The sequence below is a fragment of the Caretta caretta genome, chromosome 3, assembly GCF_965140235.1.
Source record: "Caretta caretta isolate rCarCar2 chromosome 3, rCarCar1.hap1, whole genome shotgun sequence".
Lineage (NCBI taxonomy): Eukaryota > Metazoa > Chordata > Testudines > Cheloniidae > Caretta > Caretta caretta.
Window position 1 is genome coordinate 193,874,083 of NC_134208.1, and position 72,089 is coordinate 193,946,171.

The 72,089-nt window shown below is 41.1% G+C and overlaps 1 protein-coding gene across 2 annotated transcripts; it reads right to left on the minus strand.

The window, feature by feature from the left end:
* Window positions 1-42,943: 42,943 nt before the first annotated feature.
* Window positions 42,944-56,657, minus strand: ETAA1 (ETAA1 activator of ATR kinase). Of its 2 annotated transcripts, XM_048842721.2 has the most exons (6): window positions 56,279-56,657; window positions 53,697-53,834; window positions 53,301-53,377; window positions 49,815-49,933; window positions 47,258-49,464; window positions 42,944-44,567 (listed from the first exon to the last, which is right to left on the minus strand). In XM_048842721.2, exons 1-6 carry the CDS (start codon window positions 56,460-56,462, stop codon window positions 44,452-44,454), a joined length of 2,841 nt encoding a protein of 946 aa, XP_048698678.2. In that variant the 5' UTR covers window positions 56,463-56,657; the 3' UTR covers window positions 42,944-44,451. The 2 variants fall into 2 exon arrangements, with proteins under 2 accessions (XP_048698678.2, XP_048698679.2); XM_048842722.2 differs by lacking the exons at window positions 53,301-53,377; window positions 56,279-56,657 and having other exon boundaries at window positions 53,697-53,822.
* Window positions 56,658-72,089: the final 15,432 nt, after the last annotated feature.

Consider the following 72,089-nt stretch of genomic DNA (forward strand, 5'->3'; position numbering starts at 1 on the left):
GGACCCAGTTTGGTGCGACACCAGCAATTCAGCCATACAAGTGGGAGCCAGCCTAACATGCAAACTCTAGAGTCTCAACATGTTCAATAACAATCTCTTTCCTACAGCTCTGCCTGCCTGCTGCATAATTTTTTTTGCTAATGAAACTCTGATGTCTCAGCTGCATTGCACTTGCTACTGCAAAAACAGTTTGCACTGCTTGTATAATGGTTATGGATGGGTTATAAATTAACCCCCTAAAATACAAATATGTGGTTTATGTAGCTATGAAACTGAGATGCCTTTTGTTTTCTGTGTCAGTATGAATTGTGCCTTTGGATTTCTAGGAACTCTGTGTGGTGGGAGTTCTGCAGTCATTTGTTCTGAGATGCTGCAGCCCCTAATGAGAGGAAATTCATTTTCTTGAGCTCTATAATGGGGACTTAGCTTCTTTTCTTTCTCGTTGTTATTACTCAAACCAAACAAATTCTTCCTCTTCGGTTAACAGCGGGTGTATAGACATGTAGAGCCCAATTCTACTACAATTGAAATCCAGATAATGTTGTCAATGACATCACTGAGAGCGGACTCATAGTCAATTTTTTAAAATAAATATCATTTAGCTATGAATGTTGTCTTTCATAAACCATTGGCCCTCCTCCTAGGATTCTGCTGACTTCAGTGCAATCATATGAGCGTGGATTTTGGCCCACTGAAGCTGGAGCTATAGATTTTAGGGCTCACATTATGCTGTGCACGTGCGCTACGTACATACATAAAAAATCCATGTCCTGTTCAGTAGCCACTTTTCAAATTGAAATATCTCAGCCATTTTAAATGGCGTTTTTATTTTTTGCAAAAGACACTCAAAAGCAATTAGAGGGCCATATCGCCTGATCCCTTGCCAAATTTCAGTGTTCAGATCAAAGCTGGGTTTGAGTTACTGTACCAAAGTGCAAAAGTATCCCAAACTAGTTTACATACATTAAAAACAAAGAAAACCCTAGCTTTTAAAAAGAAAAGAAAAGGCCACTTAGAAATGCATGCTCCCAATCTGAAACCATGTGTCAGCCTAGAGCAACTTGTTAAAGTTGAGTTATGAACCCCTGGAAAAATAATTGTTTCTAATGGCAATGCTGTGAAACCCTTAACTAAAGCAGAAGCACTGTGGGTGCAGCGTTCCTGCTGTAGCTATGACTAATAAAGGCTTTCTCAATACCTCGCTTTGGAGAGGTGATCAAAATATATTTTATGTTTATTCTGTGGTCATTAAAATCATTAGTCCAGCCCCCCGCCTAATTAAAAATAATCAAACTATTTTGCTTGCAACCAATTACAAATTATTAGAATGAACTGTCGGTTGATGTTTAAACTCTGGTAAACAAGCAATTCCAAAGCTCACAGGCTATCTGCAATTCACTTGGTAGGCTCGTACTTCACTATGAGCATGAATGCACTCATTAGAGTCATGCTAAAGAGCTTTAAAAAGTCATGAATTGTGCCTCCAAGTCAGTGGTAATTTCAAACTTTTCCAAGCGTGGGAACCAATGGAGCTGCTGAAACACAAGATTTGTTCACATGCAGATCTCATTTTGAGTGCACTTTGACTTTCAGTGTTTGTACAGTGAGTCGCTGTCTGGATTGGTGGTCTACACAATGTGGAACTGATATAAAACCACAAAAAGCACCGTGATAGGAAGTGGGAGCTAGTGGGGCCTGATTCTCCATGGCCTTGCCCATTGTACAATCAATGTAAAGCGTGTGTAAAATGCTACTACTAGTGTAAGAAGAATTCTAAGTTGGTAGCACTTTGTACCCCTTTTGTACAGGTATAAGTGACTACACACTGAGCAAAGCAATGGAAATCCGGCACAAGAAAGCCTACAAACTTGGGGCCAGATCCTCAGCTAGTGTAAGTCAGTGTAGCCTCATTAAAATCAATGGAGCTATCTAAGGCAATTTACACCAATTGCATGGTGCTGTGTTCTTTCCCATAGCTGCTGCTAATTTGCTATTTGGCCTTGAGTAAGTCACTTATATTCTCTGCCTCAGGGCTTAATTCTCATTTACACTAAAACCACTTTACACCATTCTGACAATGAAAAGGGAACTTAAAGTGGGCATCAACTATATTCACACCCATTTCAAGGCCTCTTTTACATGCTAGAGTGGGTGTAAAGTGGCCTCTGTATAAATAGGTTTTCAGTTCCCCCATCTATAGAATGCTACAGTAGTACTTACCTCTCTGCCTCAGAGGGGTTTGTGAGGAATGATTAGTTAATGTTTTTATGGTGTTTTGAAAATAAAGGCCATGTAAAATTACACATCACAGAGGACAATGGAGAAAAATAATTTCTTTATCCTTCCTCAAAAATATAAGAGGACTGAGGGAGAAGCTCTATGTTCATGGAGTCCCAAAACAACATGTCCAGTACCCACGGTTACACCAGAGAGGATAATGGTTTGTTTGTTTGTTTGTTTGGTTGGTTGGTTTGTTTTGTTTTAAGATGCAGTATAAACTCTCATGCTATCGGACATAAACCAAACACTAAATGACAGGGGTTAAGAAGAAATTAACCTCTCAGCAGGATATTCCAACATTTTCCACAGTGGAATTTTTTTCCAATTCCTCTGAAGTACTGGCCACCATCAGACACAAGGTACGATCTGGGGTCTATAGCACTTCTTGTGTTCCCTGAAAATGGGGAAAAATTTACAAAAAAAATTTTTTTCTATAAGCGGGGAATATGAGCATTTAATGGAAATCAAATAACAGGTTTTTCAATAGCTCATCTGAGGCAGATCTGGGAAAGATCCAAATGGAGCTTTTAAGTTTCTCGTGTCTTTTCAAAAAGTGTCTATCTAGTTCTTTGTTCTTAGAGATGCACTTTGTTACTCTGATGTTTACCTTCAGTGAGGAAGAACAGAAGACTTTATCTGCCTACAATAAATGATATGACTAATAATAGCATTTGTACCAGAGTTATCCAAGCAAGAATAGGTTTAATCAAATCGCATGATTCAGAGTCTCAACTGATCAACTGCAGGAGTCAGGAAGAAATTCCTCCCCACCCCCACACCTCACTGCAACTCCCCATTGTACTATATTGCACAACTGGCTAAATCAGAGGCTTTCAAACTTTTTCATTGTGTAGACCACAATTTAATAGAGGGGTCCACAATTAATGGACATCTTCTCTTTTGTTCACAATTACACAGATCACTTCACTCCCATTTGGGGGCTGTGACAACTACAGCAATTATCTGGAAAAGTAACATAAGGAAAGTGTTGATGTGTTTTTAGCTGTCTGTTGTGTAGTTTAGGAGATGATCACAAAGCCAGTCCTATGTGACCAGCTGCTATCTCCAGACCACCAGTAATTGCTCTGTGGTACACAGATGAGATATTAAGAACCATTGGTTTAGATAGATTAGCATTATAAGGTTCTTTCAAATACCTATGAAAAGTATCACAATATTTAGTTCTCAAAAAGAAAAGGAGGACTTGTGGCACCTTAGAGACTAACCAATTTATTTGAGCATAAGCTTTAGTGAGCTACAGCTCACTTCATCGGATGCATCAATATTTAGTTCTATGGACCAGTGGACTTATCCAGTGTGTTAAACTCTATGGGCTCAGTCCTGATCTCAGTAATGTGAATGCAACCCCCAGTGAAGAAAGTGTTCCCTGAATAACTGATGGTAGAACATTTCTAGAAAAGTGCTGAAATATCCTTGCTATCTTCTGATGTCTAAGAAAAGAACATGGTGTTTCTTCCCTCATTTCCAAATCACAATTCGATACCAAGCAAACTACAATGGAGAGAAGAGTGTTAACCATTATGAGAATTCAGCCATACTGACAAGAGAAAAGGAAAGGAGATTATTCTGGTAGAGTGGCACAAGGAGAGTGATTATAAGGCTACAAGGAGAGTGATTATAAGCCATCGTTCATGGGAACATAATCTTTATCAATTATAAGTAAAGATCTGCTAAGTGCCCAACTGAGTACACTTACTCTTCTGTGCACGTCTGTCCAAGTGCAATAAATACAGATCAAATGTTACTATCCATATAATAACCAGGATCAGATCCAGCACATTTTTTTGTCTGAGGATTTACCTGGGATTACATTGTGTTTTATGTTATATTTTTGATGCATCATTTTAAAAAAAAACACAGGTTTCAGAGTAACAGCCGTGTTAGTCTGTATTCACAAAAAGAAAAGGAGTACTTGTGGCACCTTAGAGACGAACCAATTTATTTGAGAATGAGCTTTCGTGAGCTACAGCTCACTTCATCGGATGTATATTGTGGAAAGTGTAGAAGATCTTTTTATACACACAAAGCATGAAAAAATACCTCCCCCTGCTCCACTCTCCTGCTGGTAATAGCTTATCTAAAGTGATCACTCTCCTTACAATGTGTATGATCACTTTAGATAAGCTATTACCAGCAGGAGAGTGGGGCGGGGGGGGGGGCTATTTTTTCACGCTTTGTGTGTGTATAAAAAGATCTTCTACACTTTCCACAGTATGCATCCGATGAAGTGAGCTGTAGTTCACGAAAGCTTATGCTCAAATAAATTGGTTAGTCTCTAAGGTGCCACAAGTCCTCCTTTAAAAAAAAAAAACACAGTAATTAAAAACAAATGTAATTGCCAGTTGGACCCAACATCAACTCTGGGTGCAAAAGGAGGCACTATATCCCAGATGACAATGCTATTCTTATCTGTCTGCAATGATTTACTCTGCCATTTATTTTACGTACATTTGATGCTGTTTTCAGTCAGAGTTGATAAATGTCTGAAACAATTAAAATGAAAACATGAAGAACGAACTATTGGCTGGAATTTCAAAGGTGCTGAGCATCTAAAGCTCCCAATGATTTCAGTGGAAACTGTGCATGCTCTTCTCTGAAAATAAAGTATTTATATTCTGTTATGTAATGGTAAAATGCATTGTGTAAAATACATGGCAATCCCCCCACCATGTGAAAAGAATATTCAGGTTACAAAATGAAGCACACAAAATACATCAAAGTTAAGGTTGTCTATATAATCTTAACACTGCCCCCTTGCATGTATGTCTTACAATGCAGTCTTTTATTATGTGATCACATACTTTTTTTTTTTTACACAGAGCCCCTGCCTAGTGGGGATGGACTTAAACACTTAATCACATGCTTACGCATCTGTTGAATTAGATCCTTGGCACATTTAGTGGAATGAATGCATCAGATAGAAGGTGCTCAGTGAACAAAGCAGCTAGTTCAACATTCTCTTCATGCTTTTCATCCAGTGTGTGGCCTTATGCCTTATTTATTGCCCATCATCCAAACCTGTAGTAAATAAGGAATTCATTCTTTCTTTATAGACTTTTCCATGGTGCTCATCAATGTAGTATCGCCGTACTCAACAAACATTAATGCATTTATCCTTCCTTGGGAAGAATTATTGGCCCAATTTCACAGATGTGAAACTGAGGCACCAAGGGCCAGATTTTCAAAAGCTTCTAAATGACTTACGCACCTAAGTCCCATTGAGTGGTAGGATGCCTGGACATCAGTCCCAGTGCCTCAACAATAAGATCATTCTTTTTCTTCTTCCTCCAGCGCCCGCTTCCATCACTCCATCCCATTGAACACCATCCTCATTCTGACGCACGCTATAACAACTGCTGTAAATGTGCAGAAATGTGTTCAACCCTAGTCACTACACAGCCAGGTTTTCTTCTCTGGTTTTCTTCTCCAGCCTGCAAAAGTGAATGAGCCAGGGTCATGCAGAAAAAAGGTCATATAATATACTCACAAGAGGCACAGTTAAAGTTGTCCAAACAGCCTTTACTTTGTCATTTCCAGAATGTGGAAGTGCAACCTAAATTTTTTTTAGGCCCTGATTCAACAAAGCGCTTGAGTATGTGCTAAGTTTAAAACACATGCTTAAGTATTTGGCTGAATTGAGATGGACTTAAACACATGCTTAAATACAGCAGAGCTAAAACAGAACTTTATGTTCTCCCAAGCCCTCTGGTTCAATCTTACATTTCTCACTGTCTGATATATCATCTTGAATATAGCCTGCTGTCATCTCAAATGCAATGCTTAACATTAATCATGTGCTTCGTCGTATTACAGCCTGAAAATTATAAGCTGAAAATGTTTCTGTGGAATGCAAACAAACTATTCTATGATCCACCTTAAATCAGTTTTTTTTTCCTTAACAAAACAGAGACCCACTGGATTCTTACAATGAAAATCTCATGGGATATTGAACAGATATGGAAAGTTATATGTAGTGGGTTAAATGCATTAAGTCCGTTGGAGTACACAAGTGATGAATTTGGCCCAGAGTGTTTGAGTTAGGACAGAGCTGTTTTTGCAACACTTATGAGTGTCTGTTTGGAAATCAGTTATCTCCTGCACCTGCTAAGGAACTGCACCAATGCCAATTTCCACTACATGTACCTGTCTTTTGACAAGAGAGAATGTGCAGAATACAGTTTATGCAGACTTTAAAAATACAAAAACAAAATAAAAATAGGCCAGATACTCAGTTGCTAATGTAAATTGGCATAAGTATATTGACTTCAAGGAAGCTAAGCTAAATGACTTTATTCAATCTGGCCCTATATCTGTTCACAGAATGGTGAATTCTTATGGCAGAATACAAAATGGCACAGTCCAGGCACTGCCAGATCAGATCAAACTTATGCCAGCTACCCCGAGATTAACTGTCTCTCTTCTTCCACACGTGTAAAACTTTGCTCCAACATCTGTCCAAAAGCAGGCCATTCAGAGAGCGTAATAAAGTATCACAGTCTGAACGTGAAAAACAGAAGCAGGTGTTTATTGAGAAATCTTTTAGCACTAAAAAAAATAGGAGAACCTGCTGCACTGCTAGTTTTCAGATGAGCTCTTGTGTAGAGTAGTCAAGAAAAATGCCCTGAATCACTTTAGTGGAGAGTCTTGCTCATTTATTACTTTGCTACATTGTTTCTATCTTCCTTTAGGGCCAGATGCAGGTACCTTATTCATATTGAATAGTATCTTACTTCACAAGCAGCCCTACTGATTTCATTCCGACTTCTCAATGAAGTAAGTACCACTCATGTAAGTGTATCAGAATCTGGCCGTAAGAAGCAGACTTTGCTGCTCCAATGCTGAAGTCCATATGCACAGAAAAATGGTGCCCAAGCCTTAATCCCAGATCTGAACATTGTGATTCAGGATACCACTGAATCTTGTCTTAATATTTTATGGACATAAGGGTTTTATAAATACACATCACAAATCGCATTGTAAATGCTACTGTAAAATTAATATCTAGTTTCAGAATGTACAGATATATTTGCTGCAGGTACTGGTGAATGCCTTTAATAAGTTGAACTGACACAATGTTTTCGTTCCCAGTCAAAGGAAAATAATGTATATGTTAAAAGGTGCTGGATTTTTATTATTTTTATTTTCCGTAGGGGGTGGATAAAGCAAAGATCTATTTTAGGCTGTGATGGGCCCCAAATTGAGCTGTAAAAGTAACCTGATGTAAACAAAGAGGGTCTCTAAAATGTACCATATGAGACAGATTGTGCCACATAGTAATCTATTTTCCATACTTAACATACACTCAGCATCACCTGAACTCAGTTACTGAGTTGCCATCCATATCAGTCTTGTTCCTAGATGTCATGCCCCTGTTAATGAAATCTGAAAGTGAGATTGTCAGTGGACTCAGTGAATGGTAGATGTCAGCCATTGCGTGATGGGCAATCATCAATCATCCATTGTCAGTTATTTCTGTCTCAGTGAGTAAGCCTTTATTTAAAGCATAAAGTAAGAATGTTGCCAGACCACAGAAACAAGCCCTGAGCTGTTTGCAGGTGCTGCTATTCACAGCTGCCAATTAAACCCCTGACATTTCCATAATGGCCAAGAGGCAAAGCACATGCACTTGATATAAACATTTTTTTGTAAAAATTAATCTCATCTTATCAATACTTCACTCTTTTTCCCAGAGTACATTCCATGTCCTACTTAGCCTATTGTTTGTTAGCTGCAGAAAGAGAAATATGAGGTGGAAAGAAGCCAGTGCATTAATTTCCCCAGGACATTCAGTAGATACCAGTGGCACATTTCAGCTCCAAATTGAGGAGGGAAGGCATCTTAGTAAGAAATCCCATCTTCAGAAAAAAACTGTGTACCCTCTACCCCCAGCCATGCACACACTCATCACCACTGATTAAAACTAGAAGTTGGCCTAAAACCAAAATCCTGGATACCCCAGGTGCCCGCTCAGAGCCCCTCTGGAGTTACCCAAATAGCGCCATTTGCAAGATTTAGCCCAGAACCACCCTGCTAAACTTTGGAAATGTGTGGATCCAGATACCAGCTTTGAGGATGGGGCCCATCACGGCCTAAAATAGATCTTTGCTTTATCCACCCCCTACGGAAAATAAAAATAATAAAAATCTAGCACCTTTTAACATATACATTATTTTCCTTTGACTGGGAACGAAAACATTGTGTCAGTTCAACTTATTAAAGGCATTCACCAGTACCTGCAGCAAATATATCTGATAAATGTAATTTTTATATGTACTGCATAAAAATTGCTGGTAACCAGTGAACTTTTTTTTTTCAGAAAAATATTTTATGGGAAAAAATTATATGTTTCTACAGAGAAAATAAACTGTCTCCTATTGCTATCTGACATTTACAGGTTGGAGGACATAAAATTTTTCTGAGGTTCCTTTATTTTTTACTCCCAGCTGTTTATAGTTATTCAGGGGTGTGTTGATCTATAAGTAAATATAGAAAAAGAAAGAGCTGCTTTCACATTTCCAAGGAGATTTCATCACTTGCTGATTCCTTTGCTCCATTTTGCTGCAAAGTCTAAGTGAGGCAAAAACAAAATCAGAAACTGGACAGACTCAGACATTTTAATACTGTCCTCTCTGCTCCTCATGGTACTGTGGAAGGCAGTTTCATTCAAACTTTGTGACTTTTGGTTTATTTTTACATGCACTTCCAACTTGTAATTAAACCAGTTTAAAGCATTTCATGCAATATTGGATGACATTACTTTCTGATGCCAGCATACTTCTGTTATTGTCACTTATTTTGACCTGTTACTAAGGCCTATGCTGGTTAAGTCTGTGATTTTTCGCCAACAGTTTTATGCCAGTAAAGCCCTAATGTAGGTTCACTTCACTGAAGCAGAGTAACCTATACTGGCATAAACACTTTTACCAGTATAATTGGGTCTAGATGAGGGGGGCTTTGCCATTTTAACTGTGCCAGCATAATTAAAGAGGCAAAAAAATTAAGGGAGGACAAAGCCGCAGACTCCATTGCTAAATTTCCCTTTTCTTTGTGCTCATAGCTTCTGTTATGATATCCTTTGAACCCCCCTATTCTTACAGATTTCAGGGACATCTGTTTGAGAGGGAACCCGGGAGTTCCTACTGAACTCAGATGATGACTACAGCAGGTGATTCTGTTTCTTCATGGCAATAATTTTCTTTTTTTGTTCAGTCCCTAAAGGAAAAAAAGGCAGTATGCTTGAGATCCAAAAAGTCAAACATCAAAAAAGATAATTTCAATCCAGATGATAACTCTCCAGATTCAGTCTGTTGGAGTATGAAGTGTCAAACTACCATGATGTAAATTCTTACTTTGTAACCTGCCTCTTTGTTCTTTTTTAATTTTAAGTATTGTAAAAGATTGGATTAATAAAATAAAGTAAAAGAAAAAAAAATAAAAGAAAGAAAGAAATCTTGGCAGCCATATTCTTCTCTCTGTGTAAACATGGACTTATTCCATTGAAGGCAAGATGGTTATTATAATGATCCCACAGTGATGAAAGCAGGAGTAACTCCACTGAAGTCAGTGGATCTATTGACCCTTTTATAAAACTAGGGTCAGTGACATCAGAATTAGACCCGCTGTATTTGATTAAAAGGCAGTGGTAAAATGTAACTTACACACATTTCTTTGTTCCTCTAGATGCAATAATAAAATAATAATAATAATACTCAGTCATGGAGGCAAGTATGTAACTGTGGTAAGTAAAAGCTATGGTGGCTTGGATTTACAGTGCAATGGGCTCTGGGTGCCTAACTCCCATCAACTTCTTTGAAAAATCCCAGCTGGAATATCCATCTTTACAGGACAGCGTGGTTCTAAATGTGAAGACAATTGACCAAATTTTGCTTTACGGGTCTAAAATCCTAATTATGGCCTTGATCAAGCAAAGCGCTTAAGTTTGTGCTTAGTTTTAAGATCATGAGTAGTTCCACTGAAATCAATGGGATTACTCGTATGCTTAAAATTAAGTATGTACTGAAGAGCTTTGCTGGATCATGACCTCACAATCTCCTGGGGACAGGGATTGTCTTTTTGTTCTGTGCGTGTACAATATCAGACATAATGGGGTCCTGGTCCATGACTTAGGCTCCTAGGCATTATGGGGAATACTAAATAAATAAATAAATAATATTAATGTTCCACATTTACATTTGTGCAACGGAGAGTAGAATTGGGCAAGGAATGCGGCAGTCAAGGAGCAAAGTGTTTATCAAAAAGCCACAAGCAACTAGTGTTGCTTCCACCAATACTGTCGGATTTGGTGAGTTCCACTGTTCTCTCCTGCTTCCCAACTTCTTGGAATGCCCAGTTATGATATAGTGTGTTGGCACTAAAAGAAAAGTAACGACTTTCACACTGCCGAGTCTCATCAGCAACTTCATGTCTCTTGTGGTTGTCTTCATCCAGGGCTAACTTGTGTTATTACTGGCACTCTTAAAATTGGGATGGTATGTTTCAAATGTTTTTTTTAAAACTGAAACACACAAGCTCTTTTATTTCACTTCTGCCCAGTAAGATTATTTCTGCTCCACACATGCAAAGCCTCATAGTATGTAAGAAATTAATCATATCAGCGTAAAGTAGCTACTGAAAAATTGCCAAACACCATAAACATTGGTCAAAATGCAGGCCAACCATTTGCATGCAGAGTAATCAAAGCTATGGATTCGTTGGAGCACCATGCACCTTTTCAGGATGAATTATAAAGCTTTTCCAACATAAAATCATATCTGAGAGGAATGCATTACCTAAAAGGTTTCGATAAGCATAGAAAAAAATGTTAAAATATGCAGGAGGGATTAATCATGCTCTCTGGTTACTTATACCATGTGGTGTCACACATATTCCCTGATGAATGTCTCTCAACCTCTGCCCAGTCCCATTATTTCCCTCCACACCATAATACGAAGGGCCAGATCCTTGGCTAGTGCAAATCAGCATAGCTCCAGTGAAGTCAACTGATCTTCACTGGTTTACAATGGCTGAAGATCTGACCAAAGAAATGACAAAAATGTAATGTTATATCTTGTAATGTTATATCTTATTTATGGATCTGAAACAATAATCCTAGTGGGAGCAGATGTTCCATGACAACGTAGGAGGCTTATGAAATGCAGTTCTGGACACAAAATCTACTCACTGTGGTCAAGGAAGGCATGAAGCCTGCTGTACATGATGAACTTTCGCTGAAATCTTCCTTTTTCATTCATTTCCTTCATTTGGGAGCCAACTGGAATTGCTAAAACTACTTTCCAGCTGTCATATAACTTAAAAAAAGAATAAACTGACATCTTGGACACCTGGAGGATGAAGACAGCCTTCTCTTGGCCTCCCAATACCTGCCAAAATGGTTATTCACGTTAGTGGTCACTTCATTAAAGAATTTTTCATCTGTAACACATAGAGCTGTGCAGAGAAAGGCAATTCTTTTTTTAAGGAAGATTTTGCTACTCAGGTTTGGAACAAAAACCAAAAATTTCAAAATTTTCAGTTAAAGTCAATGAAGCCTTCTCTCCGGGGCAGTTAACCTGGCAGGGTACCCCAGACCTGTGGACCCTGGGAGCCCTGGGGTCTATGACTTGGATACAATCCATGTGGTGTACCATCTCGGAGCCACATGTTCTGGAGGCCCTGCGGTCTCCATGCTCGGAGCAATCTGCCTGGCAGGCCACCTTGGAGCAGTGGGCTGCCAGGAAGTCAGACGGGTGAGCTGGCAGGAAACCAGCAAGAGCCCTGCCTAGTTTCTGGAGAAACTTCACTGAATCTATACCATCTCCGCAAAACATTTTGCTTCTGACAAATTGGCAAATTTTGACCAAAAAAAAAGTTGAATAAAGTTTAATTGGAATTTTCCTGACTAGCTCTAGTTACATATCTATCTTGCTAGCTCGGTATTGCACTTCACACTGTGGAATCTGAGGGCTTCATAGACATAAGCGGCTAGATCCTACCCATGCAGCCAATGGAGCTATACCGATTTACACCAGCTGGACATCTGGCCAAGAAAGGCAAAGGGCCAAATTCTTCTCTTTGCCCCCAATCCCTGAGCCAAGCCCACGTAGTCAAGCTTGGAACACAGAGGGCGGGGGATTAGGCTGAGCCTTTCAGAGGCTACTATTGCAATCTCAAGGCTTCTGCCATGTTGAGCTCCTGCTGCTTCTGTTCCCCTACTCTGCATGGGGCAATGGCCAGTGGCTATGTATAGTGGTGGCTACACTGGCACTGCCCTGATCCTGCTTTACCTCACCCATGACCCATCTTCAATCCCTGTCATGCATGGATATGGGGAAACCCTGCAGAAGTAGACTGTGCAGCATGCCAGGATACTGACCCCCTGCAAAGCTATCAGCAATCCTGCCCCCCACCTGAGAGGGAGGTGGAGGAGTCTTCTGCAGCTGCAGAGAAAGGAGGAAGAATTTTCCCTAACGAAGCAGTAAGTCAGTAAAGGGCTATCACCACTGCCCATAATGGGTAGGAGAATGGAATAGGAACTGAGGGAGAATGGCTGTATGTCATCAACTGTTCTATCCCTGGAATGGCAGTCTAACAGCAGTTGTAATGCAGCATACTTCTCTAAGCATAATTTGCAGGAGTAAAAAAACGGAGTTGACAAATTGGAGGGAATTCACAGAAGAGCAACAAAATGCTCAAGGGACTGAAAGGTTTTAGTTAAGAGTAAATATGAATGTACTAAATGTCTACAATTGGGTCATAAACAAAGTATGGGAGAATATGTTAGCTACCTAATATCACCTGAAGGAGTAAACCACACCCAGTGGTGAGTAATAGTTTAGGGTGTTCCAAGGAAACAGAGCTAAAAGTGTGGTGGTGAAATGAAAGAAAAATGTAGGCTGAATATCAGGGGGAAAGAATATCTTATCATGAGATCTGTTTAGTCTGGGGAATAGTTCCCAAGAGAAATAGCTAGCCTCATTATTTGCGTTATGTAATACCAGAGCTTGAAAATACACAGTAGGGGAAAAAAAATTTCCTTGGCAGGGGATGGGAGAATAGGGACTATCCATCTGATCCAGCTCCCATTGATCACAATGGGAGTATTTCCACGGACTTTAATAGGAGTTGGATTAGGCCACATATGACCGAACAGGTCTTTTCTACCTTTAATGTCAGTGATTGTCTGAAAAGACACCATCTACCAGACATTAACTGTGTTTCTTTTTGGCTGGTATCATGAAAAACAAATGTGTGCTATCAAAATGAGCGTGTCAATACTGACATGAAAAAGAAGTATAGCTGACTATGCAACCTGATCTTGCTCTATTGATGTAATGGGAGCTTCCGTGGACTGAGGATGAAGCCCCCCAAAATACACTTCAAATTGTTTTTAATCTTTCATATTGTTAAATCCCTTACAACTGCAAGGAAATGCTACTCAAATTGCAGTTGTATCTATAGTATCACAGCTAGGTAAACTTTTGCTGTTGTAATGGCAGGGGGATGGGTTCTGTGCATCCAATTTGTTTTGCTTATATAACTAGCACTGGAGAGTCCTTTGGGTTGTGGCTAATAACAAAGCAGCTAAATTTTGTATCTGAATTTTTAAAAAAAAGAATAATAAAAGTGAGGTAACATTTTTGCACATGCCTGGGTGATTTTCTTTGCATGTTTGCAACCTACCTAACGGCAAACTTCACTTCATTCTACACTGGTCTAATTAATCTGACAGGACTGGAAACTTGCTCTTCCTGTTCACACTTATTATTCATCTCTTCAGAATGCCCTGTAGGGAGTCTGAAGCACAATAAAGCGGTATTTACCAAATCCCTGAATGCTAAATACACCTTTTAGGCTGACTCTGCACAATGCCAGCAGTGAGGAGATCTGACAAAAGGGCAGCCAGAGAAAAGCAACGTTTGCCAGAGCATTGTCTATTTAAGCAAGTCTTGAGCAAGGAAACTGTCTTTCCCCGCACCCCGCCCCTCTTCAAATTCTACAGTGGACTCTGGGGATTCCAATTTATTCCTACTGTATCTGAAAACTTTGCTGTAGCCAAAGCAAATGACAGAGTGATCATACTCAATACGATATTCTGTTAGCTCACAAAAGCCACTGGGGTAATTTCATACTGGCATATCTTTTAACCTTTCATCACCTGAATTAGAAACATCATAACACAACATAAAACACATCTGAGAAATCCATTGGAGACAGGAACTCAGAAACATGCATGGTAGAAATAAGAGTGTTGAGAGTTAGAAAATGTTTTGAGAAAATATTGAAATTGAATGTTAAGTTTCCTTTTTAAAGAAAATTCCCATTACAGAAAAGGACTTCTTACAAATGCATGAGGTGATGGCAGAATTTTTTTTAAAAAGGCTTCTTTGTACAGTTTAGTGAAGTGTCTTAATCATTTCATATTTTAAAATATAAGGAATTATGCGGGGCATTATATATAAGAAATATAAAGAATTATATATATATATATATACGGAATATAAGGAATTATAAGGCATTATTAGCGTTAGGTGCCCTACTTTCATTGCCAATGCCCACTCCCCATTTCTGTCTCAGAAAATCATCCCCTCGGTGAAAAATTAAGGGTAAAATTTTCAGAAGTACCTGAGTGATTCAGGAGCTATTTTCAAAAGGAATGTAGACAGGGGCGTAGCGACGGGTGGGCATGGGTGGGCTGCGGCCCACCCACTTAGCATTCAGGTCCACCCAAATCTGAGCAGGGATGTAACACTGCCACAGCAGCCCGGAGAGTCGTTCGGGCACCTGAAATCCAGGATGGGGCTATGCATCCACTCTTCAGAAAGCTCAGCTCCAGCAGCTCCACCTTGCCATTTTCTGAGCCGCTCCAGTGCCCAGCTCAGCAGGTGAAGTCCTGTGTGTGGGGGCACCAGAGGAGGAAGGGGGCGTGGCGTTGGGGGAGAAGCTGAGCTAGCACAGTCTGTCATTGCCCCTCTGCCCAACAGTCGGGGCCCACCGGAATTTCCACTCCTCGCTACACCACTGAATGTAGACCACCTAGAAGCCTAAATCTGATTGAAAGTTAATGAGAATAAGACTCCTAGCTGCATGAGTCACTTTGGAAGTTGGGATTTATGGCCAGATTTTCAAAGACATTTAGGTCCAAAAAATACAGATAGGCACCGGAAGGGATTTTTCAAAAGTGCCTCAGCAGGTTAGATGCCTAATTCCCACTGAAATTCCATTGGCTTCTGCAGAGGTACTTGCCATCTACACTGGTGTAAGGCTTTGATCCAAAGCCTGTGGAAGTCAGTGGACAGAATCCCATTGACTCCAGCTGGCCCTCAGCAAGAGAAGACTCAGTCAGGCCTATTGTATTTTAGATGGAGCCACAACCAGATTGCTGTGTTTGCAAAAGTAGTCCCACTGGGCCAATTCTCCTCTGAGTTACCATGGTGTAAATCCTAGAGTAATCCCACTGATTTCAAGAGAATTATTCTGGGATTACATGTGGGGTAATGGAGAGCAAAACTGGGCCCATTGACTTCAACCGGACTAGTATATGAAAAAGGAGAGCAAGGTATGGCCTTTGGTATGTTACATAAGAAAGATAGTTCCTGAAACTAATTAATCCTTGAAAAGATCAGTTGATCTATCTCGTTGTTAGCAATATATTTTTAATTGTTCATTTTAGTCAAGCATCATTTGAACACAAGTCAATTTGCAATTTCATTAGTGTACAGAAAAGGCCTGGGGTATATTCCTGGTAAAAAAGAAAAAAAAAATCTCTGGCAAAATTTCATAAAGGATGTTAATCCTCTAATTAATTTTATGTATCAAGAAAGAATTAATGTGTCCTGCTAGTTAAGCAGAAGTCATTTTGCCAAGAAGTGCATTTTGTCATACCTTTCCCTCCAGGAAAACCTTTTTACAAGCTTTGTGGCAAAATACCCTGGCAACTAATGACTAGCTTTGAAGCAACATTCACAGACCATTTGCTTTGATGACATTTGGAGCTTTTTTCTCTACTCATTCTGAAGTCTGTGGAAGTATAGTACCCTCACTGCCCAGCCTTTGAAAACTAATCAATATAGTAAGATTTGTCAGGTTGCAGCTGAGGACCATCACAGCTTTTAACTCCCTTCTTGGTTGCCCTGTTGTACATGTTTTAAAGTTAAACCTTATGAAGAGATTTGAGTAAATTATACTTACCATATTCATAGGCACGAAAGTGTGACCCAACTTTTCTTCCACGTTTTAACTTCAAAAGCTCATAATCTGTCAGTTAACCTTCCATAAAACTAAAATGATATGGTCATCATACAATAATCTGGTGATTGATTGTATCTGACAAAAAGTCATAAATAGTGAATAGGTTGTCACAGTTACATCTGTGAAAATTAGAACACTGCAGAAGAAAACAAAAAGAACATGTTCAGGCAAACTAGCAGTGAAACAACTGGCCTGATTCTGAGCTCACTCTTACTGTTGTATATCCAGGGTGACTCCACTGACATCAGTCGAACCAATCTAAATTTACAGCAGCATAATGGAGATTAGAATATGGCCCTTGGAGTTTTATTTTTATTGTAACTTTTAACTCTTCTTTAATCAATGCTAAAATCTTTAGGTCTGAGTTCTTATTTCAATGGCTTTGTGTAATGTGTCTCAACTGTGCCTCATCTAATTTAATAAGATGCAAGCTAAGGAAGTACTTAAGTTACTTATCAAGGGTTTCAGATGACACATTATTATTGTACTCAGAAGTCAATATTTGCTAATCATGTTAGTACAGGAACTGTTCCAGGTCTACAATTATTGGATTGCAAAGACCTTTAAGATTACTTGAACCTATCTTCCTCCTCTTCCCCCTTCCTCCCCATCCCCCTGCCTGCCCAGCATTGAACCCCCTCTGTCTGTCTCCTGGAATGGACAAATCAACGCCACGATAAGAAAAACGTGTCTTGTTCACAGATTCATGCTGAAAAGCTATTAACATTCTCAACCCTTGTTTTTAGCCATTGGTCTGGTTGTTTAGAACCTGATCCATTGACTACAGTGGGAGCAGTGTGTGCTCAGCACCTTTCAGGATCATGCCCTCCTGTCTCTCGCATTAGTATGATCTCAGACCAATAAGTCACATCTTTGCACAAAACTCCAGTTGAAATCACATGGAACGACAACAGATTGCGATTGTAGAGGGTTGCGTCCGTCCTTCCCGTCAGACCCGGGGTGGGGGCCACTCACCCTTGCTGTTGCGTCTCTGTAAAGACTGGTGTAAAGGGGAATTAGCATCCTTGGAGGCTCTGACCCTCTAGGCAGGGCCGAACACCAAACAGTCTGGGGGCTCAGAACCCTCAGGTGGGGGAGATCCCATTGAAACACACTGACCAGTATTCTGGCCATACAACTGGACTATTCTGTGGCAGCAGGTAGGAGGCATCTGTCTCCTTCGCTAACTCTGGCCCAAATGAGCTGCAGGGTCCACCTTTTATAGTGCTTTTATAGTCCTGCCCCTCTGTTTCTGGTAGGGTGAATGTGGCAGGCCTGGCTGTGCCCACCCCCGGTGGTTCCTCATTGTCAGGTCTGGAGGGAAGCTATGCCCCCCGCCCTGGCTATACACAGCCCCTCAAGTTCAGCCCCTGACCTTCGGGGATGGCTTGGTCCCCGTCTTCCAACCATGACAAGGAGTCCGCATTTGCATGTTCCTTCCTGGCACAATGCTGCACAATAAATGCAAAAGGTTGGAGGGTAAAGTGCCACCACATCAGCCTTGCATTGGTATCCTTGATGGTTTGGAGCCATTTGCAGGGTGTGTGGTCCATCAGTACGATGAAGGGCCTGTCCAGGAGGTAATAACAGAGGGCTTCTACTGCTCACTTGACTGCTAGGACTTCTTTCTCAATGACCGCATAGTTGCGTTCCTGGGGGAACAGCTTCCAGCTGATGTAGAGGACTGGGTGTTCCTCCCTGTCCATGTTCTGGAAGAGGAAAGCACCGAGTCCTACCGCGGAGGTGTCCATTTGGACAATGAAGCCACGGGTGAAGTCAGGGCTGTACAGGTTCTTGGCATAGGTGGTTCTTCAGTGTCCAAAAAGGCTCTTCGCATTCAGGTGACCAGCGTACCTGATGCAGGCTGCCCTAAGTGAGTAGCTTGGTCAGGGGTGCGGCAATTGTGGCAAAGCCAGGAATGAATCATCAATAATACCCCATTAGTCCCAGGAATTGCCTCAACTGTTTCTCGGTGATCAGGGCTGGATGGTCTTGTATAGCCTGGACCTTCCCAACCAGACGGTGCACTTATCTCGCCCAAGGGTGTAACCCAGGTAGGTGGACTCTTGCCAACTGATACAGCACTTCTTAGGGTTTGCAGACAGTCCTGCCTCCCAGAGGGTCCTCAGGATGGCTGCCACCTGGTTCAGGTGGTCTTCCCAGTGGTGACTGTAGATCACTACATCATCAAAATAGGCCATGGCGTACTCTATGTGGGGCTGCAGCAGACAGTCCATCAGCCTCTGGAAGGTCATGGGGGCTTCATGAAGGCCAAAGGGCTTCTTGGTAAATTGGTAGAACCTGCTGGGTGTAGCAAAGGCTGTCTTTTCCTTCAGCCTGGGTTCCAGCGGGATCTGCCAATCGCCCTTGGTCAAATCCAGGGTGGTGATGTAGTGGGCCTCTCTGAGTCGGTCGAATAGCTCGTCAATCCAGAACATTGGCTATACGTTGAATTTGGAGACGGCGTTCACCGTCCAGAAATTGATGCAGAACCAGAGGGTCTCCTCTGGCTTGGGGACCAGGACTATGGTTGTGCCACTCGCTCTGTGACTTCTCAATGACCTCGCAAACCATTTCCCCAGGGTTGGTCTGAACGGTGTGCTGGACCAGGGTGGTCTGTCCAGGTAAGGCTGTGAAGGTTTTAGAGAAGGCCTATAGCAGCTGCTTGGTCTGCTTCCACTGCTCTTCTGTGAGGGTGTCCCCGAGCAGGGGCTCTTTGGTCTTGGCTGCTGCGGGGACCTGGGGCCCCAGTTCTGGTTCATGGAGGTATAGAGGCGATCAGCAGGCTCTCCCCACACCCATTCCCCGCTCATGCCATGGTTTCAGGAGGTTCACATAATATATTTGGTGAGTTTTTTTCACCATCCGGCCGCCAGAACTCGTAGATAATGGGCACTGTCTGGTGGATCACTTTTTATGGGCCCTGCCACCAAGCTAAGACCTTGGACTCCTTTGAGAGAAGTAGTATGAGGACCCAATCACCTGGTTCAAAGGTCTAAGTCCAAGCTCCCCTGTTGCAAATTTGTGCCTGGGCCCCCTGTGCGGCCTGCAAATTCTCCTTTAAGTCTCCGGCCCGAGCCAGGCACTCTTGCAGCTGCAGTACATACTGTAGGAGTCCATGGGTCCAGGATGGGGTCTGTTACCAGGTGTCCTGCATAAAGTCGAGCAGACCCTGAGGCTGTCAACCTACAGTAGCTCAAGTGATGAGAACTTGGTGGGGGCTTGCACCGCCTTCCTAATGGCAAGCAGTAAGGGAAGAAACTGTTGATCCCAGTGGCACAAGTCCTTAAGTGGGAACTTCCAGAGCATATATTTGAGGGTCTGGTTGAACCACTCAACCAGTCTGTCCATCTGAGGGTGGTAGACTGACATCTGCAGCTTCTTGATCCCTAGGAGGCCGCAGACTTCACGGAGCAGCTGGGAAGTGAAGTTCATCTCCTGGTCCATAAGGGTCTCCTGGGGTAAGCCCACCAAGGCAGAGATCTTCAGGAGTTCTGTTGCGATGGTCCACACAGTGGCGTTCCTTGGGGGTGGGCAGCCTCTGGAAAGCGGGTGGCTTAGTCCATCACTTCTAGAATGTAGTGGAAGCTGGTGATGCTTTTGACGAGGGGCTCCACCAGGTCCATTGTGATCCTCTCAAAAGGCATCCCTACCAGCGGCAAGAGGATCAGCGGAGCTTTCTGTAAACCTAGGGACCCCAACAGTTGGCAGTCTGGACAGGAAGGGCAGTAATCATCGAAATCCTCGTAGGTGCCCAGCCAGAAGAACCAGGCCAAGACCCAGGCCAGGATCTTCTCTTTTCCCGAATGGCCAACCCTGGGGACTTCATGGACTAATCCCATTACTGCCTGATGGTGACACTGTGGCATGACCAGCTGGGAATGGGGCTCACAGGTCCGAGGATTTCAGTTGACCCACTACAGGTGTTCCCCTGTCAACTTGAACCGCGGCCACTGGGCCGCTCACTTCGGGTCCTTCACCACCCCGCCAATATAGGCTATTTTTTCATAGGCCCGGCTGAGGGTGGAGTCCTCTCTTTGACCCCAGATGAAGTTGAGTCCCATGTCCAGGGGGGCTTCCCTGCTGTCTGACCAGGGTGGCTTGTTTCCTTCTGGGGCATCGAGGGTCCCAAGTGGAGTTGGTGGGTCACTTGGATTAGTCTTCTTAGGCCCCTTGGCCTTGCCCTCAAGGGGGTCTCCCTTAAGGGCCATCTGCGCCAGTGGGTCCCAGAGGCTTGCGGTTTGCAGAACCTGAGTGAATTCTGGGCAGTCTTGTCCAAGAATGACAGGTTGGGCAGCTTCGGGGTGACCCCCACTGTCATTACCCGGGTCACTCTGTCCACAGTTAGCGGTACCCAGGCACTTGGATACAACTTCACATTTCCATGGATACAGAAGTGTTGAATCTGGCCCAGTGTGAGGTTGCTTGCTGGGTGAGTCGCTGACACACCAGGGTTTGCCCATAGCCAAAGTTTACCACTTGTTTCATGCCAAGGACCATGGGGACGGTCACCTTAACAGCAGGACGCAAGCGGGTGCAGGCCTTTCCGGTGTAAACCTGGGCAAAGGAGCAGTCCATGGCTGGGCATTGTCGCTGGAGGTGTCCCAATTGACCGCAAGCAAAACGGGGTCCAATCTCAGTGGGGCCAGCCTGGGCCTTGGGGTTCTGTGGGTGATCTGGAGGGCTCTGGTTCAGGGATTTCCCTCCTCCTCTGCGGCCTGCTACTACAGCCTTTGTCATGGCTAAAGTCCGGCCGGGTCATTGTCTTAGGGCTGGAGGGTCTTTCCAAGCTTGGGGCGGGGAAGGGTCCAGGCACTATTGGGGTCTCTGTGGCCAGAAAATTGTCCATTCGGCTGACTACCACCCTGAGGGTGGTGGGTTGGTGTTGGAAGACCCAGGCCCTCCCTAAGGGTGGGAGAATATGAATGAACTGCTCAACAACCGCCTGCTCGGCTACTTCAGTGGCAGAGTTGGAGCCACCACCAGCTGGTGTCCTTGAGCTCCTGTGCCACAACTTGGGGTTGGGCCCCCAGTGGGTAGGTCTTCCCCCAAAACTGGTGCTGAAAGGTTTTGGGGGTGATGTCTAGAGCATCCAGGATGGCCGTCTTTACTGCTCTGTAGTCATGGCCCTTGTCGTCAGGGACTGCCCCCGTTAGGTAGGGGGCAAGAGTGTGGCCCATTGGTTCAGTGGCCATCCGGCTGCTGACGCAACCAGCTATAATGTTATCAGGAAGGCTTCTGGGTCATCTCCAGGCCCCATCTTTGTGATGTGTACTGGCATCACAGGGTTCTCCACCCACTATTTTATAAGCTTATCCAGCTCCATCATAGTCACTCGGGTGCGCAGCGGGCTAGAAGCATGTACATTCCCCTCATCTAAGGGGTTGGGTGTTGCTTGCATTCTCCACCACGTGTAGAGGGTCATGTCCATCCCTCCCTGTCAGACTTGGAGGGAGACCACGCCCCCTTGCTGCTGCATCTTTGTAAAGACCGGCATAAAGGGGAATTAGCAGCCTCAGAGATCCTGACCCTCTAGGCAGGGCTGAACATCAAAAAGTCTAGGGGCTCAGGTTGTCAGGCAGGCCAGAGCACCAAACAGTCTGAGGAGCTCAGGCCCTCAGGAAGGGAAGGGCCATAGGCAGTCTTTCACCCGGCTTCTTGCCTCAGGCAGACATTAGAGAAATGCAGGCCTCTCAACCTATGGTATATAGGTGGCTGCCTTACCCCTGGGCCCACCCTACTCCACTGGGTCCCAACCCAGGGCTCTGAAAGTGGCAGAGGGCTCCACCACTGGGTCAGCGGGGATCCCACCAACGCTGACCAGTATTCTGGCCATACAAATGAACTAGTATCAGGTTTTCCTGGGCTACTTCCTGTGATCCCTTCATTGGGTAGCTTCACTTCGTGGGGGTCCTCCGTCTACCCGGGGTACACAGCTAGTGGCAGATCCAGCAGCTCTTTGGCTGTTCTTGTCAGCTGGCAGATCTGACAGTCCCTTCAGGACCTTGGTGCTGCACAGGGGCCCCTCAAGCGCAAGCCCTAGCAGGGGGTAGGAGGCGTCAGTTTCCTTCACCAGCACAGCCTTTTATACTTCCTGTCCTGCCCCTCTGTTTCCAGCAGGGTGGGGATGGCTTGCCGGGCTCTGCCCACCAGGTGTGGGCAGTGGTTCCTCCCCCTCGATACAGTGACCCTACGCTGTATGCTATGAGACCAGTTTGTTCATGACTACTCACTTCATTTCATTGGGACTACTCATATAAGTAAGTGAACTAGGTCCATATCTGCAACGGTATATAGGCACCTAACTCCCAGGCACTAGGTACCTAAATACCTTTGTGAATCTGGGCCTAAGTCCCTTATAGTGACAGACAAATGCTCATCACTGACAGTCATTTTTAGTTTATTGTACATAATGGAACATTTTTAAAATATGCTACATAGCTTCCTTTCTGTGTTTTAAAGCTGTTGCTGAATATGGTGCTTCTAACATGAAAGATGAGATACAGTTCCTAGAGCCAAGAATAACATGAGCAGGTGATTTGCAAGCTTACCACATGTAGCACGTTCAACACACTTTCATCCTATCTTTGTCACATTTCTGATATCCCAGTCCAGCGCTGCCCCTGAACAGACTGAGCACTGCAAAGTGTGACAGAGTGTGTGGAGATTTTGTGATATATTCATTCAAAACCTGGCTCAGAAGGTCATACACATTTCACTTGTGACCTAAGGTAGGAGTTAACTCAGACGTCTTGGGAGTGGAAATAGTGGGTTACCCACTTCCCAAAGCACATTATTGGAGTTAGGATATAGAGGGAGTTATTATCCCTTCATTATGTCAGTGTTAAACTGGTGTGCTCCATTGGTTTAAACAGTGTTATGCTAACATAAAACTGGTGTAGCAGAGTAGAGAATCAGGCCTATTAAGTGTAGAATAGGCTAGATTCTGATCTTCATTACACTGGTTTAAAAACAGAGTAATGCCATTGTCTTCAATGGAGTTATACCAGTATATGGGAGAGCAGAACTGGAAGCCGTGGGCCTGATTCACCACTGAATTACTTGCAAAACTGGAGTAATGAGGTGGGTGATAAAACTGGAGCAATGCAGAGGTAAATCAGGCCCATTAATATTTGGAGTATGACTTTATACAGATTACTCAACCAGATTGTGAGTGCATTGGTTTTGTTCCAAATGTATAGAACACACCATCAAAATAAAAATTAAAAAAAAAAGTCTGCTATTTTGAGTATTGTGCTATCCTGTGCCTCTTAGATTAACCCAGAGATTTAGGTAAAATACCCTGATGCTTATTTTACAAAACCAAAATGACACATCCTTTTTAATATTCCAGTTACCGTTGAACTGTTCATCTGAATATGTTAGTGGTGACTGTCTCATAAGCCTCGCATCTTAAAGTCTCTAAGCAGTAATTCATTATCCTCGGGTCATATTTTTGTATTCATTCAATTTAAAATATGGGACACTTTTCACTTTAAAGTTTTTTTTTAATCAAACATTATTTTATGCACGGCTTTTAACATACTAATTGATTCATTTAGATCTGCCCTTTACAGAGTGAGTTGCTAATTCCTTTTATTCTTTTTTCTATAGGTCAATGATGCCACTTTTAATACATTGTGGAAACACTTTTAAAATACATTTCCATGTGTGTATTTACTTGCTTCAGTCAGTTTTTAATCCAGAAAATGATGTACTAATTTCTAAACAGCCTGATGACTTCTTAGCAGCCTATACAAAACCAATTTGATAGTCTCAACTCAGCTCCAGGTTTCCACATCACAAGTGTAAACTTTGAAATTAGCACTAATTGACATCCGTATTGGTAGTTTCAATGGAGAAGCCATGCAACAAATGGACATACAAGATTAAAAAACTGCTGTATTAGAGGCAATGGGAGTTTAGTCATAGACTTCAGTGGGGTCAGGATTTCACCCATGGGATGTCTACACTGCAATTAAAAACCCACAGCTGGCCTGTGCCAGCAGACTCGGGCTCACTGGGCAAGGGCTGTTTCATTGCAGTGTAGACTTCAGGGTTTGGGCTGCAGCCTGAGCTCTGGGACCCACCCACCTTGCAGGTTCCTTGAGTCCGAGCTCCAGCCCAAGCCCAGAAGTCTACCCTGGATATCTTAGAAGTGGACTGTCAGTTTTATGAGTCCTCCAGGAAATTTGTCTTCAAAACCAGTATATGTAGCAGTATGTGGCAGTATACATGGCCGTGGCTGTTGACACAGGCTCCTGATTCCATCCAGGTAGCACATTCCCCTATATCTGTAGACCCCTCTCTCCCATTTCCAAGATGAACTCAGAGACCAAATGTGAGACCAGACATGCAAGCTGAGAGGAGGCTGGGTCTTTTCACCTTACTATGAGTTGTGGACTGAGATGTACGTGGCCTTCCTTCTCAAATTAACACATTGCACTTTGGGCAAAAATTTGAAAGGCGTCTTCTTTACGGTGTATACAACTTTTGTGTATGGGCCTACCGGTAAGAACAAAACTCCAGAGCAATACATGCAAAATTGGCAAAACTCTCCGTAACATCTGGCTCAGCAGAGTCCTGGAGCATTCTGTGGGATTATGGAGGAAACTAATCCTCCTCCCTCCCAAGCCACTGAGCAGCAAGGTAATGGTAACCACTCTGCAGTGACTGCTCCAGCCATGGATTAATCTGTGCTAGCCTTGCACCATCCTCATGGACAGGGAAGGACTATAAAAATCGATGTAGTCACAGACCTTCTGACCCATCTCAACCCCTAACTTTAACCTACTACACCCACTCCTTCCTCCCAACTCCACGCCATGTAACGGCATGGAGGAAACAGCCCTCCATCCTTCTGTGGAGCCAGACTCTGTGCTGCACAAGAGGTATGTACCCCTTGTTCTGGTTCTCAACATCCCAACACTATTTGTGCTGTGGAACCACACTCGAAGGAAGCAGGATCGTAGTGCAAAAATTCCTGTTAACACACACAAATGGATGGATGCACAAAGGCTGTGGGGAAAATTCATATGGCACTTTTGACAAACTGATCTCCACATCAGAGTGCTTTCCTGACTTGAGCCAGGGCAATAAATCACAGCAAGCATCAACAAGGAGACTGGACACATGTTTGTGATTCCCATCTATACAAGACTTTTTTTGAGGACACTGACAAATCTGGCTAGATATCACCTTTTGAATCAGAATTGTATAACAGATGCTTGATTAAAGATGGTGGGTATAAGTTCACAAAAGGGATACAAACAATGTCAGCACCTTTCCTACTCTGCCACCTTCCACTGCTAGGATCTAGCCAGTTTTTTTCAATAACAAGACCTCTGGCTTCCTCTCCCATACCTGTTCTTCCTGTTATTCCACCCTCTGTTCCTTCACTCTTATATCTGATTCTAGGGTTTCTTATCTAATATATGTTTCTAGCCCAACCCTTCCACCTGTTCCCTTGAACTTGCCTTCTTGTCTCCTATTATCTCTGGCTCCCTCTCTAATTACTCCCTTATCCTTAACTGCTCTCTCTCCTGCTTCTGGCTCATGTTTCTCTTCCTTCAAACAAATTGTTTCCTCTGTCTTGAAAAAACTTTTCCTCAGTTTACTCTCCCTCTCTATCAATTTATTTCCTCCTCCCCTTTGTCTCCAGATTATTAGAACGTGCTATTTACTCCCATTGCCTTGACTACCACTCCTTTTGCTCTCTCCTTTATCCCTAGCCACTCTCTGCATTCCACAAAAAACATCATCACCAAAATCCTAAATCTAAAGGCCACATCTCTCTCCTTCTCTTTTTTAGAGACTAACAAATTTATTAGAGCATAAGCTTTCGTGAGCTACAGCTCACTTCATCGGATGCATACAGTGGAAAATATAGTGGGGAGATTTTATATACACAGAGAACATGAGACAATGGGTGTTACCATTCAGACTGTAACAAGAGTGATCAGGAAAGGTGAGCTATTACCAGCAGGAGAGCCGGGGGGAGGAACCTTTTGTAGTGATAATCAAGGTGGGCCATTTCCAGCAGTTGACAAGAACAGTAGGGGGGGAAATAAACAAGGGGAAATAGTTTTACTTTGTGTAATGACACATCCACTCCCAGTCTTTATTCAAGCCTAAATTAATTGTATCCAGTTTGCAAATTAATTCCAATTCAGCAGTCTCTCATCAGAGTCTGTTTTTGAAGTTTTTTTGTTGAAGAATTGCCACTTTTAGGTCTGTAATCGAGTGACCAAAGAGATTGAAGTGTTCTCCGACTGGTTTTTGAATGTTATAATTCTTGACGTCTGATTTGTGTCCATTTATTCTTGTTCTAAGTCAGCCATAAAAATATTGGCATACTGTGGGGCCGTGCGGCACTGCTATGGGTACCAGCATGGCCCCACAGTATGCCCGTTGCCAACTGTGTCCACATATCTATTCAGGGGACACCATCATAGGCCCCAGGTTTCAGAGTAACAGCCGTGTTAGTCTGTATTCGCAAAAAGAAAAGGAGTACTTGTGGCACCTTAGAGACTAACCAATTTATTTGAGCATGAGCTTTCGTGAGGCTCGTTCACCCGCGCATCTACCAATGTGATGTATTCCATCATGTGCCAGCAATGCCCCTCTGCCATGTACATTGGCCAAATGAGACAGTCTCTACGTAAAAGAATCAGTACAAAAGGTTCCTCCCCACAGCTCTCCTGCTGGTAATAGCTCACCTTTCCTTATGAAGTGAGCTGTAGCTCACAAAAGCTTATGCTCTAATAAATTTGTTCGTCTCTAAGGTGCCACAAGTACTCCTTTTCTTTTTACAGATACAGACTGACACGGCTGCTACTCTGAAACTTCTCTTTTTTTATCTCTTTGCTGCCTCTCAGACTGAGGTCCACTTTCTTCCCCTCTTGGCGTCTACAATTTTGTGCCTTCCTAGTCCCAGCCCTCACCTTGGTGACTGCTCCCTCACTGTCTCCTTTAATGGCTTCTCCTCTTCTCCTTCTCTACTCATCTTGCCTTTGGACTCTGTTCTCAGACCCTTCATTTTCTCTCTCAACTTTCTCTTCACCTGTATTCCAGTTACGACCTGCTGAAAATTTTCAGATCTACCTCTACTTGGACTGTTCCCTCTTTGTCCAATCTCTCATCTGCAGCTTCCTGTTTTATATCTCCTCCTGGATGTCCAGCTACCATCTCAAATCTGAGTGTCTGCAAACCTCAACTTCTTATCTTATCTCTTCATCCTTTTCTACTTCCCTTTTTTATCTTGATCGTTAACTCTATTATACTTAAAACAATGAGGAGTCTGATGACACCTTAAAGACTAATAGATTTATTTGGGCATAAGCATTCGTGGGTTAAAAACCCACTTCTTCAGATGCATGGAGTGAAAATTACAGATACAAGCATAAATATATATTGGCACATGAAGAGAAGGTAGTTACCTTACAAATGGAGAACCAATGTTGAAGGCCAATTTAGTCTGGGTGGATGTGGCCCACTCCCAATAATTGATGAGGAGGTGTCAGTACTGTGATGTTGCACCCCATAATGCTTGATAGAAATATGCTTATGAGTGTAAATATGACATAACTGGAATATGTTTTATGCTAGATATGCCATGTAACATATCTTTGCAAAGATTATGATCTACTGAATATATTCATATTTGTATGCATGTATCCTTTTTATATCTGAAGTTATGAGCGTTGGCTCTATGCTTGTATTTAAAGTGTTTGCTGTAGGAAGCACATAAGACAGATTTGGTCAACATAGTGTGAAGGGGTTATTCAAGTAATTGGGCATACTTAACTAACAATGGGCTTTGGGAGATGACAATCGACATCTGAGCTTTCCTGGGAATGTTCAAACTAACATGTAAACAATGGCATCGGCCTGCAAAAAGCTGAATCATTCATAGACATGTGACTTGCCCAGCTGACTGCAAAACTCCGTCTTGTTCAGGGGATTTTACATAGAAAAGACTATATAAGGCCCTGGAAACCCCTTCATTTGGTCTTCAGCTGGCTCAGAAGATAGCCTCTCCACCTCAAAGAGATGCCTGAAAGAAACTGGAACAAAAGATAGTAACTATGGGGGTGTGAGTGATTGCTGGATCCAGACTAAGAAGGAGTCTAGTCTGTCAAAGAAGCTTATTGGAACATCTCTGAAGGTGAGATTTACCTCCATTTAGTTTCCTACTGTATTAGGCTTAGACTTGCGTGTTTTTGTTTTATTTTGTTTGGTAATTCACTTTGTTCTGTCTGTTATTACTTGGAAGAACTTAAATGCTACTTTTTATATTTAATAAAATCACTTTTTGCTTATTAATTGACCCAGAGTATGTAATTAATACCTGGGGGAGCAAACAGCGGTGCATATCTCTCTATCAGTGTTATAGAGGTTGAACAATTTATGAGTTTACCCTGTATAAGCTTTATACAGAGTAAAACTGATTTATTTGGGGTTTGGATCCCATTGGGAGCTGGGTATCTGGGTGCTAGAGACAGGAGCACTTTCTAAGTTGTTTTCAGTTAAGTCTGCAGCTTTTGGGGGACATGGTTCAGACCTGGCTCTGTGTTTGTAGCAGGCTAGCATGTCTGGCTCAACAAGACAGGGTACTGAAGTCCCAAGCTGCCAGGGAAAACAGGCTCAGAGATAGCCTCAGCACATCAGGTGGCAATCCCAAGGGGGCTTCTGTGACCCAACCTGTCACAAATACCAAAAGAGGGAAAATTGCTGTTGTAGTTAGCCAGCCACTCCCAGTCCCTATTCAAGCTCAGACTGATGGTGTTAAGTTTGCAAATGAATTGTAGCTCTGCAGTTTCTCTTTGAAGTCTGTTTTTGAAATTTTTTTGTTGAAGTATGGCTACTTTTAAATCTGTTATTGAGTGTCCAGGGAGATTGAAGTGTTCTCCTACTGGCTTTTGTACGTTACCATTCCTGACGTGTCATTTGTGTCCATTTATCCTTTTATGTAGAGACTGTCCGGTTTGGCCAATGTACATGGCAGAGGGGCATTGCTGGCACATGATGGCATATATCACATTAGTAGATGTGCAGGTGAACAAGCCTCTGATGGTGTGGCTGGTGTGGTTGGGTCCTATGATGGTGTCGCTAGAGTAGATATGGGGACAGAGTGGGCAACAGGGGTTGTTACAGGGATTGGTTTCTGGGTTAGTGTTTCCATGGAGTGGTGTTTCCATAGTTGCTAGTGAGTATTTGCTTCAGGTTGGGGGGCTGTCTGTAAGCAAGGATTGGCCTGCCTCCCAAGGCCTGTGAGAGTGGGGGATCATTTTCCAGGATAGGTTGTAGATTGTTGATGATGCACTGGAGAGGTTTTAGCAAGGGGCTGTACGTGACTGCCAGTGGTGTTCTGTTCTTTTCCTTGTTGGGCCTGCTCTGTAGTAGATAACTTTTGGGTACCTGTCTTGCTCTGTCAATCTGTTTCCTCACTTCCTCAGGTGGGTACTGTAGTTTTAAGAATGCTTGATAGAGATCTTGTAGGTGTTTGTCTCTGTCTGAGGGATTGGAGCAAATGCGGTTGTATCTTAGGCCTCGGCTGTAAACCATGGATTGTGTGATATGTTCTGGATGGAAGCTGGAGGCATGTAGGTAAGTATAGTGGTCAGTACGTTTCCGGTTTAGGGTGGTGTTTATGTGGCCATCACTTATTTGCACTGTAGTATCCAGGAAGTGGATCTCTTGTGTGGACTGATCCAGGCTGAGGTAGATGGTGGGGTGGAAAATTGTTGAAATCCAGGTGGAATTCTTCAAGGGCCTCCTTCCCGTGGGTCCACATGATGAAGATGTCATCAATGTAGCATAAGTAGAGGAGGGGCGTTAGGGGACGAGAGCTGAGGAAGCGTTGTTCTAAGTCAGCCATAAAAATGTTGGCATACTGTGGGGCCATGTGGGTACCCATAGCGGTGCCGCTGACTTGAAGGTATAAGTTGTTCCCAAATCTGAAATGGTGGTGGGTGAGGACAAAGTCACAAAGCTCAGCCACCAGGTGTGCCATGGCCTCATCAGGGATACTGTTCCTGACAGCTTGTAGTCCATCCTTATGTGGAATATTGGTGTAAAGAGCGTCTATATCCATGGTGGCCAGGATGGTATTTTCAGGAAGATCACCAATGCATTGTAGTTTCCTCAGGAAGTCAGTGGTGTTTCAAAAATAGCTAGGAGTGCTGGTAGTGTAGGGTCTGAGGAGAGAGTCTAAATAGCCAGATAATCCTGGTGTAAGAGTGCCAATGCCTGAGCTGATGGGACATCCAGGATTTCCAGGTTTATGGATCTTGGGTAGCAGATAGAATACCCCTGGTCGGGGCTCTGGGGGTGTGTCCATGTAGATTTGTTCCCGTGCTGTAGCAGGGAGTTTACTGAGGAGATGGTATAGTTTCTTTTGGTACTTGTCAGTGGGATCGGAGGATAGTGGCCTGTAGAATGTGGTGTTGGATTTTGTCTGGCAACCTCCTGTTCATAATCTGACTTGTTCATGATGACTACAGCACCTCCTTTGTCAGCCCTTTTGATTATAATGTCAGAGTTGTTTCTGAGGCTGTGGATGGCGTTGCGTTATGTACAGCTGAGTTTATGGGGCAAGTGATGCTGTTTGTTCACAATTTCAGCCTGTGCACTTCTGCATAAGCACTCTATGTAGAAATCCAGTCTGTCATTTTGACCGTCAGGAGGAGTTCACGCAGAATTCTTCTTCTTGTAGCGTTTGTAGGAAGTTTCCTGTGAGTCAGTGCTCTGTTCAGTGGTGTGTAGAAAATATTCCTTGAGTCAGAGACGACGAAAGTAGGCTTCCAGATCATCACAGAACTGTATCATGTGCATGGGGGTGGAGGGTATAAAGAGAGGACAGACTCTTCTGCTGGGCTAAGTGTCTGCTTGGATAGATTAACAATATTGTTGGGTGAGTTAAGGGTACCACTGTTGTAGCCCCCTGTGGCGTGTAGGAGTTTAGATAGTTTACTGTCCTTTTTCCTCTGTAGAGAAGTAAAGTGTGCATTCTAAATGGCTTGTCTTGTTTTTGTAAAGTCCAACCATGTGGAAGTTTGTGTGGAAGGATGGTTTTGTATGAGAGTCTCCATCTTTGAGAGCTCATTCTTGACCTTTTCCTGTTTGCTGTACAGGATGCTGATCAGGTAGTTCGCTATACCTACCAACATGCCTCCAGCTTCCATCCAGGACACATCACACAATCCATTATCATCTGCAAACTATTGGCAATAGCGCCCCAATCTGCATATACTTACTACCAAATGTAGTAATAATATCTAGTTCTTATATCGTGCTTCATCTATAGATCTCAAAGCACTTTAGAAAGGAGGTAAATATCTCTATTTCACAGATGGGGAAACTGAGGAACATAAATGTGAAATGCCCAATGGCCTGTGATGGGATGTTAGATGGGGTGGGATCTGAGTTACTACAGAGAATTCTTTTCTGGGTATCTGGCTGGTGAGTCTTGCCCACATGCTCAGGGTTTAGCTGATCGCCATATTTGGGGTTGGGAAGGAATTTTCCCTGAGGGCAGATTGGCAGAGGCCCTGGGGGTTTTTCACCTTCCGCTGCAGCATGGGGCATGGGTCACTTGCTGGAGGATTCTCTGCACCTTGAAGTCTTTAAAGCACAATTTGAGGACTTCAGTAGCTCAGACCTAAGTTAGGGGTTTGTTACAGGAGTTGGTGGGTGAGATTCCATGGCCTGTGTTGTGCAGGGGGTCAGACTAGGTGATCATAATGGTCCCTTCTGACCTTAAAGTCTATGATTCTATGATCCTATGAAATGACTTGCCAAACATCACCCTGCAGGCTACTGGGAGAATAAGGCCTGGAAACCAGGTCTCCTGAATCCTAATCTAGTGCCATACCCCCTGGACCACAGTAGAGCTATCAAAGTCAACGCCAATGCTTAGAAGTAATTGCAGGACTAGGCCATAAGGTTTTAAGGAGTCAGATTTATTTATTTTATTTTATTTTATTTTTGTAAATTAAAGGAAAAAAGTAGGATCCAGGAAAAAAATATTACCCTGCAATTTTTAGCTTTTTGTTTACAATGAATTACAGAACAGCTTCCCACAAGTATTCTTGCAGGTCATTTACACGAATACACATAAAACTACAGCAAGCCTACATTAGCACTGTAGCTACATTTGTAGTCAATTTTGAAGAATGTGCTCCATCCATGGACATATGACCAAATTAGATGATGAATCACGTGCCACCTGAGGCACGTTGCGCATATGCTGAGAAGAAGAGGACATTTTAAGTTCAAATGAAGGAGCAAGCTAAAAGTTATATTCTAAATTACACTTTAAAATAAGTCCCATAGTGCATCCATACAATATATATGATATCCTGACAGTCTGTAATTAAGTTCTTGTCGAAAGCTGTCATTAAATTGCACTAAATATTGAAGCTGGAATTATTTTTAAGTTAGATTTATATTTGATTTTGACAGTTAAAAATCCTTCTGGTGTATTTTTTTAAATTAATTTCTAACATTGGGTGTGTGAAGGAGATTTCAGTGCTCATGAACAACCAGACTGATAGCCCTAAAGATTAGATGTTTGGACCCAGATCCACAAAAGTATTTTGGCTCCTAATTTCCATTGATTTCAACTGAAGTTAAGCACCTAAATACCTTTGTAGATCTGGGCTTTGCCCACTAAGAATTTGACCTGAGACCATCCCCTAATATCACACACCCCAATGATTAGCCATTAGATAGTAATTATTTTCAAGTCACTATTATAGCTGGGTGAATACTGCAAAAAAAAATCACTAATGTTCATTTAATTTTTTTAAACAAGTACTTTGGCTTCATTTGCACCCTTTCTGTGTTCATTTCTCACAAATACTCATGAAATTCAGTTTTAGCACCACCAATGGTGACAGAAAGCAAGTTTTAAGCTGACACAGGTGAATACTTGAGGGGAAAAAAGACTTTTAAGTATGCCTTCTTTGAGTATTCATGCTAGAAACATCTGCAGAAACAATATTCCTATTCAACACCAAGCAGCATAGGTCTTATTTTGAATGGCAAAACAAATAGTAAATGAAATTAATAGGAAATGTTGATAATTTCAGGAGAGAAAAAAGAGAGGGGGGCAATCTGTTCATGGCCAGTCTCTGAAGAGAAAAGAAGAGGTGAAAGCCATCAACTAAATTATTGATAGACTGAGTTTTTCCTACTATCAACCTAAGAGAGGATTTTCAAATATAGGAAGCCAAAGTTAGTCTCTTAAATCCATGTTTAGGCACCTGCCTGATTTTCAAAAATGCTGAACATCCACCAAGATTTCAGTTTTTGAAAATCCTAGCTCAAGGATAGAATGGAACTAGTAAGCTCGAAGTAAAATGATTCCTATCCCATTGCCAATACCTAATCCATCCAAACACACATTGTGCATACTGAAGAATCACAGCAAACCTGCTTGGATTTCCTTAAAGAGCTGTCAGGTGTGAGGAGAAAGGTTCAACTGAGGGATAGTGCTGATCTTCTCATTAATATAAAGTAACTTGTGCAGTAAAGGATTGATGTCACGAGATGCTGAGCACTGTGGTGCCAAGCCAGAAGAGTAAGTTAAGCATGCACTTAAGAGTTTTACTAGATCGGGGCTTAAATTTGAGAAGACAAAGGACAGTTCCCTTTATTGAATATTTGAAGAGGGAAGAAAGAAGACCAAGAGGTCTTTAAATAAATCAGCAGCACATTCTAAAATGCAGTATAGGGAGGAGCATGACGAACTGCAGTTGTTTCCTACTACCTTCCTACCACTACAGCCTTATAAACAAACACTCTGTTGATTTTTCAAATGGCAAAGAACATGATGCAATAGTGGAGCCAACACAGTTCCTACTGGGAAGGTGGTGAACAAGGTACGTGTTTAAGTTAAAGCATGTATTTAGGTGAGACTAACACACATGTGGTGTGACATAGTCATTAGGTCATCTCAATGCATAGAGCCCAGCGTTTCTCAATCATTTTGAGAGCTCCTCTTATTTTACATGTTATCTTTTCTCAGGTCAATGAGGGTTCAAGGAGTCCATTTGCTAAGGGTGGGCTGTGTCTTTTTGCTCCAATGGTGCATAAGACAGTTTCTGGTTATGGAGAATGTGGCACCCATGAATCTTGTTTTGCATTTGTCTGGAGCAAGTGTAGACAAATTGCTAAGATAACAAATTTATGGTTGTAAAACATCTGATCATCCAACAAAACTCCCTCCTTGGCAGTTTTCAGGGGCTTGGTGCCAAAGTGCACACTCCAAGTGCCTAGTTTTACATTTTGTACATAATATCATAACTGACAAGCATTTTATTAACCTAACTTGTGTCCCAAGCTTTCTCAATAAAATGAAAAAGAATTGGTTTGTATTTGCTGATATTGTTTTAACAGGTTTTCAAACCTCTTTCCATTCATCTTCATAGTTCTGTCTGCAAATTGCCTTCCCACTTTCCTCTATATCTATATGGTTATTCATTAGAAATCTATGTAATTTTAGTAGTCCTTTTTTTAACTGGCTCCCTGGCCAATATTAGATACTTCAGTGAATTAACTCTGGTCCTTAAAGCTTCTGAAGTTAATGACTTAACCAAGTATTCAAGATATATGCAGAAAGGAGTGTCAACTTTAGGAACATGAAAGGTAACTCCAATCCTTTAAAAAAGGAATAAGAGTTTGATTGCCATATAAACCCTAAAAGGGCAGGCTTACTAGCTTGTTTCACTGGTAACAACAGCACACCCAAGGACCTCTTCAGGCTTTGAGAGCTTACAGTTCACAAAGGTGAAACACCCTGAGGAGTTTTGGAAAGTTTAAATGTTATTTGGATTGCAGTATCTTCTATAAAAATTCCATTTCAGCTTTTGTTAGCCTAAAGAAAATTAGTTTATAAAAAAAAAAAAAAAACCCCTCTTTCAGATCACAAGCAATTGAGCGGGGGGGGGGCTGGGGGGTGGGAAGGGGAGGCAGGACAGAGACTTGTGTCTTTTTTTGTTTCCTTATGTTGGTTTTAAAGATGGGTATTTAAAAAAAAATTGGCTGGTCTTTTACATATGAAAGTCAGGTCTTACCTGATCTGGCAGACTGTATGAGGACTGAACTACTAGTGAAATGGTGAAATCACAAAAGTCAAGATAGTGAAAGTTGAGGAATAAAGAGGTAAAAGAATTTTTAGTCAGTTTATAAAACTCGGGGGTACGGGGTTTTTTTTGGTTTTGGTTAATGTTTACTTAACTTCACTGACTATGTAATAGTTTTGGATAAAGATCATCTCTGTGAAATATTCAATGCCCTGATCCTTCTTTATGGCACTTAGTCCCTCTTAGGGCATGACTACACTAGAGCTGGAGGCGTAATTTTCATCTTATTTTCATCTGATCGAGCTAGTGTGCTAAAAATAGAAGTGTAGCCACAGTGGCTACGCCATCCCCAGTATAATCCCATCTGAAACCCTAGGTATGTACTCACGGTAGTTAGCCTGACCTGCGGCTCACATATCATGAAAATTAATATCTTCATAAATGATCTGGAGGATGGTGTGGATTGCACTCTCAGCAAATTTTCAGATGATACTAAACTGGGAGGAGTGGTAGATACGCTGGAGGGCAGGGATAGGATACAGAGGGACCTAGACAAATTGGAGGATTGGGCCAAAAGAAATCTGATGAGGTTCAATAAGGATAAGTGCAGGGTCCTGCACTTAGGACGGAAGAACCCAATGCACAGCTACAGACTAGGGACTGAATGGCTAGGCAGCAGTTCTGTGGAAAAGGACCTAGGGGTGACAGTGCACGAGAAGCTGGATATGAGTCAACAGTGTGCCCTTGTTGCCAAGAAGGCCAATGGCATTTTGGGATGTATAAGTAGGGGCATAGCGAGCAGATCGAGGGACGTGATCGTTCCCCTCTATTCGACATTGGTGAGGCCTCATCTGGAGTACTGTGTCCAGTTTTGGGCCCCACACTACAAGAAGGATGTGGATAAATTGGAGAGAGTCCAGCGAAGGGCAACAAAAATGATTAGGGGTCTGAAACACATGACTTATGAGGAGAGGCTGAGGGAACTGGGATTGTTTAGTCTGCAGAAGAGAAGAATGAGGGGGGATTTGATAGCTGCTTTCAACTACCTGAGAGGTGGTTCCAGAGAGGATGGTTCTAGACTATTCTCAGTGGTAGAAAAGGACAGGACAAGGAGTAATGGTCTCAAGTTGCAGTGGGGGAGGTTTAGGATGGATATTAGGAAAAACTTTTTCACTAGGAGGGTGGTGAAACACTGGAATGCGTTACCTAGGGAGGTGGTAGAATCTCCTTCCTTAGAAGTTTTTAAGGTCAGACTTGACAAAGCCCTGGCTGGAATGATTTAATTGGGGATTGGTCCTGCTTTGAGCAGGGGGTTGGACTAGATGACCTCCTGAGGTCCCTTCCAACCCTGATATTCTATGATTCTATGAAAAGAAAAGGAGTAATAGTGGCACCTTAGAGACTAACCAATTTATTTGAGCATAAGCTTTCATGAGCTACAGCTCACTTCATCGGATGCATTCAGTGGAAAATACAGTGAGGAGATTTATATACACACAGAACATGAAAAAATGGGTGTTATCATACACACTGTAAGGAGAGTGATCACTTAAGATGAGCTATTACCAGCAAGAGAGCGGGGGTGGGGTGGGGAGGGAGAAATAAAACCTTTTGTAGTGATAATCAAGGTGGGCCATTTCCAGCAGTTAACAGGAATGTCTGAGGAACAGTTGGGGGTGGGGGACACCATCACAGGGCCTAATCACATCAGCCACACTATCAGAGGCTTGTTCACCTGCACATCTACCAATGTGATATATGCCATCATGTGCCAGCAATGCCCTTCTGCCATGTACATTGGTCAAACTGGACAGTCTCTACGTAAAAGAATAAATGGACACAAATCAGATGTCAAGAATTATAACATTCATAAACCAGTCAGAGAACACTTCAATCTCTCTGGTCACTCGATTATAGACCTAAAGGTCGCAATTTTACAACAAAAAGACTTCAAAAACAGACTCCAACGAGAGACTGCTGAATTGGAATTAATTTGCAAACTGGATACAATTAACTTAGGCTTGAATAGAGACTGGGAGTGGATGGGTCATTACACAAAGTAAAACTATTTCCCCATGTTTATTCCCTCCCCCCCCCCACTGTTCCTCAGACGTTCTTGTCAACTGCTGGAAATGGCCCACCTTGATTATCACTACAAAAAGCTCCACCTGCCCCCGCTCTCCTGCTGGTAATAGCTCATCTTAAGTGATCACTCTCCTTACAGTGTGTATGGTAACACCCATTTTTTCATGTTCTCTATGTATATAAATCTCCTCACTGTATTTTCCACTGAATGCATCCGATGAAGTGAGCTGCAGCTCATGAAAGCTTATGCTCAAATAAATTGGTTAGTCTCTAAGGTGCCACTAGTACGCCTTTTCTTTCTGTCAATACAGACTAACACGGCTGCTACTCTGAATCCTGTCACATATCATGGTTACACTTTTATTTTTACTGTGATAGCTCTCATTGCCCTACCCAATATGGAAATTACCCCACCAGCTCAGGAGTAGACATACCCTTAGACATTCAAGGAATCCAGCAGCAACACCAAGGAAGACCAATTAAACCAATTAAATAAAACGAACTTTTCTGGACTTTGTTATACTTAAGCACAAGTCCATTAATAGATGAGGCATGAAAACATTGTCAGTCAAACTGTTACTCCAGTCTGTGTGTACATAATTTCTCTCTTGCAGTATGCCTAGTTTTGTTATTAAGGACCAGATTTTTAAAGGTATTTAGGTGTCTAAAGATGCAGAGGAAGATTTTCAAAAGCGCCTAGTTGTCTAACTCACATTGATTTCACAGGGAGTTAGGTGCCTAGGCATCTTTGAAAATCCCACTTGGCATCTTTAGGCACCTAAACACTTTAAAAAAAATCCAGCCCTAAGGCCTTGGTTTAGCAAAGTATTTAAGCACACACTCAGTTTAAACATGGGAGTAATTCCATTTACAAAACATGTGTTTAAGTGCTATGCTGAACTGGAGTCTAAAGTTTCATTTGTATTCATCCACTTTCCATACATCGAGATAACCTAAAACTCCATTTCAGATTGAATATAATCCTAAATGTAATTGTCCAGGTCTTAATGGATCAAAATTTTCCAGAGTTAACATTTGAATCAAGATTTTCCTTTATGGAGGCTAACCTGAAAAGCCCCATGGCAGTACCACCAACAGAAATCAGAGTCAAAGAACAAAACAATTAAAAATAATTAAATTTATGGGCCTGATTCTTCACTCACATGGAGTAAGTAGTCACTCCATTTAAGCCAGTGCTGTAAAGTTGCTGTAAAAGGCCCTTAATGTTTTGCCAGCTACCATACTGAGATTGCATGCAGACAGTAGTCAAAGAAATGTATGTTTAGTTCCACAAAAACAGTACATTAGACATTGCTAAATGTTTTCTGAGGCAGGGTTTCTCTGACTATTCTGGCAAAAATACCAGTATACATAGTAACCAGAGCTTTGAACAAATATTAGTTAAGATGATTTACAGCACAATTGCCAATGCATTCCTAGCTCCATCTTTGATGGACACTTACTCAGGCTGTCATCTGTAGCTGCACAGATTATATCTGCACTGGCCTCTTCCACAAACACTGGAATCATTGGAGTGTGTTACAGACAATTCAGCTCTCAAACAATGAAGCATTTGTGTTCATTTTCTTCCATTTTATCTTTGGAATTTTGCTATTTAGGTCACTATCTGTTGCTCCCAGCTATCCTTTCCAGACAAATCACAGCTCTTTTTAGACTTAAAAGATATAATCAAAGAATTCATCTAACATTATTCCTTGAGTATAAAGCTCAAGTTGTAATAAATAGTACACACGCTATAAGATTACACTGCCATTCCTGTACTGCAGCCTCAAGATTAATTATATGTTACAGGCTAGAGTTGAGAGCTGTGGGGTGGCAAGCACTTTGAAAATCTGCCTCTATCAGTACACTGAAAAACAATATGAGTAAACTACTCAAATGTGTTAAGTTAAACATGATTAAGATACTTCACTAGCAGGAATTAGAACATGGTGTAAAAGAGGTAGAACAGTACCAACCGAATTCCTCAACTGCTCATGGACCTTTTTCTTAACAAGATGAGTTAGGCTATGGAATAAAAAAAATACACTGTATGAGAATGCTATATACATCTATCTGCATATTTACATTAAACTTAAGCTGACTACTCTGTTCATGTCAAAAATTACTATGCTCAGAATGAAATGAAGATGAGGGCTTAAGCAAAGTCATAAATTGATTTATAATGAAACATGACAGTCATAATTTAATTTAGAATGTATTTTAAATTATTGTTACTTTTTGTATAGGTCTTTTTTGCCCTGAGGTAATTGTGGCTGCAGAGTGAAGTATCAGCTATTGAAATACCAAATTTCTGTACATGTGTATTAATTAATTTAAATGATGTAGCTACTTTACTAATCAAGAATTGTCTATTGCAAACATTATTAAATAAAAGCTTGCAGGATAGAAATTGACACATGGAGATTATATCAGAGGTATACAACCAAGAGTTTATCATTGAGTGATGCAGCTCAGAATAGGCTAGATTTAAGACTGCACTGTGGCTTCTAGGAAACACCCCTATCCTATGGCTAGTGGAGGGGATGGAGCTGGGAAAACAAAAGCACAGCCAGGCCTTCCCCTGTGTCCCAACTAATGTGTCAACCCCTGAGGCTTCAGGTAGCTTGAACAGGTTACAGCAATTCTCTGGCTACTCTTTCACTGGGGTCTGGTCTGGTGCACAGTTGCTCTGAGATTGTGCAATGGTAGCTTTACCCTCACCCAATGATACACCCTGTAGCTGAGTTGCCACAGACAACGATCTAGGGCTATATTATAATGCACTGAATGCACTATCCTACAAACGTACTGTCTGAGGCATAGGTAATGATTTCCTGCCTTGACTAAGCAAAATCGTGCATGGACATGTGACTTGCTCATGTGATTCCACCCCCCATCTTTTACCTGTAATTTTCCTCCACACAGCAGAAGCTATAAAAGGCCCTGGAAACACCCCCCCCATTTTGCCTCTTTCCTGCTCAAATCTCTGGACTATGTACTTATACTAATGGGAGCATTCTAACTAAGGGACTGAGGTCCTCCCAATGATTTGGAAGCAACCAGAGACTTTTCAAGCCAGCAGTTTATTCCATCACTGTTACAAGCCTGAACCAAGAACTTTGCATTTATTGGATTTGATTCCTTTAACCAATTTTAACTCTCACCTTTCTTTCTTATAAAGAATAAACCTCTAGATTTTAGATACTAAAGGATTGGCAACAGTGTGATTTTTGGGTAAGATTTGAGTTATATATTGACCTGGGTGTATGGCTTTGGGATCAGAAGAACCTTTTGTTTGATGAGGCTGGTTGTAAAGAACCCCTCATCTTTAAATCCAGCGTTTTTGGTGGTGATATAGGGACTGGAATATCTAAGGAAACTGCTTTTATGACTCATTAGCCAGTGTGGTAAAACAGAAGTTTACTTTTGTTGCTGGTTTGGTGTATCTAATGGGAGAATAACCTCCAGGTTTGGGATAGAGCTTCCCTGCTTCTCAGCAGTTTGTCGTGAATTTGGTATTCTCAGTTGTGACCCACAAAGGCACTGTTACAGCTACTCCTTTTTTCTCCTGTGGAGTTTGCGAATTCTCTGCTTCCTGATAACTTCTTATAAGCAGTTGGATAGGAGGAAGGGGGCAATGTCTGGATCACCAGCCACTGCAAAGCAAGGATAATCTTTTTAAACAGCATACCAATTCAAAATGGCAGTGATATGTCAGTAAGGCTCCCAGGGATTACTAAGAAACAGTATGTTCAAGTATATTTTAATTAAAAGTATTTAACGGATACACAAGTATTTGGACATGAAACATGAATAACTGATAGACAGGCATGTAAAAACGTAGGAATTGTCATACTGGCATATACTAGTGTTCTACCTAGTCTGGTATGGTTTCCAGCAGCAGCTAATATCTAAGACTTTATAGGAAAATGTCCAGATGACCATAATGGGGTCAGAGGTATATGAAACATAATGGGCCAAGTTTATCTCCAGTACAACTTGATTAAAGTTAGTCCCTCTGTATCAGGGAATAGAAGATTCCTTTAAGTATTCCACAGGTGGGTATAATTTAGTCCCTAATTTTCTGAACTGTGGATCCTGACTTGTGTAGCACTTACCAACATGAAAGACTCCCTTCCTTCCACTCCCTCTTCTCAGATAAATATAAGATCACTATCATAATATTTTTAAAGTCAGAAATTATCCAGGTTTCCTTTACACTGCATCTTTTCCAGAGAAACAGCTTTCAGGAGGGACACCCCCCGAATCAAACACTGTTCCCAATGAAGCCTAACTTGTACCTTTTCCAACAGCAAAAGTACTTATTTTGCTTCTGGTATGCCTATATCAATACACCTAAATATTATTTTGCTTTTCCTATAGTCTTAAGGCTGATTATAAAGGTTTTTTCCATAAAGCAACCAACAAAATTACTTACTAGATGCAGTATTGGCCAAGAAAGTACTCTGATGAGATATGTTGTCCTGAGATATTTTACATTTTTCCAGAGCAAAATGGAGACAGGAAGTCCCATCAGATATACAATTCAAACCATGTTGTAGAATAAACATGATTTCTGCTGTAACTACCACTTGGGGTTACTTTTAAGTGGCAGAGTGAACACTAAAATCTGTTAGATGCCTCTCCAATCTTCTTGTTTGCACACAGCTGCCAGTTGAATGTAGGTACAGTAGTCCTCATCAATGCTAAATCTTCAAATTTGGAAATGTGCTACTGCTTTTTATATTATCTTTTAAGTTAACATTTAAGAAGACTGGTATAAACAGCACCATGATCATGCTAGCCTGGTAACTGCTTTCCAGCTGAAAGAAGTCCCTTTACTAGTACAAGCAACCACCATTATTATTAGTCTTACAGCAGCACCTACAGACCACAAATGAGATCAGGGTGCCATTGTATCTACATAGTAGACATCAGTTCTTACCCCAGACAGCTTATAGTCTAAATAGACCAGACAAAGGAGATATTATGCCAATGTTTAGATAGGGAACTGAGGCACAGAAAGATTAAGTGACTTGCCCAAAGTGACAGATGAAATTCATGACAAAAAATCAGGTATTAAACTCAGATTTCCTGACTCCCAGTCCAGTGTTCTAACCACAAGACCAGCCTTCCTTCTTTTCCATGCTTTGGAACATTCTTCACTAAAATTTACTTTTAGCCTGACAATTTCCCAATCACAGAACAAAACAGAATACTGAGATGTAAAAATTGCAAGTTTAATAATGGTTTACAAATATACAATATTTACATTTGTAAGTTTTACAAACCAAAAGCACAGTCTACAGGAGATGAAGACTTTTTGACCCTTTGGCTGCACTCAAATTATTTATTTACAAAACCAGATCAAATAATTTTTCATAATGTCGAAAGTGATATCAAAACATTTTAAACTGAAAGCAGCTTTCTGTTGTGACATGCCTACCAGCTTAACCAAACGTAATTTTACAATTTGAACTCATTCACCATGTATCACTTGAAACAGAGCTTCAAAACTCCAGTTCATCAGGTCAAATAAGGAAGAGGATAGCATTTGATCCACCATGTTTAAGTGCTTTACTGGCCAAGGGTTACACCAAAAATCTATTTCAAACTGAGAACATAGTTAGGAAGTTTCAGGCAGTTTAACACTGAACTGATTAAAGCAGTTGTACTACAATCTTCTGCATTGTGTAGTTCATTCCAATCACATTTAACCAAATGAAGTCATACCTATACAAGAGTCAACAGGCCAGATCATTAACTCAAAAAAAAAAACCAAAAAACTGTAATTCCATTTAAGTCAATGTAGCTATTCTGATTTACACCATTTGAGGATCTGGCCTAATAGATTCTATTTTCCCTACACAGTTTGATGGGTCAGTAAAGTAGCATTAGCTGCATTTTAATTAACCACTTAATTCTTGTTTTTGGAAGATGGGTGGCATAACCAGGAACCCCTTCAAAATGGTAACCAGGAAAACAATATCTCTAACTCTTAAGGGAAGAAACAAAAAAAAGTGTTTTTTTCAATACAACGTCTTGATCTTACAGATTAGCTAGCTGCTATGCTAGGTTCCTTCTTTACCACATGTATACTAGTCCATCACTTAAAAGAAGCAGACTGACAGACTCTCCAGATTGTGTGTATTTCCACTAATTTTCTGAGGGCTGGACTTGTTCTAATCAGTGAGCACTAACTTCATCTTTTGACAGCTGAATTTTTAGGCTCTCATCTCCGTGAGTTAGTTTCAAGTTTACCAAAACCAGTTTGAGAACCACAAAGATATAATAAATGCACACACTAATGTTTGAGCCTACTCACTTCATAGATTAAAAAAAAAAAATCTTGCTGGTAACTGAGAAACAAAGAAAAACAACAGAAATGTGAATGAACTTTATGCTGTATTCCTTTGAGCACTTTAAATACTATTCACATGAATTTTAAACCACACAGCTGCAACATGTGAGAGTACCAGTGTGTACACAATATTGAACTTCATTGTAATGGCTATTAAGACACTTGGAGGAAACTGTTTACAACTGTAAACTATTTTTTTTAATGAATTTAACATATAGTCCAGCATCAATTTCTCACACAGAAGTCAAGTAAACAAGATCAAGATGAGCATCACAGGCAGAATTTTAAAAATGGTTCAGTCTTTATTACAATCATTACAAATTTCCCTACCCAACTAATGAAAAGGCAAAAAAATCCAGGCCAAATTCAAGTATCTTTGACAAATGTTTGCATTCTGGATTTTCTTCGAGCAAGAGCTTCTTGTTTTTTCCTTTCAATTTCTTCTTGAGAACATTTTCTGTTTCTCTGTTCTATCACAAATGCTGCAAATATAAAATATGCATTAGGGGCCTTCAAACTTGTTCAGTATGTATTTTTAGTTGTCTGTCTTCAGTGTCTGAAGATAAATGGCAGCAACACACTGTACTGACAAATGAGGAACCCAAGTTAAAAAATGGCCTATAAAATAAAGTCCATCCTTAAGGCAGGAAGCGGAAACATACATTACCTTTGTATTGCTGCTGAAGGCTACTTACTACCCAATGTACAGGGAAGCAGACATTTGCTTAAAGGAAATTTTACTGCTGCCCTTCAAGTGAACTTTATGACATCAGAAATCAAAAAACAGACTACAATGGGTTAAGAAAGTGAAGGCTATTGGAGTGAAAAGGGTTCTAAATCCAAGTGGGTTAGGTAGAGATACTGGTATCAGATTGTACAGACACAGGGGTCAGGTATAGCACAGGCGTCAAAACAGATAGGACCAGCGGGATAGAAAAGGTCAAAACCAACAAAAAACAGGAGACAGGGACATGATAGCTAAGCATAACATTTTATGTGTTTTCCTATAGAGCAGTAAATTAGCATGCACTAAAATTCTGGCCCCATTGAAATCAAATGAAAAACTCCCACTAAAGTCAGTATGACCAGGATTTCACCTATGATGCTATTTTCCTATTAACATAGCTTGGAATATGTGGCCTTTCACCTTAGAGAAATAAGATGAAGGGCATAAAGTCAGTTAAGGCAACTACATATGTGGGTAAAAATATAAGTACAAGTTTCAAGAGAGATTACTTGCCAAACTCTATACGTATCTGTGGTTAACGTCTCAGCAATGAGATGGATTTTTATCCTTTCAGTGAGGATGGGAAATTTAGATTAAAATACAGAATTACCACCCAAAAAGAACTGAAAGCAATGCTACAGAGTACAAGATATTTCCTATATTTAATGACCAATGTATTCTGTCAATAAGTCCAAACATTACTATCAAGGAAAGCTATTTATTCCTTGAGGTTAACTCTCCAAAAAGGTAAATCAGAAAGTGTTGCAGCAAGCAGATATAGTAATTCACACCAATTCCCTGGTATAAGGAGACAAGATTTCCTTGTTGCTAAGTGCTAACGTAATTGAAGCATTCACCGGTCACTGTTTTGGAGACCAGTGCTGTCAACCAATGACATCAAGGAGCTGAATTTTCTTCTAGAACATATTCTAATAGTTTTTGGGTGGTGTGGTTTTTTATGTTTGTTTTGTAATAGTTTCCCAGATTGCTACTTCCCACTTACCCGCTGTCCCAGGTATGAAAAAAGGAAAAGGACTGGAAGATATGACACAAAACAAAATAATCCATAACGCTACTTGAATGAGTCAGTGGTTTGGCAAAGTACAGATACCTCCAAATGCAGATGATGTTTGTTACTATGTGAGAGAGTTCGGTATTTTTGTAGCTGTGATTTCTGAACTTCTGCACTGACACGGTATGTTTTAAAGGTGAACTACAAACAAAACATCAGTAGTTCAGCTTCACCAACATTTCATATTGAAAAGAAACTTCACAAAGCCATGCAGTGAACTAAAATCCTGAACTGACTGTTGGCTGGTTCCATGCCCAAGCATGTTTCCCTAGTAACTGATCAGTGCTTGCAGCAAGAAGCTTTGGAAAGAGCTGGGTAAGCTTAAATAGGCTTGGGGACAATGATACAAGAGCCAATCAGTTAGCCCATTCCCCCATCAGCAACCAGTAGAAACCAACTGACAGACTTGGGAACAGATAGGAAAATGTAAGTTTTTAGATTACATGGTGAATACCCTACTTCACTGGCACATTTGTGCAAAGAGCAGATACTGATGCAGGCCAAGGTTTTCCCAAGTGACTAGTGTCTGGAGTGCCAATTTCAGGTGCCTAACTTGAGACACTTACATTCATCCCCTGAAAATCAGGACCCTTTAAAGTATCCAATCTTTGACACCCAAAAATTTAGCAATCCCAAATCAAGTCTCTCTTAAAAATCTTGGTTGAAGTAAGTGGCATTTTGACATTTAATTTGCAGTTCACATTTAAAATCAAACGTAAGCTTCAGAGAACAGTGACTGACAAAGGGTGAGACGTTCTGGCAATGCTGAAATATGGTATGTTCAGAAGTGTCATCAAGACACACTGGACCCTATGAGCACTTATAGGTAGGGTCAAGTATTTTGGCAAATGAGTGAAAAGTGGGGGTGGAGGGCGTATTCCTTCAAATATAGGAAGGAAAGGGAGGTTTTCCAAAACAGATTTTCATTTTTGAAAAAGAGTAAGATAAAGTAAGAATAGGAGTACTTGTGGCACCTTAGAAACGAACAAATTTATTAGAGCATAAGCTTTCGTGGGCTATAGCCCACTTCATCAGATGCATAGAATGGAACACATAGCAAGATATACACAAACTGTGAGAGGCTAATTAGTTAAGATGAGCTATTATCAGCAGGAGAAAAAAAAACTTTTGTAGTGATAATCAAGATGGCCCATTTAGACAGTTGACAAGAAGGTGTGAGGATACTTAACTTAAGGAAAAGTAAGAATGTTTATTTTAAAATTGTCTCATCATGCCTAGTTTGAGAAGACCAAATACTTACGTTTATAAAGAACATTTCAATACCATACAAAGCTTATAGTACTCAGTTTGCTTTGATGTGATTTAACACCTTACCCCCCCCCCCCCAGGTTAGTAATAAAAAAGAAACATACCTGTTGTCGACTCTGCCAGAGATTCTGAAAGGTGCCTCTTAAAAGGTGGCTTTTGATTCATTTTAATCTTCCCATCCAAAGGGATATTCAGTTGATTCTTGCTTTCTTCTAAACCCTGCTGAGTAACTTTGATTCCAGAAGTGCCTCCTACACATATACTTTTAGGATCCACATGAACAGCAACATGGGAATTGTTAATCTTTTTAAATGTAAACTTTGAAGGCACAACTGACATTTTGTTCATACAACTGTTATTTTGTATCTTTCCTGTGTTGTGTGAAAGATCTTGGTTGCAGCCCCCATTAAAAGCATTAGCACACCTATTTGTTATGTTAACTGGATCAATTTCAGAACTGAGGCTTCCTGCAGGCACAGAATTAGACCGATACCATTTTCCTGGAACACTGGTTGTAGTATTTGCAGAAGCAGTTTTATTATAGTTTTGGGAATGGGTATACCTGTGTTGTATAGGAACATTTGCCATTACAGCTATAGGATTTGCAGAATTTGTACAGTTCACTACATTTCCAAATGTAGTTAATCTGTCTGTAACCCTTGACGAATTTGTACAAGGAGTGCCCATCGAGCTGGTGTCCTGGTCGGCACTGATTTTTTGTGCCAATGGGTGATTAGGCAGTCCTTTCTTAGAAGCTGTGAAGCTGTTATCAGCATCAGATTTGGAAGTAATACTGGCTCCTTTTATAATTATTGCTTTTTTGTTTCCATGTCTAATGTCTTGGTTCTGAGTTTGTTTTTCTACATCATCACACACCTGATACAACAAATCATCATCTTCGCAGTTTGTGTCCCAAAGACTATCAGATTCACAAAACATATCTAAAACTTCATCAGGAAACTTAGGATCATTCCAATCATCAAATGACACAGGACATTTCTTAGGCATTTCAGATTGTTTTAGGTCAGCCACGCCAGTACAGGTCACCATCTTCACTAGATCATTAGGCTTCGCATTAGTAGAAATGGATGACTCAGGGAAAATATTGTATTTGTTATTTCCATGTTTTCCAGCCTGTGTTCTATGAGGATTACAGTGGATCAAGATGGAAGAGGATCCTTTTACAGGAAAACTGGTGGGACCACATTTAGGCTGAATTCGTTCCATTCCATTCTTAAGGTCAGATTGCACTGAAATAAGAGAAGTATAGTCAGAAACTTTGTTTTGGGCACTTTTCCAAGTGGAATTTTTCTTATAAGCTTTAACATCATGCTCCACATGTAAAAACCCAGTCTGTATCTTTGAATTTTCCATCTCATTATTTGGTTTCTGGAAAGAAAGAGATTTTGCAGCATCTTGTATTGTTTTACTATTTTGTTTCAGAGGTGCATATTGAATACTGTTGGATTTGGATGAAAAACTAACACCAATTACAGAATTAGAAGTATTTGTTCTTTCCTTAGTTTTACTAAGGCCATTGAAAGCATGTGTGCTTGGCTTTTTACGAGCTGATAAAGCTTTTTCAGGAGTACTAATCAGTTTAGGTGTCTGGGTAATCTGCATTACAAAGGAATCATCTGCCAATAAATCAATATCCCAATCATCAAAGTCATCATGAGCTACTTCAGCAGGCTTACTAGAGATCAATGATTCTATCTTAGAGGATGTTAAACTTTGTTTTGGCATCAAAGGAATATTCTTAGCTTCTGGAGCTGCAATCTGGTTCACACTTTCTGATGCACATGTTGAACCTTGCTTCTGGCACATCTCTTTTGCAATGTGCTGCTTGATTACTGTACTTTCCTTAAAAGTGTGCTTCTCCTCCCCCAAGGGGCTTTTCCTTTCATGGAAACTATTGTTTAGGGAAATAGCTGATAGGTCTTGGCTCAACTGTCCACTACATTTCTGGGTAGAGCAATCAAAAAGGGCATTAAGGGCCACTTCGGCCTCAAGGTCTAAAGACTTCTGGCTGCTAGTTTGACATTCTAGAGCAGGGATGCCAGTGCTCTCTCTAACTGGCTTCAAGGACAGAACAGTAGGTGTTTCAGAATCTTCATCAAGGAATGACTGCAGATTTTTCATCTGTGCATCATCTTTATAATTATTTAAAGTCTCTGCCTCTGAAGTAGTCTTAATAAAACCATTGCACTGACCATCTTGCTCCTGGATTATATCTAGCTCTACCTGGTTTCTATCAAATTGCTTAGCCAACTTCATCAGTTCCTCTTCAGTATTTTTTATTTTATGATCTCTAAATGGAAAAACAGAAAAAAAGTCAAATACTGAAGAATACTTTGCAAAGTGTAACCAGCTTACTCTCTAGTTTAACAAATGTATCTAGATAGGATATGATTAAAAATCTCTAAACAAAACATATATAATTAATTTAACTGTCAAGGTATATCCCTTTACTGCAACCAATGACCATGCCATTTTAAAAGATTACAAAGTAAAGGATAAAAGTATTACCATGTATTGACTCTGATAATGTACAGACTGTATTCATGAATCCCATAAATTCATGGATTCAATGAAATGCTGCTTCCCTTACACGAAAGCACAACTTCTTTGATGTATAAGCTAAAGTGAATTTGAACTTACCGTGTACCATTTAATTTTGTCCTCGTTCTCACTTTTACTACTCCAGGTGTACAGGGAATAGCATCCTCACCAATCCACATCCCTAGAAGAGATCCCTCAGAACAGCCTCGTTTTTCATCCTGAACAATTAAGATTAAATTGGCACTACTTAGCAATTTGATTTAAATTAAAGATTTCCCTATACACACAAGTTGCACTGGTTTAATTTAAATTTTAATTTAAAGTTTTAAAACAGATTAAACTGGTACAAACCTGGCTATAAGTTAAAGGCACAAGCTAAATCAACATAAACCAGGTTTAAGCCAATGTAAGACTTCAAAGACAAAGTTGAACGAATTTAACTACACCAGTTTAAAAACCACAACTTTAAATAAAGTGGTGCAACTTTGTGTCTAGACCTAGTTTAGGATATTACTATATTAAACAGGCAAAGTACCAAAGCGAATGATTACAATAAAATATTCTACAACTTCACTTAGCAAACTTTATTTTAATCTACTAAGACAGTTACCTAAGATGTGCTCTCTTTGTTTACCTATTAAAACAGTGCTGACAAATTACAGAAATTCAGAAAATCATATTGAGGATGTCTCTTGAACAGGAGCAAGTTCTGCATTCTTCCATTACACCACCACAAGATATTTTCAGATAAATTAGTAGAAATAAATAGAATTTAGAACTTAAATAAAAATTGGTCCAGAGCTCTAAAGTTCAGATCTGCATCTGAACTCTCTCAAAGTTCTTAGGTATACAGATCTGTGAATGTGATCCACGGATACTTATAAACAACAATAAAAAAGAATGAAGATGCAGAATTACTGTATATAAGCCAGAGGAAGTGGCTCGAGTTTTACTGGCCAGTAATGGAAAAGAGCTTTTATTTTAGGGAAAAATGATGGTACCAGCAAAAGGTAATCCACACACTGTCAAAAAGTGTGAATAAGAAGCTGCAGTCCAAGGCAGGGCCATAAATGGTGCAAGAGAGAGCAATAACTTATACCACAAAAGGGGAGGCACAGTTAATTGTTTCTTTGATAATGACTTTCAAATCCCAGACGAAGATTTTTTTTTTCAAATATTATGCTCTTGCTTCAAAATACAGAAACCATTTTAAACGGTGTCAAATAGTAGGCATATTTTTGCCTGCTGAAGATTACCCAATTGTGTCAGAAAGACAGATTTTCTTATGGATCTTATGCTTCAGTAAAAGATGGCCCAGCTGCTAGAATAGCATCTTGTTTACTTTGTCAAATTCCAGGCTCTGGATGACAATTACACAGGTGCACTGGCATCAACCATGAAAACTGACTAGGATTATAAACAGACATTACTAACTTCATCTACTAGAATAATCAAGCAATTTAATTATATCAATGCTATTGCGCAGTCTTTCCTCATCTTAATCTTGTATGGTTCCTGCACTTTGCTAGTCTTTATTTCAAGATCATTCATATTTTAGGGGCAAAATAAGATTAACTGTCTTCTTTCCATGGTTAGATTGTTTCTTTCAACAACAAAAAAATAAAAAGGAATAAGACTGGAATGGCAACACAAAATGAATAAGGTATTTTAAATTGTTAAAAGTTACTATATTTCCAGGATTTTGGATTTCCAGTTTAAACACCAATATAAAAAGTTGACAAGATTAACAGTCACTCAACTGTTATTATTTATAGTCAGTTTACATCAGTAACTGTACTAAAATACTAAAAACTGTATTAAAATTCCGTACATTAGATATAAACAAAAGTATAAAAAAACAAAGTATTCTTGAAAGCCCATTCATGTTTAGCAGAATACGAACGCTTTATCTAAGAATATTGCTTTTTAGAAATGTAACTAAGAAATCAAAGCCAAAAGGTATTCAGAAACTGGAAATGAGGGAGAATGTGTATACATATTAGAGCTTGGACCATCCTTTCATTTAATCTGATTTACACAAATAACGTAACATTATGTACCTTTAGAAAGATGTTGGGAATACACAAAAGGATATAATTTATAAAAATGTTCAAAGGGAAATGGCAAAAATTAAAACAAATCTGACATACAAATTTAAATTGACTTCAATTTTGATATTCTTTTTTTAATCTCAAATTCTGCAAGCTCCTGCTTGCCACTAACTGTCTTTTATCTATTATGTGAGCTACTCCTTCTAGCCAATTTACAAGATTAAATGTAAAGGGCCACATCCTCACCTGTTATACACTGTCTTAATAGACTTATGTGAATTTACACCAGCTGAGGATTTAACCCCAAGAGTGCAATGTGCTGGCTATCTTACAACCACCAATTATAAGACACTCAAAATTAAAATTCTTATTTCAGACTTGTTTAAGATATGAATAATAAAATTTATCTTTTACTGTACTGTACTTCTTGTAACTTTACATTCACAGGAAATTCAGACTTGATGGTGCCTTTTATGAGAGTCTGTGGCCAGCAGAGAACTGCATGTTGTATCATTTTCTTGCTGCTCCAACTTTTTAATTTTAATTGTAGAAATATTATTTTAACAAACTGAGCTGCATGGAGAGTCTGAAAAATTATCCCAAGGGCAGGCCTCTGAGCAACATAATTGGCTTCAACAGGCAAAGCAGTCCAAAGGAGAATGTACATCTAAGAAAACAAGAAAGCAGCAGAAACAGAAAAATAAAAATGGAGATGGCAGAGGGAGGCAAGGCAAGGAAAGGAAACAAACTGAGAACGTTGTAAAAGGAGGGAAGGAATAAAAGCAAGTTACACAAGAGAAATAAGGAGGAAAGACTGAACTTCTGAAAGGAAGGCAAAAAGTAACTCTTCCAAGTAATTTCAGAACTCAACCTGGGAGCAGGATCAGTCTCTAAATCCAGGAGCACATTAAATCATTTGGAGAACTAGGTTATTTTACAGGTATGGCATGGATGTGTGTTTGGAAAGCTAGAACTAACCATAAGCAGAGAACACTATGATTTAACAAAAAGGAGGGCACAAAAAACTGAAAGCTATGGTAACTTGCATGGTGTTAGCACGGTAAATGGAGAGGAACCACCTAGTAAATATAATATGCCTAAAATTATACATTTGAAACTAAAAGTGGTTGAAATAGAACATGCCACTGCATTTTCTACAAGAAATGGATCACTATCACCCCTTTTGAAGCTAACGTCTTCTAAAAATTGGGGCTGGTGCCTGTTCAAATTTCTGCACTGAATGTCATATGGGTAATTTTTTAACCCCAAAAATGAACGTATGAAGTCAAAGATCTGACAAAAAGAATCAAAATAGTCAAATGTTATGCTTGTGATTTTAAATTCAACATGACAAATATGCTAATGCAAATATTAGAAAAACTAAGAATCTCAGTCTTTTACTATGAGAAAGAGATTATGGAGACTAACCAACTGCCTTTTCCCCTGGTTTGCAGCCACAGGCAACTACAGCACCATTTCTAACCTTTGATTTTTGCATAAAGTACTAAGTGTTGCTCGAGGAAATTATAATTACCTGTGGAGCAATACGATTAACAATATCTGAAATGTCAACTGTACATCTACTGGTAGCCTGTTTCTTTCTTTCATTACCTATAAAAGAAAAACCTTTGTGTAAACTGTCAAACATGACAAACCCAAGTTTCCCAGGTAGAAACATTTCACATACAGCTGCTAAATTCAAAATTATATTAAGTATGGTATCACAGTATTTACTATGATGTCAATAAAAAGCCAGCCAGCCATACTAAGAAATGGCATTAAAAATGGATTTTACTGATGAAGAGTTTCTGTAGTAAAAAAAAAAAAAAGTTCAAACATCTACAGTCTACTACATCCAACTGTACTTTTCAAATGGTCATTTACTTTCTAAAAAGCACACTAGAAATAAGAACTCTTTGGTAATAGTTACCTAGTTTGTGTGTAATTGGCGAATGAGGATCCCAAAAAATTTCTTGTTGTATATCAGTATCATTGGCTGGAGAACTGAAGGTAGGTAACCTTGATCTGCTATTTAATGATCTCTTCGGAGTCTTATATAAACATGATTCTGTGCGAACATAAAGTAAGATTTCCCATATAAGAAATTAGCACTAGTAAAAAAATTATGATTGAATTTAATACACAAAACAGACCCCATGGACCAAGTGCACACATTTTATAACCTGCAAGATGAAAGAAACTATATACAATCACTCCTTAACAATTTTTCAATTTAGACAAACTACATTTTTCATGATTACATATTAAGTTCAGAATATGACTTGTCAGCTACATTACTGCAGACAGAACAGTAAATCCATTTTCAGAATGCAATGCAGGACACAGAAAGCAAGATATTCAGCACCTAGCAGTAAGAATGAAAATTATCGAATAGGTCAATATAGTGCATTGCCCCACCAGTGGGATCTGATCATAAAAGTCATCTTACCAACTTGAGAGGAGATCTTTTGGTAGAAAAGAGGCTCCTCCCTCTTTTTCTTTCCCTCCACTGGGATAGGAGTTTTGTGACCTTACACTGTAGTGATCTCTGGCTTCAATTTTAACCCCTCAAATCCATTAGCTGTCAGCGTAAGTTAGAACAGCCAACAGAGGGCTGTTCTAACTTACCCCTGGAGACTGGCTGTGCACGGCCGTTCCAGGACTGGGAAAATGTTTTCCACCCCACTGCCCCCAAACACTGTGTACAGTTCAACCAAACCCCAAAATCTGACCCTATATTTGTAACATTAAGGTAATTCTAGAGTGCCCTTTGTCTTGTCCTGTAGGGAAGCTTATAATCCCCAATCACTATGCATTTTCACATATAATGGATAAAAACAGGTCATGGGTGTGTAAAGACAGTTGGCCATGATTAGCTATGACTCCAGTGAAATAAACAGAACAGAGTACATGAAGCGCAATTTGTTGCACCTGCCTTTTTGAAATGAACTTGGCAGTGTGGATGCAGCCTACAGCTAAAGGAATTTTAAAAGACAACACTACTAACTTTAAATATATTTGATTTTGGAAAGATGTTTTATAGTTAGAATTCAGTCTATTTTCAACATTTGTGACCTCTTAAAAATGAGCAAATCCTTAATCATACATTCAAGTTTCAAATCCAGAGGTATTAGCATAGAGAAAGGATTGCCTTTCTCTGCAGGAAACATTCCTTTCTGGTTGATCTGGGTCAGTGTTGACAAAACTGGAAGGAACTGAATGTGCGCAAGGAGCAGGACTGGGAGAGGTGTCGAGGCACAAACAAGTGTCTCACGTTCCACTACTGCCCTCCATTTAAAAAATATTAGGCTCCAATCCTACAAATTATTCCATAGGAGTTCTGCAATTGAATGAAGTTCTCCTGAAGGTAATGGGAGAGCATGGAATAAATTATAGGACCATGACCGAAGTTATTTAAATGTTTTCTTGCTTAGTACCATTAAACAACATTGAAATTGAAAAGTGGAAAGCACCTTGACTTAGAAAAGAGAAAAAATGGAACTTTAGCAGAAAATTCTATAGCTGCATGACACAATGCACTGACGAAAATAAGTCACCAGCAGTCAGATCACACCATGAGGTTTTTTATACTGGATTCCCTGTTTGTACAGATGGGAATGTTCTGCTTAAAAGTTGATGGCACGATCTGCTCCATGACTACAGGGAGATGCTGCTTAAGTATTCATATATGCATTATGATAGAATCCATTCTTTCCCAGAGTTGAGAGAAAGATTCAGGAGACAGATGAAATCTTTGGAAAAAGGGTCTCACATAACCAGAGGATATGGGTGTTGTGTGACTGAACTTCAGTTACCCAGTTTAGGCAGTGCTGCAAATTACAAGCTTAGGTCTAGCCTGTAAATTTAAAAGACAATTCAATCATCAAGCAAAAATGGTGCTAACACCAACACCAGTTTTTAAATTTTTTGTTTACAACAAATCTTGGTTATTTCCCAGACAGCTGCAATTCACTGAAGCACAAGGCTAACTGGGCCAGTTTCCCCATTAACCAATAAGCTCTTTCAGAGCATCAGAATCTTATAAGGAGAACCAAACTGATGCAATTTGAAATAAGAGACACCCCCTCTCCTTGGGCCAGCCAACCTGTCTGATGCCTTATACACACACCCAAACCGTTGCAGCGTGAAAACAACAAGCTTAGCAGTTACTGACTTGCATTAAACATACAGCACCTAGCGCATTAGGGGCCTGCTCTCGGTAGGGCCTTTGCACAGCTGAGAGCAGTTATGGTTGGGGAAGGAGAGAACGGAATGGAAGGGTGAGGAGGTCCCCCTATGTGCCCCCAGAGCTTCAGGGAGTGGTTATCGCTTGTGGGAATACGGCTGGGGCGCCCCTCCTGGGCTGCCGTTGGGGATCCGTTCCCACAGGGTTCTGGGGTAACAAACTGGGTGAGCCCGTCTCTGCAGAGTGCTGCGCCGTACCCCCGCACCCGGGGGCGGGAAGCTGTCACCCCCATGCGGGGCGGCCCGGCCTAGCTCCTCGGGCCTCACCCTCCGCCTTGCTCTTGTTACTGGGATCGGCAGCGACAGCCGCCGCCGCCCCTCCATCTTCCGGGCCGCTTTCCCCGGTAGCCGCCGCCCTCCGCCTCCTGCACCTCCCGCCGCCGCTCCGCGTCTCCGGGGCCGGGGACCTGAGGCGGAGCTTGTCACCAGCCTTCCGCCGTCTGCTAGCCATGGCGCGCAGCCCGGCGGCTCAGCATGGCGGCCCCCAACCGGCCGCTCACGCCGCAGCCATCTTCCCTAGCGCCTCGAGCTCACTCCGGTCCGGATTGGTCACAACCAGCTCGGCTGAGAGTGTGATTGGTCGCGAGCGCAGAGGCGGGCGGACGCGGCAGGGAACTATAACAGCAAGCGAAGCAGCGCTTAATGGAGCCGGTTGCCTCTTCACAATACAGACCCCGCCCACTGTCCCCTCATTACAGACTCCTCCCACTGCCCCCTCATTACACCAATCCCCTCACTACGCACCCCTCCCACTGCCCACCACCTCACTACAGACCCCTCCCACTGCCCCCCTTATTACAGACCCGCCCCTCACTACAGACTCCTCCCACTTCCCCCTCCCCACACAACCTTCCCACTGCCCCCTCATTACACCAATCCCCTCACTACGCACCCCTCCCACTGCCCACCACCTCACTACAGACCCGCCCCTCACTATAGACCCCTCCCACTGCCCCCCTTATTACAGATTTCAGAGTAGCAGCCCTGTTAGTCTGAACTCCTTTCCTTATTATAGACCCACCCCTCACTACACCCCCACTGTCCCCCCTCACTATAGACTCCTCCCACTGTCCCCTCACGATGCACCCCTCCCACTACCCCCCTTATTACAGACCCGCTCCACTTCCCCCTCCCTGCACAACCCTCCCACTACCCCCTCCTTACACCACTGCCCTGCCTCACTATAGACCCACCCCTCACTACAGACCCTCCCACTGCCCTCTTATTACACACTGCTCCCCTCATTACAGATTCCTCCCACTGCCCCCTCATTATATACCACTCCCATCACCACAGACTCTCTCTCTCTCCCTCCCACTGCCCAGCCCAGCCCTCACTACAGACCCCTCCCACTGCCCCCTCATTACACGCTCCCCTCACTACATACCCCATCCCTCACTACAGCTCCCTCCCACTGCCCCCTCATTACATACCCCTCCTTTAACAATCTTGGGGTTCATTAAATAACAAACTACTAAATGAAAAAGGAAAGAAACTTTAATAAAACAAAGTAGAAAGCATCTCTGGTGAACTGCTGCACACAGCCATGTGGTGTTCCCAACCCCATGGGTGCCAGGTTTGTATAATTTTTCGTGGTGCCCAGAATGGGTCCAAGCAGAGCCGTCTCGGCCATAGGATGGACTGGGGCAACCGGCCTGGGACCCACGCTTCAGGGTGATGCAGGGTCCAGGCAGAGCCGTCCCGTTCATAGGATGGACCAGGGCGATCACCCCGGGCCCAGCACTTTGGGGTCCCCGCGCTTCAGGGGGACTTGGGTTCCAGGGCAGCCTGGGGTGTTAGCGGGGGCAGCAGCGAGCAGCGAGCAACCTGGCCCCAGCCTACTCCGCTCCACTCTGCCCCGCCCCGCCTCGCCTCGCCTCACTGGCTCCTGGCATGGCTCGAGGGAGGGGGTGGAAGCTGGAAAGAGGCAGTGAAAGGGGTGCAATGGGGGTGGGGAGGGGACAGGCCAGGGTGCCAGCCCCCCTGCTAACCCTCCAGGCTGCCCTGGACCCCGCGTCCTGAAGTGCGGGGCCCCACAAAGCACGGTAAACCCAAACATTGGTGGAGCCGGGCCCACGTTCCTAAATATTGGTGGAGCACGGGCACCACCGGCCCATATAACTTGTCGCCTATGCCCAACCCCTGCCTTTGGGGCACATCTCCAAATGCCTATGTTCATAATAGGGTCCCTTATGAGGGAGCATTTCTAAATTATAATCTTCTACAAACATATCTCTACACCTCCCCTCACTACAAACTCCTCCCACAGGCCCTCCTTTCACTACAGATCCCTCCCACTGGCCCTCCTCTCACTACAGACCCACCACTCACTATAGACCCCTCCCACTGCCGACCCCCTCACTACACACCCCTCCCTTCACTTTATTAGGAATCATATTGTGTGTAGTCATTTAAGTAGATCTCTCTTAGGTATTTGAAGGTACCTGTTAGCTGCTATCTAAGCACTTTGGAAATAGGTAGAGGGCATTTAGTGGCTGGGTGCACTAGCTTGGCCAGTGTGAGCTCAAATTTTAGATTGCCAGCTGTGCCCCCTGTAACTGTGGTTCTCCAGTGTCTAACCAAGCCAGATAGTGAGTATGAATGTTCTTACTAAGCAAGCAAATTTCTTGTAATGTCTTGTATGTAGTACATCACAAGCTGGATACTTCTGGGTGACAACTCTTCCCACCCCACCTCTCCTGCCTGCAAAAAATTAAACCTGAAGTATAAGCATATCTACCAAGCGTATAGTTCAAGGAATAAATTGCTTTTATTTTGGTGGAATGTCAGGTTAGGATTTCATTTAATCAGTTTGGAATAATCTTTTTAAAAGGATCACATTTCCTTACAGTGCAAAACTAGTGGGTGTTAGTTTAGGGTCTGGAATACGAAAAGTTTAAAACCTTCAAAAAGAGTGATTCCCCAGCATTGATTGGGTAAATTGTGAACGCTTCCATTCCCACCCTATGCCCTAGGCAAACAATGTTTTTTTCCCCAGTTCTCCAGTCTCATGAGCACAATTAAAACCAATGGAAAACTTTTAAGCCGAGGAAAAATGAGTATTGTATATCAAATGAAAAAAACATGTATTATGTATATGGTTAAGATTGCATACTTAATTTCGAAAAATTGGGACATTTAAAAGTTAAAGTTCTCAGCACAACTCAGTTACATTGCACATACTGAATATAAAGTGCAGGCAAAAGTTTTAAAAAAAATGGTTCCTAAAGTTAGGCTCCAAAATCTATATTTAGAAATCTAAAATAAGGCGTCAGTCTCGCAATCAGATCTATGTGGCAGACACAGGCATAAATCCAGAGTAAAGCTATTTAAATTTTTTTTGGCCATCTGCTTTAGCATATCCATTTTGAAATCCATTATGCTTCATATTGGTGCAGGAGTTGCCTGCTTGGATCTATTAAGATATATATTGAAAATGTGGTGTATGCTTTTTGGTTTGGAGAAAAAAGAAAAATGAGAAGATGCTCTATATACCTTAATAAGTATTTGAACTAGGACTGTCAAGCAATTAAAAAAATTAATCGTGCGATTAACCACACTATTAAACAATAATAGAATATCATTTATTTAAATATTTTGGATGTTTTCTACATTTTCAAATATATTTATTTCAATTACAACACAGAATACAAAGTGTACAGTGCTCACTTTATATTTTTGATTAGAAATATTTGCACTGCAGAAAACAAAAGAAATAGTATATTTCAATTCACCTAATACAAGTGCTGTAGTGCAATCTCTTTATCATGAAAGTTGAACTTACAAATGTAGAATTATGTACAAAAAATAACTGCATTCAAAAATAAAACAATGTAAAACTTTGGAACCTACAAGTCCATTCAGTCCTGCTTCAGCCAATTGCTCAAACAAACAAGTTTGGTTACAATTTGCAGGAGATAATGCTCCCAACTTCTTGTTTACAGTGTCACCTGAAAATGAGAACACTTTCTCATGGTACTTTTGTAGCTGGTGTCGCAAGATATTTACATGCTCGATGTGCTAAAGATTCATATGTCCCTTCATGCTTACACTACCATTCCAGGGGACATGCGTCCATGCTGATGATGGGTTCTGCTCGATAACGATCCAAAGCAGAGTAGACCGACACATGTTCATTTTCATCATCTGAGTCAGATGCCACCAGCAGAAGGTTGATTTTCTCTTTTGGTGGTTTGGGTTCTGTAGTTTCCACATCTGAGTGTTGCTCTTTTAAATCTGAAAGCATGCTCCACACCTTGCCCCTCTCAGATTTTGGAAGGCACTTCGGATTCTTAAACCTTGGGTTAAGTGCTGTATCTATCCTTAGAAATCTCACATTGGTACCTTCTTTGCGTTTTGTCAAATCTACTGTGAAAGTGTTCTTAAAACGAATATGTGCTGGGTCATCATCTGAGACTTCTATAACATGCAATATATGGCAGGATGTGGGTAAAACAGAACAGGAGACATACAATTCTCCCCCAAGGAGTTCAGTCACAAATTTAATTAACATATTTTTTTAATGAGCATTATTAGCATGGAAGCATGTTCTCTGGAATGGTCGCCGAAGCATGCAGGGGCATATGAATGTTTAGCATATCTGGCACATAAATACCTTGCAACACCAGCTACAAAAGTGCCCTGCGAACGCCTGTTCTCACTTTCAGGTGACATTGTAAAGAAGAAGCAGTCAGCAGTATCTCCTGTAAATGTGAACAAACTTGTTTGTCTTAGTGATTGGCTAAACAAGAAGTAGGACTGTGTAGACTTGTAGGCTCTAAAGTTTTACATTGTTTTGTTTCTGAGTGCAGTTATGTAACAAAAAACCCTGTGTTTGTAAGTTGCACTGTCACAATAAAGAGATTGCACTACAGTACTTGTATGAGGTGAACTGAAAAATACTATTTCTTTTATCATTTCTACAGTGCAAATATTTGTACTAAAATAATAATGGAAAGTGAGCACTGTACACTTTGCATTCTGTATTGTAATATAAATCAATATATTTGAAGATGTAGAAAAACATCCAAAATATTTAATAAATTTCAATTGGTATTCTATTGTTTAACAGTGCGATTAATCGCAGTTAATTTTTTTGAGTTAATTGCATGAGTTAACTGTGATGAATCGAAAGCCCTAATTTGAACCCAAGCATATCCTGGGGGGTTGTAATTGCAGCTATATCAAAATGCTGTCAGAAGCAAAAGTTATTTATTAGAGAGTGCAATGAGTTGAAGTACACTGTTTTGCTGTATATCTATAATAGTATTTTGCAGAATTACAAAAGAATCTGGCAATCCACAAATCTGAAAAGTCTCACCAAAAACCTTGCTGTCCCTCCCCACTTCTTACTGACCACCTAGTGACCACTGCAGAGTACTGTAATGAGGTTATATTACTTCATACTACAGTTCATTCACTAGTCTACTCTGAAGTATTGTCATAATTAAAACTAAACTACACCTGTCAAATTAAATGAGCACTTTGAATTTTCTGATGCAATTTCCTTGATTCCTACCCACCCCACCCCCCGTAGTGTTTGTTCACAAAATGTGATTATTCACATTGCATCTATTAGACATTAGTGAGGTTTTACTCTTACAGTAAAATGATTTTTAAAAGAAAATGTCACGATGTACAACTAGTTCTGCATGAGCGATCTTGTTACATCAGTCTCAACATATGCAAAGTTGAGTTTCCAAGGCTTCTTTTTTTTGGGGGGGGGGGGTGTTGAAACTTCTTATGCAGTAAAGCTGAACAGGTTTATGAAGGAAAAACACTTTCCTAATTAATTAAAGTAGTATGTGTATCTTACTGCACTTTGAGAAATCAGCTCTGAGGCTGAGGCTGATTATTCAGTTAAGAAATGTAGTAGTGGGAGTCTGTGATGTTGAAAGGTTTCTCTGTGGAGTGATTGCCTCAAGGAGGAGGGAGTTTGAGTTCCCTTGTCATGATACCAGCAGCTGGATCATGGCTAATTGCGGTAAGGCTCTGTTCCAGGGAATAGCAACAAAATCTTAGTGCTGTGCTGCTAAGTTCTGAGTCCTAGTTCCAAATCAAGAGGGATAATTAATGGAGGAGACTGGATGAATAATAAAGTTAGGTGAGTTTTAATAGGGTGCTGTCTGAGAACTTTTAGGACATTTTTTACAGGAGACAAAGAACAGATTTTAAGGATCTAAAATAAAATAAAAACAAGTAGAACTGGAAGACTAGAGGGGTTTCATAATGAAACCCAAATAATGTAACATGAGCATTGAAAATATGAGTGGAAAACACCTTCTTGTCTAAGATGCTTGTGGACAAGAGCACAGAACCTTAACTGAAAATTTTTATGTTTTTAAGGCTTACGAGGGAAGATGTACACACAATTAAGTAAAGTATTTCAAAATCTTCTAACAAATTAAATTAGACCAGTTAACAAAGGCATGACAGTGACTTCAGGTTATAGATCAGTTTCCATTGTAAATCTGATTTTGACCTTCACAGACTAACTAAATTAGAAAACACCCCAAATCCTCTTAACTTCAGATAACTTCTGGGGGAGAGTCTGAAGTTGATTTGACAGAGTAATTCTGCTATATAAGATTTTGAAAAAAATTGATGTCAATTTCACTTTGTGAAAAATCTTCTAACTTCTTTTGTAAAAATATGTTTAATCTAGCTAAGAAACTTCAGATTGTACCCATCTTTATCAGAATGATGAATAACACAAAATTTGTATAGCTATTAACTATGTAGATTTTTGAAACCCTTACTGCTTTGCCTGATTCAAGCATAGGGCACAAACTTCACCAAAGTCCAGGGTGAGTTTGAAAGCCCCATCAGAAAAACCACATAGGTTTAAGGCAAATTCTATTGGTGCAATTCATGGTGTTTGTAAAGTTTGTTCTCATCTATCGTAAGAATCTCTAAAGCACCTGTCACTTTCAGACAAATAGCTTTCATTCAGATTCAAGGGGTAAAATTCTGGCTCTTGAATTTTGCGATTGAATCAGTAAGGTCAGGATTGCACCCACAGAGTTATATACTTTGTTGGCAGGGAACTTGATTCAAATATTATATTGTCTTTTTTCATAGAACAACTTGTATTGTTTTATACTACTGTATATCTGTAACAATAGTAAAATATGGTCTCTCTAGCAAAATAAAATAAGATACAGCAAGTGTCCACATATCAGTTTTATTATAAAATATTGACTTTACCACATAGGATAAGATTAGTGTCCAAAAACAGGCTAGTCATTCTGATCTTCCTGAGTCTGCTATCTCTCTAACCTTAAGGCCAGATTCATTGCATGGAGCTAGGGTTGCCAACTTTCTATCTGGACAAAACCGAACACCCTAGCCCTGCCCCTTCCCCGAACCCTCCCCCCACTACATTCCCCTCCCTCGGTGTCTGTCTCTCCCCAACCCTCACTCACTTTCACTGGGCTGGGGCAGGGGGTTGGGGTGTCAGAGGGGGTGAGGGCTCTGGCTGGGGATGCGGACTCTGGGGTGGGGCTGGGGATGAGGAGTTTGGAGTGCAGGAAGGGGCTCAAGGTTGGGGGTGTGTGGCCAAGGGATTCGGAATGTGGGAGGGGGCTGCAGGTTGAGGCAGGGGTTTGTGTGTGGGAGGGGGTACAGGCTCTGGGCTGTGGGTGCAGGTTCTGGGGTGGGGCCAGGGATGAGGGGCTTGGGGTGCAGGAGGGGGCTCCGGGTTTGGGGGGGGGCTCAGGGCTGGGGTTTGGGGCATGGGCTTACCTCGGGCAGCTCCTGGTCAGTGGCGCAGCAGGGCTGCTAACGCAGGCTCCCTGCCTGTCCTTGCTCCACCCTGCATCCTGGAAGTGGCCAGCAGGTCCGGCTCCTAGGTGGGGGGACCAGGAGGCTCCGTGTGCTGCTCTCGCCTGCAGGCACCGCACCCCACAGCTCCCATTGGTCGCGGTTCCCAGCCAATGGGAGTGCAGAGCTATTGCTTGGGGTGGGGGCAGCATGCGGAGCCCCGTGACCCCTTGCCTAGGAGTCGGACCTGCTAGCCGCTTCCAGGGTGCAGCGTGGTACCAGGACAGGTAGGGACTAGCCTGTCTTAGACCCGCAGCACTGCCGACCGGACTTTTAATGGCCCGGTCGGCAGTGCTGACCGGAGCTGCCAGGGTCTCTTTGTGACCGGGTCTTCCAGTCGAAAACTGGACGTCTGGCAACCCTACATGGAGCCCTCAGTAGTTTTGTAGCATTACTAGGCACTGCAGTCTTTGATGCTTACATGGATGCAGTGTAGCTATAAACTACTTGGTTGGCCACCTAATGCCTCCCTAAAGGTATGATTCTGCTCTACTCAACTTCCTTCCATATATGATCATCAGCTTTTAGGGAGTAATGTCAAGGGAGACAGTGTCTCTCTGAAGTACTAACAGAGGGCAGTTTTTGCCTGAGACCTGGGGAGAATGAACTGTTGCTGAAAACTGAATCCAAAACAGAGTGGGTCAGCTTGTAAGAGCCATCAGGCTAAAGACTCCTCCCTAGATCAATTTTGGGGGCAGGGACAGGAGATAGACTCCCCACACCAAAAATGTTGTATTTTTCATTTTTTAACGGCAAGAGGAGGAACTCACTCCCTTCTGTCAGTATTTCAAAAGGCTTCAGTAACCTATGCAGATCTAGTAGCAGGTTAAACTCCACGTAGGGGAGCAGACAGCTTATTGCCATGAATTCTCCACTTTCTGTACCCCCCTGCAACAGTTGCAGCACTCACCTGTGGAACAGATGCAGATGTAACTATCATCTGAGATCTTCACAGTCTTTAATCTCACAACACCTCTGTGAGGTGGGATAGTGCTATTATCTCCATCTTATAAATATGAAACTCAGGCACAGATAGACTAAGTGACTTGGCCTATCATCACAGGAAGACAATGGCAGATTAGGGACTTAAACTGAAGTCTCAGGCCATTTCCTTAAAAACTGGACCATCCATCCTCGTCCACTAGGGAACTCATTGTTTCCAAAGTTGGTTAGCCTGCCACATAAAAAAAACTTCATGAAGCCCTCTAGGAGCTTTGTGTTTCTTAAAACAATGCACAGCTTGCCATTAGTTTCCTCCTTAGTGAGCAACAGGCAATGGGGTGATCTAACGTGCACACTGAGTGTCGATGAACCAAAGGAGGTGGCTTGTTTGTGCCAATTTCTCTTTTGTTTTTTTCCCATCCTGGATTTGTAAATGCCCATCCCTCTCCATTCACAACCTTTGTTGATAATTGGTCATGACCACTTTATTTCCTGGGTAGAGACAGATTATAAATCTCTTCTAATCATGTTAGACCAAAATTCTTTCATAAACACTTGCTAGAGTCCATAAGCAGGATAGATGTTTTTCACACATTTTGTACGGAATGCATGATTAGTCACACTTCATATTGATGTTCTATTTATAGTTTACAAATGGTTAATAGCTGTTTTAATTAATAGTTATCAGCAACCTATTGGCTTGTTATAACTGTCCCTTTAATAATCTATAACACCTTCCACTGATGTGCTTAGAACCATCTAAAATAAATACATATCTCTAAGATGCACATAACAGCCATTAATCATGTATTAACTCTATATAAACCATTTATAAATAGAACCTAATATAAAGTGTGATTGCATAATCTAAACAGGCTACAAACCAGGAAAATGTCTAGATTATGCAGATACAGGGCTACTGGTGAGCACTCTTACCCCAAAGCAAATTATTGTATTATAACAGTTGTATAATACACACCATTTTAGAAATGTCATTTGCCTGCATCAGCATTTAAAATAATATACGTTGTCCCACTTCAGATAAAAGGAAAAGAAAGCCTGTATGAAAGATCTGGAAAAATGGTTATTTTCTGGAGGTGTGTTATTAGAAAGTCATGTTGCTTTAGTCAGTGACTGTGACGGGTTGCCCTCACTTTAAGATGCCACCTGATGTGCTGGGATACCGCTGAAAAAAACTAATGTGTGCAGCTAAATGTGTGCACAGGCTGCTAATGTATGCACAGGCTACTGTTTAGCTGCCACTGAATTGGCCTTGTCAACACTGGTTCTCCACTTGTAAGGTAACTCCCTTCTCTTCATGTGCCAGTGTATTTATGCCTGCTTCTGTACTTTTCACCCCATGCATCTGAAGAAATGGGGGGGGGGGTATCCCTCAAAGCTTATGCCCAAATTCATCTGTTAGTCTTTAAGGTGCCACTGGTCTTCTAGGTTGGTGAATCTTCTGGAGTTCACTTGCCAATTTACATTCTCACAATTTTTATTCCTGAAATTTAGAGATACCTGGGCCACCAAACATTGGAGAAGTTTGGATCTGAACTTTGCTACTGAGGACCTTCTCTTCTGTAATTTAAACACAGGGGTTTTTTTTTTCAAGGAAGGTCAAATTAAAAACTGTGTGCAGCTAAACAATAGCCTGTGCTTTTTTTTTTTTTTTTTAACTAGGGATAGAAAAAACTGGCACAACTATTTTTCTTCCTCCCTTTCTGCTTCTTTCTTTAGAAAACCTGACCTATGAGGAAAGGTTAATAAAACGGGGCATGTTTATTCTTGAGACAAGATGGCTGAGGGGGGATCTGATAACAGTTTTCAAATATATTAAGGGCTGCTAAAATGAGGACTATTATCAATTGTTCTCCAGGTCCACTGAAGGAAGGACAAGAAATAATGGGCTTAATCTGCAGCAAGGGAGATTTAGGTTAGATTTTGGGAGAAACTTTCTAACTATTAGGGTAATTAAGCTCTAGAATAGGATTCCAAGGGAGGTCTTTAAAAACAGGCTGGACAAACATCTATCAGGGGTAGTCTATGTTTACTTGGCCCTGCCACAGTAAAGGGGGCTGGACTTGATGACTTCTTGAGGTCCCTATGAGCCCTATGTTTCTATGAGTCACTCTTCTCCCTGAGCAGGAATTAGTGGGAGCTGTGGTGCGCAGCACCTGTAAAACTCATGCCATTTACTTAAGTGCCTGGAGAAATGAAGTATGGTTATATGGTTAAAGCACTGACCTAGCATTCAGGAGACCTGCGTTCAGTGCAGAACTCTACCACAGTCTTGATGTTTGATCTTGAACAAGTCACTTCATCTCTTAGTGACTCTGCTACCCATCTATTAAATGGTGATAATAGTAATTCTCTACCCCGGGGGGGTGTTGTGGGGATAAATATGTTAATAATTATGAAGCTATCAGATGCCACAGTGTTGGGAGCTGTATAAGAAGATGGATAGATAGATTTAGGACCTGTCCACAAGGCAAGGCAAAGTGCTCTAGAGCAGCGTGATTTGTGGACTGCCCTAACATATTGTGCTCTAACTGCCCCTATAGACCCTTCTGGCATGCTCTAACAGGACTATGTTAAAGTGAAGTAGGTACCTTTTAGAGTGCACTAATGTAGTCTATATGGGGCAATTAGCGCTCAACACATTAGAGCACTCTACAAATCACACCCTTCTAGAATACTTTGCTGTGCCACATGCACAAATCCTTAGATGCCTAGCTTTAGACACATATGTTTGAAATTCTTTTGAAAAAAAATCTTAATTTTATAAAAACTACCTGTCCAGGGCACTACTGCCTTTGCCACGTATTAAAAATATAGCCAATTGGACACAAACAAAAATAAACTAAGCAGCCTTCTCAAAACTGGGAAGGAAGGAAAAAACCACTCGAGCCATATTTCTCAAGCCAAATCCTCAGCTCATCCTTCTTACCCCAAGCCTTAGGGGTGGGGGGTGGGGTTTCTAAAACAACATTACACAGTAATAGCTGAGGAATGTATGAAGTTAATTATAAGAGAGAGAGATGGATTCTATTACCTTTACTGGGACCTTAGAAAAAATTCTGAGGATACCTGAAATTATAACTTTTTCTGTCCATGATGGAACTTAAGTATCATTCATATATTTTTGCTTTTATTAATAGCCTGGTTATAAAGCTTGTCCTGACTTGCCTTGAAATATAATACCCAGTTCACTTATTACAGGTTGATACTATAATTGCTGAAGTTAAATGCTCTGAATGCAGAGCTTATGAGGAAAATATGGCCCAAAATTACACGTAGCCTTATTTTTTAAATGACCTATAGAAAAGTTTGCAACACTTTTCTTCTAATGTTTACATTGACCTAGATAATAAATGATACAAGACCTTAAAAATATCTGAAGTAGCCTTGCTTCAGAATTTTTAGTAGAATATTATATAAAATGTCACATTAAATTATACAGGCATAGTCTAGTGCTATTGAACAAATTCATAAATGATCTGGAGAAAGGGTTAAACAGTGAGGGAGCAAAGTTTGCAGATGATACAAAATTACTCAAGATAGTTAAATCCAAAGCTGACTGTGAAGAGTTACAAAGGGATCTCACAAAACTGGGTGACAAAATGCTTTCTTAACAGCTTTTTGAAAATATTTTTACAAGTATTTCAGATTTCTTTCCCATTTGATATTTATTTTATTTCTTTATTCACTGAGATATTTATTTAATTATACTAGGAAAGGTGAGTCAACTAAGGCAGCATCATATGGATCACCTAGGCCCTGATCCAGCAAAGCACTTAAGTACATGTGTGACTTTCAGCATATAAGCTGTCCCATTGACTTCAATGGGGCTACTCACATGCTTAAAATTTCAGACCTACTGAAGAGTTTTGCTGGATCGAGGGCATATTTTCCCCTTGCTGTGCAGTGTGGAAGGGAGCAAAATGACAGAAAAAGCCACAGTGGGAACCTTTGGAAGAAAAAAGTTTCAAGAGGCAATGCTTTTGGTTGCACATAGCTGTCTTTCTTCCATCCATTCAACCTCTCTATGAGTATGTATACACTGCAAAAAAAAAAAAAAAAAGATCTGTGACAGCAAATCTCAGAGTCCGGGTCAACTGACTTCCCCCTTGTCGGGTTTCAGAACCCTGACTCCAGTCTGAGTCCGAACATCTATACCACTATTTTTAACTCTATAGCGTAAAGCACACAAGCCTGAATCAGCTGACCTGGGCTCTGAGGCTTGTGCCGTGGGTCTTTTTTTTTTTTTGCAATGTAGACATACCCCAGGGCTCATTAAAAGGAAAAGATTGTATGGAAGAAGGCTGTGGGTAGGAGCCTGTAGTAAATGATACTCTCTCTACCAAGAATTGTGGAAGATCTGCCTTATAAATTGCATGTATTAATTATACTTAAAGCAGTGTTAACGCCTGTTGTGTGTGGTTTGATATTCTTCTCCCCTGCCAACTCTTTGGTGCAACAGCATCCAATGATAGAATGGCAACTAGCTCTGCCTTGCTATTATGGCTGCTGAGGGTGGAAGGACGCTTTGTCTTTTGTTGTCTGGCTTGGAGCTGTAGGCTTAGGTGTTCAGCTACATGAGGCCCCCAGTCTTTTTTCCCCCTTTCAGCCCCAGCCCCTTACTGATATGCAACCTTGTTGACCCTCATCCTGCAAGCTGTTATGCATATGATTAACTTACACATGTGAATAGTCCTCTTGGGCCAGACTGGGACTGGCTAGAAGACTGGGACAGGGAACCAGTGTGGTAAAGGAAGTGTGGGGGAGGTGAGACAGATCTGATGAGGAGGAGCCAGGGTGCAGGGGGACAACTGGGAAGGATGGGCAAAGAGTGGATCAGTTTTAAGTGCTAGTCTGCACAGAGGATGACAACCCACTACTGCTATCATATGCTTCATTGGCTCAAGTGGCAGAGATCTTTTCAGTGGATCTAAAGGTTCCAACCCTGCTGATGTCCTGTGAGTGTCAATATGATGCCACATAATGGAATTTCTGTTTTTTCAGTTTGCATTTTTAAAAATATCAGAAATTAGACACAACCTATTAAGGTTGCATGTGCAACTTTAATTCTGGCATTACCTAACTTCTGAGTGCTTAACTTTGCAGCATTAATAATGTTCTTTTAATGTAAGGTTTTTTTTTTTGTATAATTATACATAAGGAAGAAAAGTTATCTTTAAAATGATGAACAATAGTCCAGGATCTTGGAAGTGCTCTGTTAGAGATTTTTACTATATTTTGATTAATGGCCATATTATAATTGTAATATAACACTTCAGGTGATGTGGTAGTGCTGATTAACCCACCTTTTGGATGTGCCCTGGGACTTGCTGTGGACCCGAGACATGCATCCATCAGCACCTCCACACAGTCTGTCATGTCTTATTATTTAATAAATGAAAACAGGCTATAAATGGGATATATAAAGGGATAAAAATGTTCTTAAAAATTACAGCAAGCAAGGTTTTTTATATGTTGACCCTACTGTATTACTGCTCCAGGCTATCTCAGAGTGAGAAATAGGTTCTCTGTTTTGTGTGTGTGTGTGTGTGTGTGTGTGTGTGTGTGAATTACTAAAACTCTCACAAACTGCAGTGTAAACTAGTAAGGTAGTTTGTCAATTACAAAAGAAAAAGCGGACAATGTTCAGAGAAAACATTTTTTATGAGATATCCGGGAGAAAGATAATAGGTACTGCTTATTTATTTAAAGTAAGCATAGTTTTTGGTTGACATGTACACTTTAGGAGAACTTTTAGTCTGCAGTGCTAAACAGCTTGCTGAAGAGCTAATATTCAAACTACACTCCAGCACTTAAAATGCAGTTACTCTTTGTTTTTCTTCAACGTACTCAGTTTTTCCTGAATCAAATATTTTCATGTCAAATGTTCATGGCTTACTGTTGGAAAAAAACAGCTCCTATTAGCAAAATGCATTTTTGCGGCTTTAGTTTTATAATCTCTATACATTATCCATTGAGTCTGTATCACATTAAGAGTAAGCCACAGTTTACATGGAAATGCACAACAATGAAGTCTCTCTATTCCATATGCGTATGTAACTCCTATTAAGAGTGTATATTCACTGCTGGTTCAAATGTCAGTGGTGATTGGAAGTTATTGCCATCTGACAGCTGTTTGGTAGTCTATATGAAATGAGTTAGTGATCTCGGCTTACTACTGATGTCCACATTACAAAACCATCACCACAGCTGGCACTAATTGGCAACATTGTTGGCAGTCTTTTTGGAGATGCCAAGGTTGAATGGACATAGAGGCTGTTGCCCCAAGATGTGGTCCCCTAGAGGTCAGGATTGAAGCATATGGTCAGAGTCGCACAGAGAAGCATGCACTTCCAGTGTTGCATTTGTTTTATGGATGGAGAATTTCTCCAGGACTGTCACATCTGATGCCCTTCGTCAAGCACTACTGAATTCACTGAACAACACACACCAAAGAATAGATCCCCACTATGATTATGAATTTTGTTCATTTATTTTTCAGATGGCTTTCACTTTTGTCATATTGTTCACACTTAATAAGTTTGACTGTTCCTATGTCACACTGTATCCTTGAAATAATTTTGCTCCACTGTTCTGTCCCTCTGGATTTTACAGCAGTGGATCAGAAAGAAAATGCAAGCCCTAACAGAAATAATATATCCACTGCAAGTCTTACAGGTACTAATTTCTGCCAAAGAAAATACTGCAGTGTTTTTTTTTTTTTTTTTTTTGTGGGCTAGGTTAGGTGATCAAATTGAAATAAATTAATTGTGTAACTACCATCATCAGTGTTTGCAAAACTTGTTGCTAAACCAAATAAGCCCCACCTGGGAAAAAATGTAGAAGCAAAAAATCTGACATTTTTTTCTAAACACCTGGAGAACTCTTCTAATTATAGACTTTTCTAACCTATCCTATTTATGTATAGGTTCTTATACCATGCCCATTTCCTTGTTCTATTGCCTGATCCTTTATCCATAAAGGATGAGGTGTATTTATTAAGGTGCCTTAAAATTTTCTTTTCTTTCATGAGAGTCCTTGTTATCATCACTGAGAAAGTCCTGAGAATTCCTCCCTTGTTCTTTCAATTTAACCTCCTCCTCTTCCACTGTTAAGTCCTGTGTTGTAGCAGGAAACTTTCTAGCTGAGGGATAAATTTAGGTGGGGCTTTGAACCCCATCGGCTCCATTTTTAATTAGCCAGAGGATTCTTCAGAGATTCGAATATGATTCATGTAAACTAAAGCCTTCACAATTTGGGGTCGTGTCCCTTTAAATTTAGTACATGTTCATTA

Coding starts and splice junctions, on each gene's coding strand:
- ETAA1 (XM_048842721.2), bottom strand. CDS start 56,462: ATGGCTAGCAGACGGCGGAAGGCTGGTGACAAGCTCCGCCTCAGGTCC. Junction 53,835..56,278: donor TAACAAGAGCAAGGCGGAGG/GTGAGGCCCGAG, acceptor ATGTTCGCACAG/AATCATGTTTATATAAGACT. Junction 44,568..47,257: donor TCTGGCAGAGTCGACAACAG/GTATGTTTCTTT, acceptor TTATATTTGCAG/CATTTGTGATAGAACAGAGA.